At 38.6% G+C, this 72,089-nt stretch overlaps 1 non-coding gene and 2 pseudogenes across 1 annotated transcript; 1 reads left to right on the plus strand and 2 right to left on the minus strand.

Annotated features, from left to right (window-relative positions):
- Positions 1-11,942: 11,942 nt before the first annotated feature.
- LOC141650626 (small nucleolar RNA R71) lies at positions 11,943-12,049 on the plus strand. The gene has a single exon (XR_012546648.1). It is a non-coding gene; the product is annotated as a small nucleolar RNA R71 (small nucleolar RNA).
- A 7,013-nt stretch (positions 12,050-19,062) lies between these two features.
- LOC141649054 (lipoxygenase 2, chloroplastic-like) lies at positions 19,063-26,187 on the minus strand (annotated as a pseudogene).
- A 9,108-nt stretch (positions 26,188-35,295) lies between these two features.
- LOC141647629 (linoleate 13S-lipoxygenase 2-1, chloroplastic-like) lies at positions 35,296-41,579 on the minus strand (annotated as a pseudogene).
- Between the last annotated feature and the right edge of the window lie 30,510 nt (positions 41,580-72,089).

Genomic DNA, 72,089 nt, shown 5'->3' on the forward strand with positions numbered 1-72,089 from the left:
AAGAACGAAAACAAATAAAAACAGGCCGAGAACAAAAAAAGGCCACACGGTTTTCAATAAAATTTTCGAACCAAAAAAATGTACCACACGAAATTTTATGCAATGATTTTAACCGATCTTTAACATATAGCGATGAATATCGATTACATAGACAATATGCAAAGATCAAAATTAAAACAAGACAAACAACACCGTGTAAACTAGACACGGATCCCAACAATCACAAAAAACGCAGCAATTTTTTTTATAAAAAAAATGCCGTGACACAAAAAGAGGCTGCCGAGGCCAATTTTTGAACAAAAAAACATCGTTTTCAAAATCGTTTAAAGAAAAACACATATAAAATTTTACGTGGCCTCGCTCTGATACCACTTGTAGGGTAATATCCGTATAATGCCCTTTAATTATAGGATTATAACGCAAAATTTACATGTGAATATTGTCATAAAACGATAAACATAAAGAAAACGACAAAGATTGTAGGAATAACCTTCGGTCCTAGTGCAATAAGGCAATGAGAGATTAAAACAAATCTCCTCCTAAACGATGCACCCAAGATGTCCGAGTAATGCCCTTGTGCTAGAGACAATCCCCTAATTGGCTTGCAATATCGAGGGGATTAGTTTTTGTCAATTTGTGTTGGATGAGAGATCCGGAATTTAGGAGGCACAATTCCCAAAAACCCTAATTATTTTTGCAAAATGAATTAGGTTAGAAGGGAGGAGAGAGCTCTCCTTTTGTTCCTCTAATTCGGTTTGGGCGAATGGACTTAGGGGGGAAATGGGCTTCCATTTTCTCCTTAAGTTAAACTCATGGTCCGGTCCAAAACTTGCTAAGTGTATACGACGCGGTTTCATTATAAACTGTTATCGGTTATCGGAATTTAAGGCATCAACTAATAATACGGGTTAGTTGAATTCTTAATACGTGTCCGACACAACAGTGTTGCATAATTATATTCAATATACATTTAATTAAATATAAACGCTTATATTTAATTTTACGAATTAACTGGTTAATTCGCCTTTAGCCCATGATATTTAATCCGTATTAAATATAAAATCTCAACATCACATTTTGACTAATTTATTAGTCAAATAACTCAGACTAACTGGTTAGTCAAATTTGGCATCTACATGACTGTATTTTCATACCGTCACATCACTCAAGACGTATCCTATAGGTGTGACTTTTAGGAACCAGTTGATCACCGCCATCAGTATGACAATAACGTCAAACTTATCTAGCAAGCCAATCGTTATTGATAAACGTGGATCAACTGATTATGATACAAAGTATACCCTTTTGATCCTTTTAGAGGTTTATAAGTCCTTGCACTAACTGTTAAGGACACCAACCCCAACAAGCTTCCACTTGTCCGTACAAGTGTATGTGCAATGACGTTATCCGCATTAACTGGAGGACACAAGCTCCAACAAACTCCCACTTGTCCGTACAAGTGTATGTGCGATAACCGATTCTCATATTCATTTAAAATTTCTCCCACTCAATGTAAAACAATTTGCAGATCTGGATCCGCAAAGGTCGTATTTTACAATCGATCCGGATCAAGAGTGGTTTTCCGACTAGAGAGTAACTTAAGCGATAAAACGATTCGTATTCGAGCATGGCCATGCATTTCGATTCTGACTCCTCGAGTGGCCCCGAGAAATATCGAGTACACGATAAAGGCTGAATATTTCCTTCAACTCGAACTCCTTCCGATCTAAGCACAACATGAAATGACCCAGAAAAAATCTACTTGGCCCCTGTTACGGATGACCGTGAGAAAGAAACCAAAGTCACCCAAAATCTGCCTTAGTCTCAAGAGACAGTCGATAGTCAAAGAATCGACTCTTAGGATCACCATGGAAGTCCTATCCACGACCGGGCAACGAATGTTATAAAACATTTAGGACTCCACGTCGATGTCACAATTGTGTCCTACGAAATATCCGTATAAATCGCTTCGTGATTGGTCGGTCAACTGTTGACTTATGGCTCGTTGAACCCACCATCAACCAACGTCACAAAATAATTGCCGAGTTATCAGCTCATGTGGGCAATTAAGGACTGAAAATATAATGTTCGTTCAGTTCACTTTGTGGTGTTCAAAATTTGTCGTACAAATCCACATGAAAAACAAAATATATAAATATCAAAACGATGATGTTGTATAGAGTACAAAAGCGAATGAATCTAATCCATAAAAGAGTACTACAACTTAGGAACACGTTTAATTCCCATGGAATTAACGTGCCCTTCATGCTTATCTTGTCGTAATGGTTTAGTGAGAGGATCTGCTATGTTATCATCTGTAGCAATCTTTTCTATCACTACTTCCTTTTGCTCCACGTAATCCCGGATTAGATGAGCTTTCCGTTGTACATGTCTAGACTTGTTGCTAGACTTTGGCTCCTTAGCCTGGAAGATGGCACCACTATTGTCGCAATAGATGGTGATCGGGTCATTCGAACTAGGCACTACGGATAGTCCATGTAAGAATTGACGCATCCATATCGCTTCCTTTGTAGCTTCAGACGCGGCATAGTACTCGGACTCGTCGTAGAATCAGAATCGTTTGCTTGGAACTCTTCCACCGATCTGCAGCGCCATTAAGAGTAAAAACGAATCCGATCGAGATTTCGAGTCATCTCGATCCGTTTGGAAGCTAGCATCTGCGTAACCGGTTGCGCATAGCTTTTGAGAGCCTCCATAAGTCAATGCCCAATCTTTAGTCCTCCGGAGGTACTTAAGAATGTTCTTGACAGCTAACCAGTGTGATTCACCTGGATGCTGTTGGAATCGACTTGTCATACTCAATGCATATGCCACGTCCGGACGTGTGCATATCATGGCATACATGATTGATCCTATAGCCGAAGCATAAGGAATCCGTGCCATGCGCTCTTTCTCTTCCGATGTCTCTGGTGCCTGAGACTTGCTCAAATGCACCCCTGGAGCCATAGGAAGAAACCCCTTCTTGGAGTTAGTCATGCTGAATCTCTCTAGGACTTTGTCTATGTAAGACTCGATCGAGAGATAACATCCGACGTGATCTATCTCGATAGATACGGATGCCTAGAATTCTTTGTGCCTCACCCAGATCTTTCATCTGGAAATGGTTCTTCAACCATACTTTCACCGAAGTTAAGAGAGGTATGTCATTCCCAATCAGGAGTATGTCGTCAACATACAATATTAGAAAGACAATCTTGCTCCCACTCGACTTGATATATAGACATGGTTCCTCGACAGACCGAGTAAATCCATTTTCTTTTATCACTTGGTCGAAGCGATGATTCCAACTCCTTGATGCTTGCTTAAGTCCATAAATGGAACGCTTAAGCTTGCACACTTTCTTAGGATGTGCTGGATCGATGAAACCTTCGGGTTGTACCATGTACAACTCTTCCTCCAAAAAACCGTTTAAGAAGGCGGTTTTCACGTCCATTTGCCAAATTTCATAGTCATGAAAAGCGGCGATCGCTAAGATAATCCGAATGGAACGCAGCATGACTACGGGTGCAAAAATCTCATCGTAGTGCAAACCTGGCACTTGGGTGAAACCTTTAGCAACTAGTCGTGCTTTGTAGATATCTTGTTGACCTTCCACAGAATGCTTTATCTTGTAAAGCCATTTGCATTGAAGGGGACGAACCTTAGCAGGTAAGTCAACAAGATCCCACACGTTGTTCTCATACATGGAGTCCATTTCGGATTGCATGGCCTCAAGCCATAGCTTTGAGTCAGAACTGGTCATGGCACCTTTATAGGTTGCGGGTTCACTACTCGTTAGGAGTAGAACGTCATCTATGTCATGTTCCTCGACCATACCAATGTATCTGTCTGGAGGAATAGAGACTCTTCTCGACCTTCTAGGTTCCTCAGGAATGTTAACCGCAGCCGGGTTTGAAGGAATAGGTTCCTCCAATAGTTGCTCGGTATCTGGTTCTGGAATCTCCGACAGGTCGAAGGTTCTATCACTCTTTGCATTCTCGAGAAATTCCTTCTCTAAGAATGTCGCACTAGCCGCAACAAAAACACGTTGTTCGGTTGGCGAATAGAAGTAATGACCAAGTGTTCCTTTAGGATAACCTATAAAGAATGTCTTGACTGATCGCGGGCCGAGCTTATCCTCGTGTCTCCACTTGACATAAGCCTCGCAGCCCCAAACCCGTATAAAGGACAAGTTAGGGACCGTTCCCTTCCATAGTTCATATGGAGTCTTGTCAACAGCTTTAGACGGACTTCGGTTAAGTATTAGAGCGGCTGACATAAGAGCATAACCCCATAATGAATCAGGTAAAACCGTGTGACTCATCATGGATCGAACCATATCAAGTAGTGTTCGATTTCTCCGTTCGGACACACCATTCAATTGAGGTGTTCCGGTGTGGAGTTAACCGTAGGGCAATCCCACGTCTTTGAGGTGATGATCAAACTCGTGAGAAAGATACTCGCCACCACGATCCGAACGTAGTGTTTTAATCTTTCTACCCAATAGGTTCGCACCCTATTCTCGGTATTCTTTGAATTTCTCAAAGGATTCACTTTTATGCTTCATTAAGTAGACATAGCCATATCTACTTAAATCGTCCGTGAAAGTGATGAAATACCTATAGCCTTCTCGTGCGGTGATTGACATAGGTCCACATACATCCGTGTGTATGAGTCCTAATAGGTCGACAGCGCGCATTCCAACACCTTTGAAGGAAATACGAGTCATTTTACCGATGAGACATGATTCACACGTGCCAAATGATTGAAAATCAAAGGCCGAGATAGCTCCATTTTTGATGAGTTGTTTTACGCGTTTCTCATTAATGTGTCCCATACGGCATTGCCATAGATATGTTTGATCTTTGTCACCAACCTTTAACTTTTTATTCATTACGTGTAATATTTCCGTGGTCTGATCTAAAACATAAATTCCGTTCATGGAGACCGCCTTGCCATAAATCATATCGTGTAAAGAGAAAATGCAAGCATTATTTTCTATTACAAATGAAAAACCAAGTTTGTCAAGTGCGTAAACCGAAATAATGTTTTTCGAAAGACTAGGAACATAATAGCAGTCATATAATGACAACTCAAATCCGCTAGGAAGCTGGATCACATATGTCCCCTTTGAGATGGCAGCTACTCTTGCTCCATTCCCAACACGCAGGTCCACCTCACCCTTTACGAGGGGTTCGATGTTTTGAGCCCCCGCACATGATTACACAGATGAGAACCACAACCAGTATCAAGTACCCAAGTTCCGTAACTTGCGTGGTTAATCTCAATCATATGAATAAAAGTAGTAGAGGAAGAAGACATACCAACAGGTTTAACACGACCTGCCTTTAAGTCCTCATGATAAACAGGACATGTACGCCTCCAATGCCCAGTCTTGTGGCAATGATGGCATTCCACGTTTTCATTCTTGCTCTTTGTCATGCCTGATGAGTTGCTCGACTCACCAGGACCACTCTTACCTGAACCCGACTTCTTGAACTTCGGTTTACCTCGCTAGGTTTGCACGAGCTTTGCCCTTACCTTTCCCTTTGTTGGACACAACGAGAACATCCTGTTTCAAGCTCCCACTGAACTTCATGTCCTTCTCGGTCTGTACGAGAAGGGAGTGCAGTTCATGGGGAGTCTTCTTCAAATCATTCATATAGTAATTCGCTCTAAATTGCGAAAAACCATCATGGAGTGAATGAAGCATGCGGTCGATAACAATGTTCTCGCTGATGTTACAATCAAAGGTCTCCAGCTTCTCGACATTCTCAATCATGCTGAGAATGTGTGGGCTAACCGGTTGGCCCTTCTGGAGTCTCGCATCAAAGAAGCGAGTGGTATGCTCATAGGTCACGATTCTCGGTGCTTTCGAGAATTCCTTAGTGAGCGTGGTGAAAATCTTGTTCGCACCATGGGCTATGAAGCGTTTCTGCAAATTGGATTCCATTGCAAAAATGAGTACGTTTTTAATCGCACCCGCTTCCATACGGAAATCATTAAACTTGGTGATTTCAGAGACTCTAGCCGTGGGACTGGGTTTGCCGGGAGGGGCTCTAATAAGTATTTGAGCTTCCCATCGCGGCGGCGCATTCCGTAATGCCGCCTCCCGGTCTCGAAGTTGGATCCATCATTCTTGATCGAGTAGACTGATTCATCTGATTCATGAAGATCCGAAGCCAGGACTCACGGTCCAATGTGGCACTTGGCATTGGGTCGTTAGTTGGACCAGCCATTTGTTATAGCAGTTTTAAAATTCGTGATCTACACTGAAAAAGAAAGAAAAACAAAACGAAATAAGCAACTCATCGAGGTGATTTAAGTCTATTAAAATACATTTTAATCGTGTAGACTCATTGCACTTGCATAATTGATCTCCCTCAAGAATGATACAAGTGATCCCAAGACTCAATTTCTGTAAATTGATAAGCCAACTGTTTAGCTAATTCTTCCGGAAGAACTCTTGGTCGATAGATTTCCGTAAATCCTATCTATAGTCCACCATAGTCACAGGATCGTACGAGTGACCATAGTGTTGAGATAAAATAGGTCAATCAGTTCCAACTTACCCGACGTAGAAGGGGTCATAGTATGCCTACCGACGAAGAAGGGACTCATTGGAGTTTGACCTATAAAGACCGTTCTCAATTTTTGTTTATACGAGGAAGATCCCATCAACTTAATTATAATTCATTTTAAGTGAACGAATAACTAGCGTCTGCGTGAATGAATCAATTTAGGTGATGGCTTAAAATCGTGTGACATGAGAATGTCAATGAAAACTAACTCGTGACCTCTATATGTGTCAGTTTTCATGCAATAATTAGGTGGTTTGGTTTTTAGGCGGAATATGATGCATGTTATCGTTACGAAAAAATAAACAAATGAATGCGATACGTAAATAAAAATTCCTAGTGTGGCCTATCCTAGTAAAGTAAAACATAAAACAACTTTGGAATCCACCGTTGGACCCGAGAAGCTTGTCTTGATGTTCCATCTTGATCCAAGTAGCGGGAGTGAGCATCCGGTCTCCAACTTTAGTCTTCTCAAAAATTACAATTTAAAATTTACAAATATAAACCTATTTACATTCTAAATAAAACTGTAATTAAAAGAAATAAAATGGAGATACGAGATCTCAAAATACAACCAAGACCGTGTTCCATCATTACGGTAACACGTTCTACTAAGGCCACACTAAGTTACAACCGTTTGCAAAATAATTAAATACGTAATTAAAAGGCATTCAAAAACATTCAAAATAAACAATAACGATAAATAAAATGCATCAACTAAAAAAAAAATTATTCGTGACATAATTCCGTAATTATGTTTAATTTTTATCCAAACCACCAAAGATAATTAAAATTACATGACAAAACCGCTTCAGTCAAGTTAATTTTAATTCGAGATAATCCGTTACAATAAATCATGTTAATGTAACTTTATTTTACGTGGGTGAACCGTTTCACTAATCAAGCGAGAGCATAAAAAACGTTTTATGCATAAAAAGGGGCCGAAAAAAAACAAAAATTTTTTTTTTCTTCTGTACTGTTGACGTGAACAGTACCAGGGCCAAAAAAAAATTTTTTTTTTTTTTTAAAGGCAGAAATGCCGAGAGCCTTTTAAGGCAAAAAAAAAAAAAAATTTAAACGGCTAAACGGGATCAAAACAAGTGATCAAGCAACAAAACGATTTGTAAAAACTCAATTGCAATTTATCCTAATCCGGATTAAAACAAAACAATTGACATGTTCTTCACTTATTGTTGTAATTATCGCTTAAAACAACAAATCGCTAAGAACAATAAAACGAGACAATCAATAGATCGAATGATCTAGCAAATTGTGTGGCACGCAAAACGATGCAAGAACGAAAACAAATAAAAACAGGCCGAGAACAAAAAAAGGCCACACGGTTTTCAATAAAATTTTCGAACCAAAAAAATGTACCACACGAAATTTTATGCAATGATTTTAACCGATCTTTAACATATAGCGATGAATATCGATTACATAGACAATATGCAAAGATCAAAATTAAAACAAGACAAACAACACCGTGTAAACTAGACACGGATCCCAACAATCACAAAAAACGCAGCAATTTTTTTTATAAAAAAAATGCCGTGACACAAAAAGAGGCTGCCGAGGCCAATTTTTGAACAAAAAAACATCGTTTTCAAAATCGTTTAAAGAAAAACACATATAAAATTTTACGTGGCCTCGCTCTGATACCACTTGTAGGGTAATATCCGTATAATGCCCTTTAATTATAGGATTATAACGCAAAATTTACATGTGAATATTGTCATAAAACGATAAACATAAAGAAAACGACAAAGATTGTAGGAATAACCTTCGGTCCTAGTGCAATAAGGCAATGAGAGATTAAAACAAATCTCCTCCTAAACGATGCACCCAAGATGTCCGAGTAATGCCCTTGTGCTAGAGACAATCCCCTAATTGGCTTGCAATATCGAGGGGATTAGTTTTTGTCAATTTGTGTTGGATGAGAGATCCGGAATTTAGGAGGCACAATTCCCAAAAACCCTAATTATTTTTGCAAAATGAATTAGGTTAGAAGGGAGGAGAGAGCTCTCCTTTTGTTCCTCTAATTCGGTTTGGCCGAATGGACTTAGGGGGGAAATGGGCTTCCATTTTCTCCTTAAGTTAAACTCATGGTCCGGTCCAAAACTTGCTAAGTGTATACGACGCGGTTTCATTATAAACTGTTATCGGTTATCGGAATTTAAGGCATCAACTAATAATACGGGTTAGTTGAATTCTTAATACGTGTCCGACACAACAGTGTTGCATAATTATATTCAATATACATTTAATTAAATATAAACGCTTATATTTAATTTTACGAATTAATCGGTTAATTCGCCTTTAGCCCATGATATTTAATCCGTATTAAATATAAAATCTCAACATCACATTTTGACTAATTTATTAGTCAAATAACTCGACTAACTAACCGGTTAGTCAAATTTGGCATCTACATGATGTATTTTCATACCGTCACATCACTCAAGACGTATCCTATAGGTGTGACTTTTAGGGACCAGTTGATCACCGCCATCAGTATGACAATAACGTCAAACTTATCTAGCAAGCCAATCGTTATTGATAAACGTGGATCAACTGATTATGATACAAAGTATACCCTTTTGATCCTTTTAGAGGTTTATAAGTCCTTGCACTAACTGTTAAGGACACCAACCCCAACAAGCTCCCACTTGTCCGTACAAGTGTATGTGCAATGACGTTATCCGCATTAACTGGAGGACACAAGCTCCAACAAACTCCCACTTGTCCGTACAAGTGTATGTGCGATAACCGATTCTCATATTCATTTAAAATTTCTCCCACTCAATGTAAAACAATTTGCAGATCTGGATCCGCAAAGGTCGTATTTTACAATCGATCTGGATCAAGAGTGGTTTTCCCGACTAGAGAGTAACTTAACTGATAAAACGAATTCGTATTCGAGCATGGCCATGCATTTCGATTCTGACTCCTCGAGTGGCCCCGAGAAATATCGAGTACCGATAAAGGCTGAATATTTCCTTCAACTCGAACTCCTTCCGATCTAAGCACAGCATGAAATGACCCAGAAAAAATCTACTTGGCCCCCTGTTACGGATGACCGTGAGAAAGAAACCAAAGTCACCCAAAATCTGCCTTAGTCTCAAGAGACAGTCGATAGTCAAAGAATCGACTCTTAGGATCACCATGGAAGTCCTATCCACGACCGGGCAACGAATGTTATAAAACATTTAGGACTCCACGTCGATGTCACAATTGTGTCCTACGAAATATCCGTATAAATCGCTTCTGTGATTGGTCAGTCAACCTGTTGACTTATGGCTCGTTGAACCCACCATCAACCAACGTCACAAAATAATTGCCAGAGTTATCAGCTCATGAGGGCAATTAAGGACTGAAAATATAATGTTCGTTCAGTTCACTTTGTGGTGTTCAAAATTTGTCGTACAAATCCACATGAAAAACAAAATATATAAATATCAAAACGATGATGTTGTATAGAGTACAAAAGCGAATGAATCTAATCCATAAAAGAGTACTACAACTTAGGAACACGTTTAATTCCCATGGAATTAACGTGCCCTTCATGCTTATCTTGTCGTAATGGTTTAGTGAGAGGATCTGCTATGTTATCATCTGTAGCAATCTTTTCTATCACTACTTCCTTTTGCTCCACGTAATCCCGGATTAGATGAGCTTTCCGTTGTACATGTCTAGACTTGTTGCTAGACTTTGGCTCCTTAGCCTGGAAGATGGCACCACTATTGTCGCAATAGATGGTGATCGGGTCATTCGAACTAGGCACTACGGATAGTCCATGTAAGAATTGACGCATCCATATCGCTTCCTTTGTAGCTTCAGACGCGGCATAGTACTCGGACTCGTCGTAGAATCTGTCAGAATCGTTTGCTTGGAACTCTTCCGGTGATGCAGCGCCATTAAGAGTAAAAACGAATCCATCGAGATTTCGAGTCATCTCGATCCGTTTGGAAGCTAGCATCTGCAGAATCGGTTGCGCATAGCTTTTGAGAGCCTCCATAAGTCAATGCCCAATCTTTAGTCCTCCGGAGGTACTTAAGAATGTTCTTGACAGCTAACCAGTGTGATTCACCCGGATCTTTGTTGGAATCGACTTGTCATACTCAATGCATATGCCACGTCCGGACGTGTGCATATCATGGCATACATGATTGATCCTATAGCCGAAGCATAAGGAATCCGTGCCATGCGCTCTTTCTCTTCCGATGTCTCCGGTGCCCGAGACTTGCTCAAATGCACCCCCCGGAGCCATAGGAAGAAACCCCTTCTTGGAGTTAGTCATGCTTAATCTCTCTAGGACTTTGTCTATGTAAGACTCCCCGATCGAGAGATAACATCCGACGTGATCTATCTCGATAGATACGGATGCCTAGAATTCTTTGTGCCTCACCCAGATCTTTCATCTGGAAATGGTTCTTCAACCATACTTTCACCGAAGTTAAGAGAGGTATGTCATTCCCAATCAGGAGTATGTCGTCAACATACAATATTAGAAAGACAATCTTGCTCCCACTCGACTTGATATATAGACATGGTTCCTCGACAGACCGAGTAAATCCATTTTCTTTTATCACTTGGTCGAAGCGATGATTCCAACTCCTTGATGCTTGCTTAAGTCCATAAATGGAACGCTTAAGCTTGCACACTTTCTTAGGATGTGCTGGATCGATGAAACCTTCGGGTTGTACCATGTACAACTCTTCCTCCAAAAAACCGTTTAAGAAGGCGGTTTTCACGTCACATCACTCAAGACGTATCCTATAGGTGTGACTTTTAGGGACCAGTTGATCACCGCCATCAGTATGACAATAACGTCAAACTTATCTAGCAAGCCAATCGTTATTGATAAACGTGGATCAACTGATTATGATACAAAGTATACCCTTTTGATCCTTTTAGAGGTTTATAAGTCCTTGCACTAACTGTTAAGGACACCAACCCCAACATCCCCTACACTCACTTGGGTCATGACCCAAAGTTCCACAATTCTCACATATCCCACTTGGGATTGATGAGGATGCCGTCATGGCATTGACATGATGCTTTGATGATTTCGAGTTTTCCTCAAGTCTAGCCATAGCTTGTTCAAACTTCAAGTTGATTGTGTCAATGTGAGCACTAAGTTGAGCACCCAATTGAGTAACGGAGTCCACTTCATGCTTTCCTCCTCTAGTAGCCTTGCGAGGTCTACTATATTGTGAATTATGGACCGCCATTTCCTCAATCTTGTTCCATGTTTGATTGTCATCAACTTCGGTGAACATTCCATTTGATCCCATATTGAGAATGTTCCTTGAATCTTCATATAAACCGTTCCAAAATTGTTGCACCAAAAACCATTCGCTAAGTCCATGGTGAGGACATGAGCGACAAACACCTTTGAACCGCTCCCAAGCTTCATACAAAGATTCTTCATCCCTTTGCTTAAAACCCGTAATTTGAGCTCTTAGCATGTTAGTCTTTTCCGGTGGGTAGAATTTTTTGTAGAAAGCTAGAGCTAACTTCTTCCAAGAATCTATTCCAAGGGTGGCCTTATCAAGGCCCTTCAACCATTGCTTTGCGGTGCCGATTAACGAAAAAGGAAATAAGACCCATCTAATTTGGTCTTGAGTCACGCCCGTTTGAGAGATAGCATCACAATAATCGCAAAAGGTTTCCATATGAGAATGAGGGTCCTCACTAGGCATTCCCCCGAATTGGCTCCTCTCAACTAGTTGGATGAAGGCGGACTTGGCAATAAAATTACCGGTGAGATGTTGCGGTGTAGGAGTACCATTTGGTAGATTCTCCTCGGTGGGTATAGAGTGTGACGAGAATTTAGGCATTGTAGGTGGATTTTGTGGGATATTGTGTAATGGGTTTTCTTCTCCTTCTATTGCGAAAGGATTGACAAACTCACTAGTGGGTTGAACAACTTCACCAACACCTCTCAAATTCCTCCTAACAAGTCTCCTATTATTCGTCAAGGTTCTTTCGATTTCACGGTCAAAAGGTAACAAATCACTTTGTAACCTTCTAGACATGCAAAATATCAAACAACTCAAAAACAATTAGAACAAACCTGGAGGAGTTTTTACTTCCCCAAGGTGAAGAAAGACACAACTAATAACAATAAAAATAAATCTTAAATCAATTAAACACCGTCCCCGGCAACGGCGCCATTTTTGATCGAGGCCATTTCGTGTTCACAATTAAGTATATGTGGTCGTTGGTCAATGGTCGATACAAAACACAATTTATACTTCACAAACAACTCTACAATTAGTAAAGAGGCAAGTAAAGGTCGGATCCCAAGGGACGGGTATTGAAATGAGAATTCTATTGTAACTAGTAGTGTCTAGGGGTGTCACAAATTGGGTTGGTGTAGAAGGTCACTAAACTAAAATAACAATGAAAATAAACTAGCAAGATGAATAAAATAAGGGGTGCAAACAATTGATTAAAAGCACTAGGGTGTCATGGGATCATAGGGGAATCATGGGATATGATCATACAAACATGTTCTCAAATTATAAGCAAGCAATTATTGTTGTGATGGATTGAGTTGGGTTATGTCTTACAATCCTAGGAAAGTTTGGGTCCCGGAGCCGAATCGATTAGATTGTACAACACCTACAAGTCGACATAATCTTTCCTACTCAACACATGCATGGTCTAATGAGACTCGAGTTGGGTTATGTCTTACAAGTCTCATTGAAAAGATAGAAGATGATAGTAAATGCAAGGATTCATAGGCTTAGCATTTCATCAAATATAACATGTGCATGAATTGAGATCAAAACAAGCAAGCAAATAAGATATGAAAGCATATTAATTTAAGCATGAATCATTCCCCATGTTGGTTTCCCTTAATCACCCATTAAACCCTAGCTAAGAGACTACTCACTCATTATCATGTTGATCATGCTAGCAAGGTTGTCAATAATACCAACAATATGAAACATGATGAATAAATGAAAGTAATTAACAATAATTAAAAAGGGATTAAGAGATTATACCTACTAATGATTCCAATAATAAAGCAAGAATAATAGAAGTACTTGAATCCTAGATTGAGAGGTTGTCAATCTCCCAATAATAACCCAAATAATCTTCAATTACCCAAAATAAAGGAAGAACAAGAGAGAGATTAAAGAACTAAAACTTGGATTAAAACTTGATTAATACTTGATTACAATATTGAAAAGAGATTTGATTGATATTCACTACACTAATTATTGATAAGAATAACATGCTCCTCTAATTAGCCTAATGGGGTATTTATAGTGAAAATTAGGGAGGATGCATTAGGGTTAACTAAGGGCTAAACAAGTAATTACACTTTTTAAGTTGAGCAAGGAGGACCCGGTATTTTCTGAGAGAAGGGCTTCTCTTTTCGTAGCTTGAAGAATGAAATCCGTGATGTACTGAAATCCGTGCGGATTAGGGTCGGGACGGCCGGATTTGGGCTGTGCAATCCGAGCGGATACAGGAGAGGGACGCTCGGATTGTTGAGGGGGAATCCGAGCGGATTCCAAGGAGGGACGCTTGGATTGTGCTGGCTGGACGGGCGGATTGTCTGCAATCCGTTCGGATTGTTGGTCAGCGTCAATTCTTCTTCTTTTCTTCCCTTTTCTTCATAAATTCCTTGGGGATTTCCTTGGGGACGCAAGGATCCTTTCTCAACATTGTTCTTCTACTATAATATGTACAAAGGCCTTCTAGTCTTGTCTCTTCTTGATGCTTGGTCATTGAATACAATCAATTTAGCCTCGTTTTGCCATGAAAATGCAAGATTCTTACTCCTTTCCTACCAAGGGATCAAAATCTCAAAGAATATGCAAAACAAAGAACTAAAGATAAGAAATGACCCAAATAGGCACTAAAAAGCATGGAAACAATGGTAATTCGGGGGCTAAATATGCGCCAATTATGGTCACATCACCCGTACTCTATCGAGTAGCTGCAGGAAGGTGGGATAAAAAGCATTCTGACCTGTAGGCTACTCGATCGAGTAGCCAAGACACTCGATCGAGTAGCATGGCACTCGATCGAGTACCGCTACATACTCGATCGAGTAGCACTGTTACAGGAGATTTTCGAAAATTAAAAATGTTCAATTGTTTTATAATTGCAAGTTTGATGTTTAATGTGGCTATTAGTGCGTAGTAACACCTTTGAACCGTTAATTTCATATGTTCGAAGTCGTGTTTGAAGTTTTATAAGCGTATTTGTCACAATTAGTGAAGCGGTAATAGTTTCTTGTTACTTTAATATTGCATACGCCCTATTACGATCTATTTATCGGAGTTGTAACTTCTTGTACACTTGTGCATACCATATTAACATGTGTTGTCGACGGTGACTAGATATTCCGGAGGTTTGTGTATGATTTCTAATTTAACGAGTATATAGTTAGTGAGTAATGTCCATAACAAATAATATGGTTTTATTTAATGTTATGATGCAAATAATAGGTAATATGTGTTGTAATTTTGGTGGTGAACTTCGGGGACGAAGTTCCTTTTTAGAGGGGAAGAGTAATGTCGCGAAAATTATCGCGAAATAAAAGGCTGATTTCGAAATTATGTTTTGTTTGCCTATAATGTTTTGTTGTTTAATTGCAAAATTTTCTAGTACCTTGGTTACTTTACTTATATGAAGTGTAATTGGTTACCTCGGTTTGTGGAGTAATTCATGCGTTGAAGTGAAAATGATAGAATGAATTGTAAAGGACCGTCATAAAGAGTCTTATCTCGACGCGATGCATCGTAATAGAATAAATTGAGTAACACGGTGGTGTTAATTGTGCAGTATGAGGTTGATATGAGATACGTTTCGGGTTGATAAATTGTTGTCACATGATGAGCGATGGTTGTTTGTGTTGGCTCATATGGCAAAGTCGATGTTTGATACATAATCATTAGTAAGAATTGATGCATACATGTAGAGTGACAATTAACGATGATAATGCTTGCATGATAGTGGTAAGAGTCGATAGGTATAAAGTGTAGACGGTGATGATGATGACATGGGGGGGGGATGGTATTTCCAAGGAGTAATGGTTTGAGCGGGCAGATTGGTGAGGTCGTGTTGTTTCCGAGTCTTGAGCGGGAGATAGGTGAGTTGAACTTCGGGGACGAAGTTCTTTTTAAGGGGGGAAGACTGTAATACCCGCCCTTTTTAGAGACCCTTTGACCAGCGTTGACTGACCTTGGGAGCGGGATTAGTCTTAGAATTTCGTGCCAAAACTATCTTGGGTTGCGTGTCATGAGTGGTACTCGATAGAGTAGAGGCTACTCGATCGAGTAGCTAGGTTACTCGATCGAGTAGGGGGTCACTCGATCGAGTATGTTGGGTACTCGATCGAGTACCGAGTTTTCAGCGAGGGTTTTATATCGCGTTTTGTTAAATCCGCAAATCACTTCCGCCACTTTCCTCCTATCCTTCAGTCGCCTCTTTCCCTTCCCTTCACCTCAAAACCTCCATGGAAGCCTCTTGAAGATCCTTGTGCCTTAGGAGAGCGTCACTTGTGTCGGGTAGCGGTCTTTTGCTGAGTTTTCTCCCTATAGGTATGTCATAATCATCATCCGTGTCCTTGTTCTTTGCAATTAGGGTTTGCTTGGTAGTAATAGATGATTGTGTTGTGCTTATAGGCTTTGCTTGATTGCTGGATATGTCATATGTTGGCATGGATTGGTTGCAGTTGCTTAAAGGTAGGTTCGCCTACTCAATTTCTGTAGATGGTCTAGTATGTCGGTCGTTGTGGTTATATTGTGATTGCTTAGTATCGTAATTATATTGTGACGGCTGTGGTTGTGATTGTGGTTGTTGTCTCTGGTTCTCGAGATGCGTCTCGGCTGAGTGGGGTCACTTGCGGGAGTGACTTCACGCCCTAGTTTCGCCCTCCGTGGAACCCGCCACGGGAGGGGATGTGCACATTAAAGGACAGGGTTGTCGCTCGATACGATGAGCGGGGATTTGGTGGGAACGGCTGCGGTCCCCCACTGGCAGGGCTGGTCTAGTAGACAGTCAGTGATAGAGTTGGGTTGGTTATCGTGACGGTGTTTGAGATTGATAGCATTGTTTTGTGTTGGTAATTGTAGTTGTTGTTGTCGTATCTTTTCTCAGTACTGACTTTGTGTGGTTGTTTGTTTGTTATGTGTCTGCCGTGATCCCTTATGGTGAGCAGTCGGTCTTAGCAGGTGTTGACATTGTTGATAGCTGAAGTCCGGGCAGGGATGAGTCTTCACGAGATTCGATAGTCATAGCGAGTAGTCTTTGAGTTGTATCTTTCATATCGTTTGTTGGTTTAAACCGCTTGTAATACAATATAATAGTTCTTTTATCGACATTTGATTATTACTATCCTCGGGCAACCGAGATGGTAACGCCCTTATATGCTAAGGAAGGCCTAGTTAAGGCTCCTCTGAATATGGGGGTGTTACACATACTTATATGAGCATAGTGGTACTAAGTTCAGTACGATCATGATAGAACCGCTGTTTATTTTGGTAAGTACTCAGGCCCGTAATACCAGCATGATAGAAGCTCGCTCAAGGCTTATATCAAAACACTGTTTGGAACACCCATACCTGTAGCACCTGGTTTTGAGAACGGTTTAAGCAATTTATATAGAATGACTATAATACCACAGTTTTCTTAGTCTAGTTACTCGGCCGAATAAGAGGAACTCGGCCGAGTAGGGTGTCGTATGTTTGCTGGTCAGGCTACTACTCATGAACACTAGGCCAAGTTGTGAGATACTCGGCCGAGTAAGGTGTACTCGATCGAGTACCCCGAGTACTCGATCGAGTGTCCAGTCTCACGGGATTAATTTATGCGGTTTTGTTAAGGTGATTAGAGATTAATAAATTACGTATTAACAGTTTACAAATCACTTTTACAAGATCTACCTACGTTCATCTCTTTCTCTCTCTAATCACCCTAATTACTCTCAAGGCCAATTAATCGTTGGTGAGTTTTTCTTTCGTCTCTTCCATATTAGTTTCGTCGGTAAGTCACTAGTACTTTGTCTGTTAGTTGTGTTGTCTTTTAGGGTTTTGCCCTAATGGTTTAGATTGGGAAAAAGGGGGGTTTTGATATAATTGTGATTAGTATTGTTATGATTATTTTTAGGTGAAGGATTCGTAGATTATCAGTTCTAGCTTCCATTGTGTGCTTGTGATTCGGATTCATTATAAGGTAAGGTTTCCCTACTCAGTTGCATGTTTAATTGATTTAAGGCGATGTTGATTGATTTACTAGCATAATTAATATTGTTATTGGAATTATCTTTCTTGGATATTTGGATTGGTTGTTGTTTGTCTATGGTTCACGAGGTGCATCCTCGGCTGAGTGGCGTCATCGTCGGGAATGGCTTCACGCCCTTGATTCGCCCCTTATGGTTTCCGTCACAAGGGGGATGTGCACATTAATGGATATGGGTTATTTGGTCGTTGCTATGAGCGGATCTTAAGTGGCAAAGGTTACGGTCCTCCACTGGCGGTGAGGGTTACCTGTTGCAATGGGTAACCTGGCAGGGCTACACACTTAGGTGTGTAGTCGGTTACTGGACACGAGTGGAGTTTGGAGGATGGTACTGTGATTGGATTGGATTGGATTGTATTGGTTGTATTTGTGCTTTCTTATCTTGATTATACAGTGAGCTGACCCCGTTATGTTTTATAAAAATGTGGTGATCCATTCGGGGATGGTGAGCAGATATTGATATGTGATGAGCTTATGGTAGCTGCGGGATTAGGATGGGAGTGTCATCACCTAAAGTCTTAGCTTCCGCTGTCACGAGTTTTTAGATTCTTTATAAGTTTTATTTTGCCTTAACATTTCTTATATTTTGGTTTGGTTTTCGAGACTTATATTCAGTTAAACAGTATACTTTAATCATTGTTCTTTTATGGTCACTATTGATATACTTGCCTCTTCTGACCGAGATGGTAGAACCTTTATATACTAGGGTGGTCCTTGGTAAGGCACCTTGGTATATGGAGGTGTTACAAATTGGTATTAGAGAGACGATTTTGGAACCTAAAACCAATGAACATAGGGAGTCTAATTAAAATGAACTCGGGTAGGAGTTGTTTGAAGCAACCGAAAAGGATTGGGAGACATCCTAAAGCCGCATATTGGCCCTTACAACTTTAAGCCGGTCACTATGGGTGTCTTGGGAATCGTTACATGCGTTATCTATATGTTCTTGTGAGATTGTTGGATGGATTGAAGTCTATGATTGCATGAATAGGGAATATTGTGGATAATATAAAGTATGTTGTATGTTATTATTTGGCTTTTGGTTGATATCACATGTTTAAGAAGTAATGTATGAATAGATATATGCGTTTTCAGTCAAAGGGTAGTTTGTTTGGCATGATTTGGCCGAGCAGGGCGGGTACTCAACCGAGTAGGGGAGTCTCGGCCGAGTAGCCTGGCACTTGACCATGTGAGGGTACGTAGATTTAAACAATAGCTACTCATCGTTAGGCGAGTGGCTCGACAAAACATTCAATATGAGCATGACTTTAATCCCTTGAACTCTAGATGGTAATATTTTCAATAAGACATTATGATGCGTGCATTTTATATAGGTATTTTATACTTCATTTGCACGCATCTTTATGCATATTTAGTAGTGTTTGACTACAAATGTCCCCCGAATTGTCTATTTTGGTTTCTCTTGTCTTATTTGCAGGAATGAACTGGAGAGGAGCATAATCAAGCCTAAAACATGCCCCTATGCATGCATTTAGGAGATGAATTGAGTCAGAGCTTGGAAACTACTAATTGTGATGCGCAAAGAAGTAAAGATAGTTATGCGAGCAAAGAAAGAACTTCAAATTACTAGTGCCTACTTTGAAGATCTATATCTCGAGTTCTATAATGTATTTTCAAGGGATTACAATTGTAGATGAAATATTATCCTCTTAGCTTTCCAACGCCATAAAAATCGCTTGATTCGGACAAGTAACGAAGAAATGGCGGCCGTTTTAAGTTAAATGCGCAAAGCAGGAAATTACGCGCTGAAGCTCTCGATTGGGAGCTCTGTAATATATACATTTCTATCGACCTGTTTACATTTCAAATGACCAGCTACTCTTTTGGATCGACCGCCTTGAGCCTTTAATGTGTTCGATCAAGGTCCTTATCATTCGATCGAGAACTTTCGCTGAGGAAACATCTCAATGGAACAACTTTATGTTGTTCGATCGAGCTAATCGAGTCGGACGTAGTTTATTTTATGTCGAGACTATCTTATATTTAGTTTTATCTTATAATAAATATCTCTTCTACTATATAAGAGATAATTAGGTTAGAATAAGAGGGGGGGGGAGGACTTCATACATTACTTTTCCCTTACTTGCTGTCAGACGTTACTTTGCTCCTTTTTTCTGGATCTGAACTTGTAATTTCTCATTCTCCTTTATCTGAGTATTAATTTCTCTTCCCTTCATCTTTTTATTATGCTTAATATTACTCTATCTTTCTCTATCATTTTACTCTTCGTTATTTTTAGCTAACTTACCCGCTAGGATTTAGGGGATTCGATGAATTATTGTTAGTTGCTAATTAGGTTACAGATCTTTTGTTGTTATTATGTTTATGTTGTTAATCACTGCAATTAACTGTAACTAGCTACTTGAATCGATGTACTTAGCTAATTAACCTTGGTAAGCCTTGACCTAGACCGGAGGGTTGGAAGAGGTGAGACTTGCAGTGAACATTAGGATGCTTTAGTGAGGGCGGAAGCTAAGCTAATAGTATTTTAGGGTGAATTGAGACCGGAAGGAGATATTCGTTGCCCCTTAGACTGATACACGCGACTGATCTGTGACCTTAGCTGCAATTATCGACTTTCATTGATGACCCGACAATCCTAGTTCCCCTTCTCTATTGTTAATCCCTCTTAACCTTTTTTCTTGCCTTAATCTCTTTTAGCTTAGTTTATACAATTTAAACCCCCCATCTTGTGACCTCAGACGGACTAAATTAACAAGTAGATAGTGATTGCCTCCCTGTGGAGATCGACCCTCCTTATCACTGACTTCTGTTAGTAGTACTTAGGTATTTATTTTTGGTACTGAAACGACGGTATCAAATTTTGGCGCCGTTGTCGGGAGGCAACTATTTTATTTGCTTGTTTCATTTTTGTCTGTCTTTAGCCTCATGGGATTTATTCCTTGAGGCAGTTCTTATCTTTTTCCTTGAGTACTGTCATTATCCTCAAGGAATTTGTTTAAGAAGAAAGCTTTTAATCGAGTACTATCTTTATTCGATCGACAATTTTGGCCATGGAGAGTAATGAAATGTCATCTTGGTTCATTTTGGATGACGATTTTGATGAGGACAATAGTTACGGTGAATGTTCCCTTTTCAAAGCCAAGCTATATGCCTAGGAGGCTGCGATATATGGGACAGAACCCACCAAAGAGGGGAATGAGAAGACAGCTGAGTTAGTAATTGTTCCTATCACGGAAGAGGTAATATACTCTTTTGTCAATGATTCTGACGTTAGGAGCAACCGACCTGAGGCAGTTAACGATAATTTTATTATTATTGGTATTAATAGTACACTACCTCATTTGACTTACGCTTTCTGTTTTGATGCTCTACCCTCTCCCGTGTGGACAAATAAATTAGTAATGTTTCACCATATTTGTCATCGGAAATTTGTTAGGCTGAGACGGCATTACAGATTGCTTTTATATGTTCCTCTTATATTATGGTGCTACTTATGCTCTTGTGTAGCACATGTGCAGATTTATGATCTAATGCTAAGGGCTTTGAGTTACTTTGATCGCGACTAACTGGAGCACCTGTTGAAGAAAAGAAGGTCGAGCTGGGACCTGTCTGAAACTAGCGCTGCCAGGGAGGCAACCCGGAGTTTTAATTTTTAGCTGTTTTACATTTCAGTTGTGTGTGTAATAATTGGTTTTTAAACCATAGACTCTGCGGAACAATATTTAGACTTGGTCTTTTGTCATATTTGTGGTCGCGTTTGCATCTTTGCAGGTGTCATACTGTCGCCTAGGATAGCGCACAATAGAGAGCTCTTGATCGACGGCCATTCTACTCGACCGAGTGTTTACCTCTATTGGTCGAATGATAATCTTCCTCGATCGAGCGACCACAAATGATGACCATTCAATCGAGACCTTCTGTTTCCTCGATCGAACACTGTTGCAGCCTATTGTACTCGATCTAGTCCTTTTCCCTCTCAATCGAGTAGATTCGTTCTGATTCATTTCCTGTGACGCCAATTTGAAGCTGTTTGTGACCTCCCATGTTGCTGGCTGGTTTGGGGAGGTCCCTACTTCGCGTAATCTTGTAAGTTTTCCGCATCTCCACTCTCTCCTTTTCAGTTTGCATTTTCCTTTCCCTATTTTTGAGTACAATGAGGGCATTGTACGGTTTGGTTTGGGGAGGTTATGCATCCATATCTGTGTCTACCTGTTGTTTTTACTGCATTTCTGTTATCACGTTTAATTTTTGTATGCATTGTTGTTTATTTTCATAAAAATCAAAATCTCATAAAAATTTAAAATTTTTGAAAAATTCAAAATAATTTCACGTTTATTTTAGCATATAGATCGAGTCGGAACGGTAGATTTCAATGATGAAACTGCACTGCAATTGTCTTTTTGCTTAAGCCTTGCATACACTATTATTCTTTTTAGCATTGTCTTTTTGCATGTCCACGAGTTTATGTTAAAATTTAGTTGAACAAATAGACTTAACCTGAAAATTTTGCCAAGCTACGTATAATTTCTAAGATTTAGAGCCGTATAAACTGGTGTCATTTGTGACCAGTTTCATGTAGGACTGACAGTAATACTCCTTGCCTATCATGTATCAATAATTTGCACGTATATGAAATTCAATTGCTTTTTGCCTACATACATTCGGGTTAGTGGTTGGTGTCACATGCAGGGAGGTGCTTACATTCCCCATTCTTTCTTTTTATCCATTTAGCCAAATTTGCCTGCTAACCCTTAACTACATCCAGATTTAGCCTGCCTTGTCAAGCTAGTTTAGATTGTTCTGTGGTATATTGTTTATTGTGCCAAGTTTAACTTGTATCTGATGATTTGGAGTTGGTAATTTATGAAGAAAAGGAGGATGAGAAAATAAAATTGGAAAAAAAGAATTGAAAAAAAATGGAAAAAAAAAAAAGAAAAAAAATGTGAAGAAAAGAAAGCTGAGAAGAAAAGAAAAAAAAGGATTCGATTGTTTACGGTTTCTGCTCCTATGCTTTATTTATATCTATTGAGGAGTATGTTCAGTTTGGTTTGGTGAGTTTTGGTGCCAAATGAAAGGCACGTGTGCTTAATTCTATAATTGAGTAAGAATCGGATGTTGTTATTTGGTTCTGTTTAGGTACTAACTTGGCCACCTATACCTCCAAATTCCCATAAATGTTTTGCCTTTTCTTACCCATTGCCTCACTTTACCATACTTTTGTAAGCCCTCGGCTGTGACAGGACCTTGTTTGGTTTGAATGTGTGTACGGTAGCTAGAATTGTCTATCATATTAGCTGCATGCATGTTTATGTGGGTCATAGTCTATGTGAGCGACTTTATTTCTTTCTCTCTTACACCCATATGCTTACCCTTTGCTTCATGAGAGAAAAATGACCCGTGAGAGTCCAATGTTAAAGGTCATGCAAGGTCGACGGTTCAGCTTTATTATAAACATCTTACAACTCGTTTGCATTAGACGTTTTGCTATAAGTGTTAGTTTGCTGCATTAAATTGGTTTAAGTGGACAATTTGTAGCTAGCTCTGAGCTTTTTTTTTCCGTTCCATTAGTTTTGCATATAGTTCTCTTGGGGACAAGCAAAGGTTTGGTTTGGGGATACTTGATGTGTGCATTTTATATAGATATTTTATACTTCATTTGCACGCATCTTTATGCATATTTAGTAGTGTTTAGCTACAAATGTCCCCCGGATTGTCTACTTTGGTTTCTCTTGTGTTATTTGCAGGAATGAACCGTAGAAGAGCATAATCAAGCCTAAAATATGACCCTATGCATGCGTTTAGGAGATGAGTTGAGTCGGAGCTTGGAAACTACTAATTGTGATGCGCAAAGAAGTAAAGATAGCTAGGCGAGCAAAGAAAGAACTTCAAACTACTAGTGCCTACTTTGAAGAGCCATATCTCGAGTTCTACAATGTATTTCAGGTGATTTTAATTGAAGATGAAAGCTTATCCTATTAGCTTTCCAACGCCATGAAAATCGCTTGATTAGGACAAGTAACGAAGAAATGGAGGCCGTTTTAAGTTCACTGCACAAAGCAGGAAATTGCGCGCTGAAGCTCTCGATCGAGAGCTCTGTAATATATACATTTCGATCGACCTCTTTACATTTCAAATGACCAGCTACTCTTTTGGATCGACCACCTTGAGCCTTTAATGTGTTCGATCAAGGTCCTTATCATTCGATCGAGAACTTTCGCTGAGGAAACATCTCGATCGACCAACTTTATGTTGTTCGATCGAGCTAATCGAGTCGGACGCAGTTTATTTTATGTCGAGACTATCTTATATTTAGTTTTATCTTATAATAAATATCTCTTCTACTATATAAGAGATAATTAGGTTAGAATAAGGGGGGACTTCATACATTACTTTTCCCTTACTTGCTGTCAGACGTTACTTTGCTCCTTTTTTTATGGATCTGAACTTGTAATTTCTCCTTCTCCTTTATATGAGTATTAATTTCTCTTCCCTTCATCATTTTATTATGCTTAATATTACTCTATCTTTCTCTATCGTTTTAATCTTCGTTATGTTTAGCTAACTCTCCCGATAGGATTTAGGGAATTGATGAATTATTGTTAGTTGCTAATTAGGTTACAGATCTTTCGTTGTTATTATGTTTATGTTGTTAATCACTGCAATTAACTGTAACTAGATACTTGAATCGATGCACTTAGCTAATTAACCTTGGTAAGCCTTGACCTAGACCAGAAGGTTGGAAGGGGTGAGACCTGCAGTGAACATTAGGATGCTTTAGTGTGGGCGGAAGCTAAACTAATAGTATTTTAGGGTGAATTGAGACCGAAAGGAGATATTCGTTGCCCCTTAGATTGATACACGCGACTGATCTGTGACCTTAGCTGCAATTATCGACTTTCATTGATGACCCGACAATCCTAGTTCCCCTTCTCTATTGTTAATCCCTCTTACCCTTTTCTCTTGCCTTAATATCTTTTAGCTTAGTTTAAACAATTTAAACCCCCCCATCGTGTGACCTCAGACGGACTAAATTGACAAGTAGATAGTGACCACCTCCCTGTGGAGATCGACCCTACTTACCACTGACTTCTGTTAGTAGTACTTAGGTATTTATTTTTGGTACTGAAACGACGATATCACATTACATGGGTTTTTCACAAAGTTACCCCACTCTTCTTCGATTGGGTCTTCAGAAAGCATTTTGATTCGGCCAATTGTTGGTCGATTTGGGAAGGATACTCTGAAAGTGTATTGACCAAAGTTTACTGCAACATGATGCCCGACGCTACCCATATAATAGTTGTTAGAATCTCAATCAGGACCTGAGAAGTTGTAAGAACATGCCACCATTGTTCATCTTTCTTATCACCATGGCCTTTCTCACAAATTTCGGCCCACCATTGTTGGAGTTCTGTATCAGATTGAACTTGTTCTTCATCTTGGTAGTACTTCATGAAGTAGTCAGTGACCCATTGATTCATAGCATCCCATAGAAGAAGTCCATCGTTAGCATATGGATAATCCTCGATTTCAGCAAGCTTAAGTCCGTGTGGTGATGATTGATCTTCAATAGCTATGCCTCTATTGAATGAAAATTCAAGATAATGAGTTACTATAAACTTATAAAACATGTAATCGGCTGTTTGGATATGAGGATTTCATTTCCAATTTTGGATTTGGGCCAAATCTGTTGTTTGGGCTGATAACATTATTTGGATTCGTAGCAAATCCTATCAAATTTCACTCATTAATGAAATCAATCATTCTAAATACACCATACTACCCCCCCCCCTCTAATTCTCAAATCTTCATCTACCAACTCACGCTCTCTCTCCTGTTACGATAAACATCAATTTCACCCCCAAATTTCTAGGGTTTATAGTCGATTTCGTTATCACGAACATCAATTAGAGCAAGTATGTTTACTAGGTTTTCCAATGGTTTATGTTTCCATTTCTTGAATTAATCTCATGATGCGTATGATTTTGGCGATTTTTTTGTCGATGTTGCTCTTTTGTTTGTTGATGCTGGTGATAACGAAATCCAAATCAAAATCCAAATACTATTATCAGCCCGAGGCCATACCAGGATTTTCTTGAGCCGATTTCAGAGGCATCTTTCCGTTTCCCATCCTGAGGACCCAACATCCTCACCCATCTCACTATCTGAAGCCGCGTAAGCGGTCTTAACCGAGTAGTCACCATCTCTCTTAAATTCCCAATACCACGAATCAACAGGACCATACTGGCTAAGACGAATACATAAAATTCTCTTTCTCAAAAAGTAAAGACAGCTCACCCAGTTTCTCCACATCCCATCCACCCGCATTCGGCTTCATCAACTCTGCCACCAACATATTCTCATTACCCTTAACACACAGAGAAATGACTCTCCCTTTTTATGTCCCTAGAATCCACGCCTTCCCCCGTACCTTTGTACTTTCCAGATCCCCAATCTTACGCTGCATTCCATCCCCACACCAAAACATACCTCGCTTCCACAATTCTCCGCCACGTATAACTTGGGTTATGACCCAACTCCGCACCCATAGCGTCAGTCTACGGGTAATATTTTACCTTCATTACACGATCCCAATAACAATTAGTATCCGTAGCCAATCTCCACGCCTGTTTGCTCAAAAGAGCGATATTAAATAAGCCACGGTCTCGAAATCCTAGACCCCCATCACATGTCGGTCGACACAGCTTCTTCCAAGCGACCCACAAAATGCCTCTGCGACCCTCTCCATGTAGTTACAGCCTTTATAAGAAACTCCCTACTAGCCCTCGACAATATCTTTTCGCGCCAACTTTGTAATCTCTTTCTAAGCTTGTCACGAAGTATATCAGTTATCACCTTCTTCGACCTAATTTAATTACCTGCTTATTGTCTCAACAATTGCAGGTTTCTAGGTGTGTGTGTTTGTATGCTATTGTTTGTGTGAGTTTTTGTGAAGAATTTGAAGGGTTTTTGGCTATGAATTGATTCGTTATAAGAGATATGTAGGGGTGTATTTATTGGAGAGGATGGAAGGATCTAGAGCTTGGTTTACGATATTGAAACCAAAATAGAATATGAAAGATATCGTGATCAGTTTTAAGGAAAGCGTTGTAGTTGTCGTTGGAGATCTTATATCGTATGATATGGGGATTGTTTGAGGATATTTCTTGCTTGGGATCAAGGTGAGAGTAGGGAGTAGGGATTCGTGCATTGTGGAGTTTGAATCGGGTTTTGTAAGTCGGGTTGATGGTGCGTCGACGCTGTTTCATGCGAAAATGGGCTGCTATGTATAGGTTGTTTTGGGTTAGTTTGGGATGTGAATATAGGAGACCAAAAATGGGTTTTGGGTTGGATCTTGCGTGGGGATTTTAAGGATGAGTGGCATTAGGAATTGGTCGAGTTTGCATCGAAAATCGAGCCCAAAATCAAGCATAAAATTTCTTTAAAAATCGAGTTATAAATTGAGTTTAAACTTCGTTAAAAACGAAAAGTAAGATGATAATTAAATAAAATTAATAATGGACTTAAAACATTTTAAAATGAGCCAAAAACATTTACTAAAAGACTAAATCCTTAAAATGTTTATACAACAGAAAAACCTTTTAAGTTAACTTGAAATAAAAGTCAATAAAAAACCATTAAAATTCAAATAAACTCAGTTTGCTAATTACGTTGAAAAACCAACTCTATACTTGTCGGTATCCATTCGATATCACATATTGTCCTAACACTGTCGGGTGTTTGTCGAGATTTCTATAAATTGCAATATCGACAGATTCGGGTATCTACATTTGATATGTGTAGGAAATAAATTTTGAGTTTGTATTAAAATTTTGTGTATTGAATCTTTATGTATTCATATGAATTGATGGGTTCAATCCTGAGAGACACACCGATTCTCGAATTTGAATCTATATAATTAATGTGAAAATTCATTTTTCGTGATATTTTCATTGATACACAAGCTTGATTGTGTTGACAAATCGAGGATTACATTTAAATATAGGAGGGATGATGGTTACTTAAATGTAAATTGCCGGCTATTTAAGTGTACTGGGGAATTGTGCAAAGTATAGTACCTATACGACATTATAATGTGAGTTCGGGATAGCGGAATGCACACTTATATAGAAATGTTCGTATCGTTACGAAATGTTTTCAACAAATAAATATTTGTTGGCACCGTTTCATTTTTCATGATTCGTGTGCTATGATCAGAAATGATGATGTTGTTAATTGCATTGAATGATATTTTGTATCATAAGTTAAGCATTGTGTGTTTTTGATGCGTGCATTTTATATAGGCATTTTGTACTTCATTTGCACGCATGGCATATTTAGTAGTGTTTAGCTACAAATGTCCCCCGAATTGTCTACTTTGGTTTCTCTTGTCTTATTTGCAGGAATGAACCGAAGATGAGCATAATCAAGCTTAAAACATGTCCTTATGCATGCATTTACGAGATGAGTTGAGTCGGAGCTTGAAGACTACTATTTTGAGATGCGCAAAGAAGTAAGATAGCTAGGCGAGCAAAGGAAGAACTTCAAAATACTAGGGCCTACTTTGAAGAGCCATATCTAGAGTTATACAACTTATTTTCAAGTGATTCCAATTGGAGATGAAAGCTTGTCCTCTTAGTTTCTAACTCCACCGGAATTACTCTGTTTTCCCAAGTAACGAAGAAATGGCGGCCGTTTGAAGTTCAGTGCGCGAAACAGGAATTGTGCGCTGGAAAGTACTCGATCGAGTACTATCTTATTCGATTGAGTCCTTTTTATACTCGATCGAATGTGCCTTTTTGATAAGTGTTCGATCGAGTACATAAAGTCTTCGATTGAGAGGTTTTAGCTTGGATTTGTTCGACCGAGTGATATAAAGTTGCTCGATCGAGTGACTAGCTTATATACTCGGGATTTTTTATCCCGTGTTAGGTTTATTTTATGTTAATAATCACTTCCCTATATAAAGGAAGTCGGGGATTAGGTTAAAACATCTCATATACTCTTAATCATTGTTTTCTTTCTTAATTTCTGCGGCTACCTTGTTCTTATTGCTGGATTCGCTCTTTTGTAATCTTCTTTTCTCTCTTATTCTAAGTATTATTTCTCTTCTTTTCATCTCTATACCAGGCTTTCTATTGCTTTATCTTTCTCTTTTTATTCATCCATTGTTATGTTTAGCTAATTCTTCTGCTAGGATTTAGGGGATTCAATGAGTTGATGTTAGTTGCTAATTAGGTTTGCAGATCTGCTGCTAAAATCTTGTTTATGCTGTTAATCACCGCATATGATTGCAATTAGTTGCTTGAGTCGACACATCTAGATAATTGATTTGGTAAGCCTTGACCTAGACCGGAAGGTTGGAAGGGGTGAGACCTACACTGAACATTAGGATGCTTTAGTGAGGGCGGAAGTTAAGCTAATAGTGTTTTAGGGTGAATTTAGACCGGAAGGAGATATTCGTTGCCCCTTAGACCGATACAAGTGACTGATATGTGACCTTAGCTGCAATTATCTGACATTCATTGGTGACCCGACAATCCTAGTTCTCTCTCTTTATTGTTAATCCCTTTATTTTTATCGCTTAATTTCTCTTGCCACCTCTCTTAGTTTGGAAATCATACTCAAACCCCCGTTACTCTTAGACTAATTTAAAACAGATAAATCTCATTTTTGCCTTCCTATGGAGATCGACCCTACTTATCGCTAGCTTCTGTTAGTAGTACTTAGATATTTATTTTTGATACTAAAACGACCGTATCAAATTTTTGCGCCGTTGTCGGGGAGGCAACGTAGTTTTATCTGTTTTTATTTAGTCTATTTCTTGTCTCAAGGAACCTCGGTTCCTTGAGACCATTCTCATCTCTCTCTTTCTTGACTTTTCACAGAGAGAGAACGAAAGTTTTAGTTCTTATATAGACAGGTGGGAGGAGTGGCTCGAACAAAGACGGGGAATGCTTTCGGGACTCCAAATATGCATGTCTATCATCCGGGGAATTAATGCCCCTACGCGAGCATACCTCGAGGCTAATGGTAAGTGGGATTTCGAAGAAATCCCCGTAAAAGAGGTATTAGAATTTTTTGAATGGTTTGCTACTGAAACTCTTAAACCTAATTTCTCTCTTCGTGTTGACTCAGATGAGGGGGTGGGTTAGACCTTAGAAACCGTTTTAGGAAATACTGACGGAGAAATAGAGGAGACCATTAGCATGGTTGATAATCCCTTTTATAAGGATAATTTAGAACCCCTCTATGATTGTTGCACAGATAGTGAGGACGACTGGGAAGGTCTCTTTGAGAACTTCCCTACTGATGAATCTAGCTATAAGGAGAGTGAGGAGAAAAGTTTTGACAGTCTTGAGGTTAAATGGGATAGTTATGACGATATTATGGATGAACCTATTATTGAGGACCAATTGACTTTACCGTCCCTTGCATTTGAGATGAATACTCACCTTCTCCTTTAGCAAACCATATTCCTCCACCTCACAATACAAACCCGTCAGTGCATCTGGATTATACTCGCGTTATTTTTGAGTCAAATGCTCATGAGCTCTCTTATTTTCCACTCGCGGTTAATTTGAGCTTCTATATTCCGCCGTTAACTGGAGGGAGGAATAATTTTGTTGATGTTTTTAGGAGCCGTCATAGGAAATTTGTTAGACTTAAATGCTATTTCATTTTAATTTTCTATGCTATTGTTATATTATGGTTCTACTTACAGTTTTGTGTAGCACATGCGCAGATTTATGATCTTATGCTAAGAGATTTGAGTTGCTTTGATTATGACCAACTGGAGCAGCTGGATTAAGAAAAGAAGGTCGAGCTGGGACCTGTCTGAAACTAGCGCTACCCGGGAGGCAACCCGGAGTTTAATATTTTTAGCTGTTTTACATTTCAGTTTTGTGTGTGTAATAAATGGTTTTTGCAACCATAGACTCTGAACGATCTAGGCTTGGTTTTTGGTCGTATTTGTAGTTGTTATCTGCGTCTTTGCAGGTGTTCCCTTGACGCCTAAGAGTTGCGCAATAAGGAGTTCTCGATCGAGCAATCTTCTACCCGATCGAGTGACTTACTCCCTTGATCGAATGCTTTCCATCTTCGATCGAGCATCCACAAACACGACCATTTCGATCGAGCATTTCCCTTTTCTCGATCGAGCACTTCCATAGGCCATTTCACTCGATCCAGTAATCCACTCTCTCGATCGAGTTGGCTTGCTTTGATTCGCTTCCTGTGACGCTGTTCTGGGGCTATTTAGCGACCTCTCATGTTGCTGGCTGGTTTGGGGAGGTCCTTACTTCGCGTATTCTTGTGAGTTTTCCGCATCTCCACTCTCTCCTTTTTAGTTTGCATTTCCTTTCCCTATTTTTGGGTACAATGAGGGCATTGTACGGTTTGGTTTGGGGAGGTTATGCATCCATATCTATGTATGCATGTTGTCTTTACTGCATTTTTGTTATCATGTTTAATTTCTGTATGCATTGCTGTTTATTTTTATAAAAATAAAAAAAATAGAAAAAAAATAGAAAAATTCAAAAAAATATTTCACATTTATTTTTGCATTTAGGTCGAGTCGGAACGGTAGATTTCAGTGATGAAATTGCACTACAATTAGTCATTTTACTTAAGCCTTGCATAAACTAATTATCTTTAGCTTTGTCTTTTCGCATATCTATGAGTTAATGTTTAAATTTAGCTGAACAAATAGACTTGACCTGAAATTCTGGCAAACTACTTATAATTTCTAAGATTTAGAGCCTTATGAACTGGTGTCATTTATGACCAGTTTCATGTAGGATTGTGAGTAGTATACTCCTTGCATAACATGTTCATTATTTTACACGTTTATGAAATTCAATTGCTTTTTGCCTACATACATTCGGGTTAGTGGTTGGTATCACATGCAGGAAGGTGCTTAGATTCCCCTTTTCTTTCATTTTTACCCATTTAACTCCACATTTAGCCAAATTTGCTTTTTGACCCTTAACTACATCCAAATTTAGCCTGCCTTGTCAAGCTAGTTAGTGTATGTTTTTGCGGTATAAAATTTATCGTGCCGAGTTTGGTTTGTATTGTTTTGATTTGGAGTTGGTAATTTATGAAGGAAAAGAAGGATGAAAAAAAAAGAGGTTGAAAAGAAAAAAAAAATCAAAAAAAAAAACAGAAAAAGAAAGAGAAAGAACATGAAACTGTGGGAAATGAAGAAAGATAAAAAAAAAAAAAAAAAAAAAAAAAGAGAAGAGAAGTTTGATGAGACGGTTTCACTCCTATGTTTTATCACTATTTTACGAGGAGTTGTTGTTTTGGTTAGTGAGTTTTTGTGCCAAATGAAGGGCACATGTTCTTAATTCTGTAATTGTGTAAGAATTGGATGTTGTCAGTTTGGCTCTGTTTGGGTACTAGCTTGGCCGCCTATACCCTTACATTTCCAAAAATGTTTTGCCTTTTCTTACCCATTGCCTCACTTTACCATACTTTTGTAAGCCCTCGGCTGTGACAGACCTTGATTGGTTGGAATGTATGTACGGTAGTTAGAATTGTCTATCATATTAGTTGCATGCATGTTTATGTTGGTCGTAGTTTAGGTGAGCGACTATTTTTCCTTCTTCTCTTACATTCATATGCTTACCCTTTGCTTCATGAGAAAAGAGTGACCCATGAGAGTCCATTATCAAAGGTCTTGCGAGGTCGACGGTTCAGCTTTATTATAAACATCTTACAACTCGTTTGTGTTTGACTGTTTCGCTATAAGTATTAGTTGTCTGCATTAAATTGGTTTAAGTGGGCATTTGTAGCTGGCTCTGAGCTTTCTTTTCCGTTCCATTAGTTTGCATTTAATTTGCTTGGGGACAAGCAAAGGTTTGGTTTGGGGATATTTGATGCGTGCATTTTATATAAGCATTTTGTACTTCATTTGCACGCATTCATATGCATATTTAGTAGTGTTTAGCTACAAATGTCCCCCGAATTGTCTACTTTGGTTTCTCTTGTCTTATTTGCAGGAATGAACCGAAGATGAGCATAATCAAGCTTAAAACATGTCCTTATGCATGCATTTACGAGATGAGTTGAGTCGGAGCTTGAAGACTACTATTTTGAGATGCACAAAGAAGTAAGATAGCTAGGCGAGCAAAGGAAGAACTTCAAAATACTAGTGCCTAATTTAAAGAGCCATATCTCGAGTTCCACAACTTATTTTCAATTTATTCCAATTGGAGAAGAAATCTTGTCCTCTTAGCTTTCCAACGCCACCGGAAACACCCTGTTTACCGAAGTAACGAAGAAATGGAAGCCGTTTAAAGTTCAGTGCGCGAAGCAGGAATTGTGCGCTGGAAAGAACTCGATCGAGTACTATCTTGTTCGATCGAGTCCTATTTCTACTCGATCGAATGTGCCTTTTTTATCAGTGTTCTATAACAACCCGACCCACCACGGTCGTAACACAACCCAATAAGATGGAATATGTACCTTTGGGCCCATTACTTGTTCTCACTTAAGCCCAAAAACACAAGGCCTTGTTACTAAGTGGTGGGTAGAATCCCTTATAAACATATTACAACCTCCTCAATTCCCCGATGTGGGACAACCTTACTCTCAATAACTTGGGGTGTTACAAACTCCCCCACTTAAATAACACAACGTCCTCGTTCTGCCCGGAGGCTGACCGCAGCCAAGCCCAGAATCCTCCCCTCCTAGGTGTGTGACCCGGGTACTCCCGACCACAGGCTCACCACACGGTCGCAGGGTTGCTCTGATACCATTTATAACAACCCGACCCACCACAGTTGGATTTGTTCGATCGAGTGATATAAAGTTGCTCGATCGAGTGACTAGCTTATATACTCGGGATTTTTTATCCCGTGTTAGGTTTATTTTATGTTAATAATCACTTCCCTATATAAAGGAGGTCGGGGGATTAGGTTAAAACATCTCATATACTCTTAATCACTGTTTTCTCTCATAATTTATGCTGCTACCTTGTTCTTATTGCCGGATTCGCTCTTTTGTAATCTTCCTTTCTCTCTTATTCTAAGTATTATTTCTCTTATTTTCATCTCTATACTATGCTTTCTATTGCTTTATCTTTCTCTTTTTCTTCATCCATTATTATATTTAGCTAATTCTCCTGCTAGGATTTAGGGGATTCAATGAGTTGATGTTAGTTGCTAATTAGGTTTGCAGATCTGTTGCTAAAATCTTGTCTATGCTGTTAATCACCGCATATGATTGCAATTAGTTGCTTGAGTCGACGCATCTAGCTAATTGATTTGGTAAGCCTTGACCTAGACCGGAAGGTTGGAAGGGGTGAGACCTGCAGTGAACATTAGATGCTTTAGTGAGGGCGAAGCTAAGCTAATAGTGTTTTAGGCTGAATTGAGACCGGAAGGAGATATTCGTTGTCCCTTAGACCGATACAAGTGACCGATCTGTGACCTTAGCTGCAATTATCTGACATTCATTGGTGACCCGACAATCCTAATTCTCTCTCTTTATTGTTAATCCCTTTATTTTTATCGCTCAATTTCTCTTGCCACCTCTTCTAGTTTGAAAATCATACTCAAACCTCCGTTACTCTTAGACTAATTTAAAACAGATAAATCTCATTTTTGCCTCCCTGTGGAGATCGACCCTACTTACCGCTAGCTTCTGTTAGTAGTACTTAGGCATTTATTTTTGATACTAAAATGATCGTATCAATTTTCATTGAAAAGTTGTGTCTTTTCGTTGAAAGGATAAGTGAAGCATTGTGCCTTTTCATTGAAAGGATGTGTCCTTGAATTCAAAGGATGTGTCGTCTTTTGGTCAAACCGTCACACTTCATTCTTTATATAAGAGATGGTGGTATTGGAGAAAAATAAAACAATTTTCTTGCACATTTTGCTATAACAAAATGAATATAAAAAAACTCAAAATAATTCTTTATTTATAGGTTAAGAATCAAAGGGCGTACTTGTTTTATTCTGCGAGAAATCTCGTGTAGCCCAAGGCTATAAGGATCGAAATATTCTCTAATAAAAGCAGTATCTGTGACTCAAATATTATTCAACCATATGTTACGTTTACATCGTAAAACGTCCCCTTTTATCTACAATAATTTAACCTACACAATTAATTCTGGACCACTAAAGAAATAATGCACCTCCATTTATACGGTAAATGGAGGGGGTCCTTGGGTTCCTTGCTCCCTCGGAGTTTCTATTTTGGATCTATGGACTTTTTGTTTTGGGTACATGGGTCTATAGACTCTTTGATTGCTCATGAATATCAATTCACATATTTTTCAATCAATTATTTGACTTCAAATCTTATTGTCTATGTCTAACTAAAAGTCTAAAACTACATTTAGACCACAAACAATGGCAAACGAAAAAGGGCACATTATCAAAAGAACTAGCATTTGATATTTTTCCATTTCTTTCCCACCACATTTTTATAGCATAAAAGATGAAGAATTTGATAATTTAAACTGAATAACGCTTTTTTATTCAATAACTTGAACCGCACACAGTTAGTGCATACATCTGAGCCGTAAAGGGCAAGGTTGCTTCACCAAAGCAAATAAACACGAAAACAGAATGAGGAAAAAGCTTAACATAACAATAAGATCCAATGTTTAATACAAGGACCAGCCAGAGGATCTTCATACTACAGGTCATAGGAATATAGGAACTGAGCTGGAATTAACCTCGGTACTTACATGACATAGTGGTACTAAGTTCAGTACGATTCTGATAGAACCGCTGTTTATTTTGGTAAGTACTCAGGCCCGTAATACCAGCACGATAGAAGCTCGCTCAAGGCTTATATAGAAACACTGTTTGGAACACCCATACCTGTAGCACCTGGTTTTGAGAACGGTTTAAGCAGTTCATATGGAATAACTCCTGCTCCAGTTCTGTTATTTAACTTCTCGTCTGCATTCCTTGCATCAATTGTACTCTCTATCTTCTTCAAGTTCAAATGAAATTTGTCGAACGATTCTTTTGTGTTTGGATCTTCAGCCCATGATGGCTCAAGTTGTTCACCTATATACTCCTCCTCAGGCGAGTGACTCGACAAAACATTCAATATGAGCATGACTTTAATCCCTTGACCTCTAGACGGTAATGTTTTCAGCAAGACATTACATGGGTTTTTCACAAAGTAGCTCCACTCTTCTTCAGTTGGGTCTTCAGAAGGCATTTTGATTCGGGCAATTGTTGGACGATTTGGGAAGTATCCTCCGAAAGTGTATTGCCCAAAGTTTACTGCAGCATGGTGCCCTGACGCTACCCATATAATAGTTGTTAGAATCTCAATCAGGACCTGAGAAGTTGTAAGAACAGGCCACCATTGTTCATCTTTCTTATCTCCATGGCCTTTCTCACGGATTTCGGCCCACCACTGTTGGAGTTCTGTATCAGACTGAACTTGTTCTTCATTTTTGTAGTACTGCATGACGTAGTCAGTGACCCATTGCTTCATAGCATCCCATAGGAGAAGTCCATCGTTAGCATATGGATAATCCTCGATTGCAAGCTTAAGTCCGTGTGGTGATGACTGATCTTCAATAGCTATGCCTCTATTGAATGAAAACTAAAGACAATGAGTAACCACAAACTTGTAAAACATGTACAAGATCGAAATATTTCTATTCCATATATGGTATGGTAAAGAGCATGCTATAATAAGAGAGCGTCTTCAAATTAAAACATAAGGATGGTTGTTTAATGATAATAATTGAGAGACTTCACTCCTAAATTATCTGCATATGTAAAATTTATATCATGAAGTCATAATATCTCGATAAATCATTTACCTGCTGATTAGATCAGTTGGTAATGCTTGATGGTCGAACCTCCACTCTTTGTCATAAACCAAAGAGCCGTATTCCATGGAATATTTGTCGAGAGAGAATGTGCTCTCAATAAACCCACCGTGATTCACAAGGGCTCCACGAGCCAGTGAATTGATCTCCATGGTGTATCGAAAATAAGGATTCAGGAGTCTATAAATTGGATGCACAGCACTTAGTTGTCGGTTCGTTGCAATCACGTAAGGCTCAATACAACAATGAGTCCTTAACCTATCATGGAAACAACAGAGATGAGTTCAAAAACCGATTTACCAATCAAAATCTCTGTAACTCAGCTTACTCCTAAATTATTATGCAAGGAAATATACCAGTGGCTAACAATTTGGTGATGAGCAGAGTCATGAGCAAGAACATGAGCTTTTGCAAGCCTCCATAGCCAAGTGTTAGTGGCATCATAGCCAGGTGTGTATACTTGTTTCCACTGAGGCTTCCCGTTTGCCAATGGCGGCCTTGTTAGCTCGATAGCCAGAGGCCTTAAAGTTCCTTTCGGAGTTAGAAAGAACAATGTACGCGACCCATATAGGGTCGTGCCTTCGATCTCTCTTACTTTGTTCACAAAAGGTAGAAGCGCGTCATGATAGTCTAATACGAACAGTTTCTTTTGCTTCAAAGCCTGTGATTAAAAAAACGAAAAAGAAAAAAAAAACTTACAAGTCAGAGTTTTTCATTATGATTGAACAATAAAGAAGGCATGAAAAAGAATAAGATATTAAGGGGAGAGTGACAAAGACATTATTTGGATCGACTTCAGGTCTGCCGTGTATAATTTAAGTTGTTTCGGGTATATTATCCACTTAGGGTGAGGTCAAATTGGTTAATTGGGCAAAGCATTTTCGCTTTTAGGTTCAGGTACCTTTAGGCCTTTGGGGTGAGCTAGATATGAATAATTTGGAGTCAGGGCGACAGTCAGGTTACACTGAGATTAAATTGTGTGGTTTCCGATTTGGTCCATTTGGAGTCTGGGCGACTGTCAGGTTCCACCAAATACGGATTGGGCGAGTTAACTTTGAATTTCAGACATGTTGAGGTTTCCTTATCCGGGTTTAATTTGTGTCTCAATCATATTACTTTTGATCAAATTTGCTTTAGAATGTACAGAAGTAGATACCTCATCCAAGGACATGACACCTTTGATCTCTTGCTCAACTAGTTCAGTAGTAATTATGGATTCAGGAGAGCCGTAGATTTCAGAGTCAAGCTTGCTCAGCAAAGGCCATTCCTACACAATGTATATTGGCTGTATTCTTTAAAAACATGTTCTAAGATAATTGCTTTTTCAATTCAACAATATAATTGCAGATAGAACATAAATGAGTTAGCCTAAGAGACTTAGGGTGTGTTTGGATTGAGTGATTTGGAAGGAAAAGAAAGGGAGGGAGAGTAGGGGATTTAAAATCCCTCATTTGGATAGCAAATGAGGGTGGAGGGAAATGGAGGGGGAGAGATTTGGAGGGATCAAATTTCCCTCCACCAAGCATTATCAAAATCTCTTCACAATAGGCAAGATTTGGAGGGAAATTATATCCAAACATCCACACCCCATTCTCCCTCCACTTCCCTTCTCTCCCTTTCCCTTCCCTCTTTTCCTCTCCCCTCCCTTTCCCTCCACTTTTGCTATCCAAACACACCCTTAGGGTCCGTTTGGATACAATTTTAGGAGGGAAGGGGAGGGGAGGGGGAGTGAGGGGAGGTGAAGGGAGGGGAGAGAAGGGGAGGGCAAATGAGATGTGGGTGTTTGGATAACAAAAATTATGAAGGGAAATGGAAGGGGAGGAAGGAGGGAGATGAAGAATGGATGGAGGATTGAAGGATGTTGGTGGTATAATTAGAGTCCAAATAATGTTTTCTTTCCAAATCTTGCCACCATTGGAAAGATTATAGTTTGTTCTATACGAGGGAAAATAAGTCCTCTCATTTCTCTCCCCTTCCATTTCCTTTCTCCCATATTTTTTATCCAAACAAAGGAAATTAAATCCCTCCCTTTCCCTCCCCTCCCCTTCCCTTCTCTCTAATTCCTTCAATCCAAACGAACCCTTAGAGTATTGTCTCTGCCATTATAAGTTACAGATCATACATACCGTAATCAGTTTAATGCTGGATGGGTTTGGACCGGCAAGAGTCTCCCTAGCAAATTCCTCGTCTCTAAACCATGAAAATTGATCTCCTACGCACACAAAACCAGACATATCCACATAGATGAGAATATGAGACTTAACACCAACTACATACTCCATATTCCATAACGATGAAATAATATCGAGTCAAAAGTAATTAAATTAAAAACCAAGAGGTACATAATATTGGTTACACTTACTTTGCAACATATCAGGAGTTGGAAAACGAAAAATACGTTCAGTTGGATTGATTAAATTAGGCATAACTGTTAACAAGGACTTGATATCTTGAATGTCGGACATATCAATTCCTCGATCGAATAATTCATTAATCTGACTGAAGTTAAAATGTCCAAGCATGGTATCATTAACAGCATCCTCTAGAGTCGGAAGTACTGAATGCAACACATTATTTAGGGCACTGATCCCAAAGTCTACCGTCTTCAGATCAGAGAATACTTCATCCCTTGGTATGTAAAAGTTGCCGAATATTCTTGTTTCTGATAATGGATCTGTGTGGGATATATACATGTAAATATGTAATACATGGGTTAGAGGTGGATTAAGTAAATAAACTTGACTTATTGAAAACTAATTTTAAACCCGTGCAACAAAATTGCTCGGATGTCATTTCAGAGACTTATATTGAGGTTAATAATAACAAAGATAGTCGAAGTTTTTAACAACTTTGATTCACAACTATTTCAATCTAAATCATTTTTAATAATGAATTTTCCGTGAATATGGTGGTACCAGTTGTTGCTATCTTATTTTTCAATTGTAAAACTTTGTATGAGCGAACTAGCCGAAAATGCTACCTTCTACGGGAGTATACTACGTAATAAGTAGAGTCAAATGGAAACAATAGAAAATTTACCTGATTTGCAGGGTGGTCGGCCTGATCGACAGCGTCTTGGATACGGAAGTTGGTCGCCTCCAAGAACCGGTCGGGGTGCTTGAGCTTCTTTGTCGGGTCGCCAAGATCGTTGTAAACATCATAGTCATAAATACGGTCGAAGGACTTGCGTTTACCTTGACCATTGCCTCTCATATTTTGAAGTTCCTTCTCGCGCAAGCTAATTAGTCCCGGTGGAGTGTTTGATGTTATGTACGACTGCTTGTTCCAATATTCATCAAATGTATCAGAAACAACAGGTAAAAGATACGGAATAATATATGACTAAAAAAACACCAGGGCAATTAATGTTACTCCTTCATGCCTCTTAAGATTGTGACCAAATGATTCTGACTGAAAACGAGAATTTTCGTACTAAACAGAGCTCAGAAAAAAAAAAAAAAAAAAAAAAAAAAAAAAAAAAAAAAAACAATGTACTTGCATAGTTGATCAATAAATCAAGATAACATTCCTATATTTTGATCACAAGGAGAATAGTTAGATCAATGACAATGACGAGAACAATTAATTTATGTGATTTGCAATGAAAAATGAGCAAAAGAGGGAAAAAAAGTTGAGAATCATTATGTGATTTGCTGATGAATTAGATATAATTAAAGGATTGTCACTTCGAGCACAATTTGTTCGATCGGGTTACAGGTTCGATTTATAGGTAAATCGAACTCCATTTAACAAATATTTTCTCTAAGTCCTTGTTTTACATTTGAATAAAACAATTGTTAGGTAACAAACTCATTTTAAATATCGAGTACATAGAAAATAAAATACTCCGTATGAAGTAACTCAATAGCACACACCGTGTCACCGATTACAATCCATTTACAGATTTAAAAAAGTCATATATACCTGATTAGTGAAGAAAACTCTCTTTTCAGAATTGTCATTGGTCGAAGCGATCCATGAATCGCAAGTGACCTCGACAGTCCCTTGAGGCAATCCCTTAATAACAATAGTTTTGACATACATTTCTTTTTGATGTTCATTCCTGACAAGTACTGCTCCCAATTTGCCAAAATTGTCACTGACATGAAATTTTGCTTCATATTTCAGTTCATTTAACCCCTTTGGAATTAATACGTTGAGTTTTGCCGTTGCTTCAACCGGCTTTTGCACTAAAACATAGCGACAACAATGTTAGAAGAGTGGTTAGCTGCGGATGTACGGACGGTGTACGTATACCGTATACGTACAACAGTGGATCTAAAATCTCGAAAAGTTAGCATTAGACATTTAGACGTTACAAAGTCATTTGTTGTCCTTTTTCATTTTTGGGTGTTTCAATCATTTGTTGTCCTTTCTATTTTAAGAATGAACTTGATGAGTAATTTGATCATTCACACCCAATTTGTTCCATTTGTCATTTAGCTATTGGTCCTCTTTTCCTTCCTTGGTCTTTGTGTCAAAATCAAAGGACAACAAATGACCGGGACGGAGGGAGTACTATATTAGTGTACTAGATAAATCAACCAGAACAATGATGCGTAATAATAATGTTTTCCCTGTCCTAACTCCTACCATGTTGATAATTTATTGAAAAAGTCGATAATCATGCGTAATAAATAATAAATGATGAACAAATATTTAGAACACTGGACAAAGAGTAGTAACATACGTGGATCAAGTTGTGTGCTAACAAGTTCCAAATGGAGTGCACCAACCGGCAGAACATTAAGCGGAATGCCTGACACAATATTAGATGCAATATCGGTTACTTGACCAATCCCAACATTTTTTACGGAACCAGTTACTGTTAACATTTCAGTAATCACAGCGGAAACATTACTACGAGAAAACATATTGATTTTTGTTTATGATGATATTATTACTTAGATAACAAGTGAGAATGTGGTGCTTGTTCAACAACAATATGGCCTCCTTTTATAGAGTTGTACAGTTCACATACATACTATTAAAATAATGAGTAAATAACCACGTTATTCAAACTCTACTGTCCTTTACTCCTTTACTATAATTGATATACTCCATTATTAGGCTTGTCCCGCCACGTCTCTTCTTGAAAAATGAAACCTTACCACTTTATAGATTTCAATAAGATACTCTTCTACGGACTATTCCATAGAATGCATACATTATACAGGAATTAAATAAGAGATAAAATCGCATTATTCAGATCGCCCATATTGTATGCCCATGATACTCGGCTTATGCGAACAATTATTGAGCTTTCTCACCAGTCATCAGTCAGCACGATCGTCCCAATTAATTTTCACTGACATTTTAGATTTCATTACAGGATTTCCCGGAGTCCCGAGATTATCATTAGGTTTATAGTTATGGAGAGAAGGAAACAATAGTTTGAGTCGAGGTAGTTTCGGTGTCTTATATTTTTGGGTTTTTTTGTCAAACATAACCTTTAAAAAAAAATTCTTCCAAACACCACCTTTAAAAAAAAGTTTGTAAAACACAACGTTTAATAAATTTTTTTGCTGTCAAACACGACTTTTTCCCCGAAAGACTAAACATTTTGCAATGGGGTAACTTTCAGTCGATGTTTGAGATAGCAAACGATGTTGGTTTGAGGCGTTTTTGGACTCGTTGGAAAGATGGAAATACAAGCTTTCCAGGGGTTATAAATACGATGGTCAAAGGTAGCCTTATGTGGGGTCTATTGATGTGTAAAGTAAGGCTGGTCGGAGAGATTAGTGGGTGGTCGGAGATTTTTAGTTGATCTTTTAAAGAAGTTATGATGCTTTGTTTGGTCTGAAATTTGGTACGTAGGCAGCGGGGAGTGTAAGGTAGTCCGTAGTTGTGTTGTTTTTTGTGGTTGTTTATTGTAAGTGGTGGTTTGAGGTGAGTGAATTGACCCACAAAAAAAAATCTTACTTTGACATTCTTTTAAATGTTTTTTTACCTTCAAATTAACTCCCCTCAAACCACCACTTGTAACCAACAACCACTACAAACAACACAACTAAGACCTAACTTACACTCCCCGCTACCTAAATACCAAATTTCAGAACAAACAAAGCATCATAACCTCTTTAAAAGACCAAGTAAAAATCCCCGACCACTCGCTAATCTCTCCGACCAGCCTTACTTTACACTTTAATAGACCCCATATAAGGCCATCTTTGACCATCGTGTTGATAACCCGTGGAAAGCTTGTATTTCCACCTTTCCAAAGAGTCTAAGAACACCACAAACCGACATCATTTGCTATCCCATACATCGATTGAAAGTTACCCAATTGCAAAATGTTAAGTCCTTTAGCCAAAAAGTCGTGTTTGACAACAAAAATTTTATTAAAGGTTGTGTTTTACAAACTTTTTTTTTAAAGGTGGTGTTTGGAAGAATTTTTTTTTAAAAGGTTGTGTTTGACAAAAACCCTATATTTTTGAGTTTGTTTGGGTCCAGTTATTTGGATTTGGATCTGTTTCAAGCATGTTGTTTCGGGTTAATGGGGTCAGTTATTTTCGGGTCAGAGATTAAAAGTAAAAAAGAACTACATTTTGAAAGTTCGAACTAGGTAAAGGTTTGGTCAATTTGAGCTAAGGGGTAAGGACACGGGTGAATGGATATTATTGCAGCCGTTATCCAAGGTTTTGATTGGGAAGAACGTTGGATTTAATTGGGATTATTGATAGAATGGAGTGATTATTGCAGACAACCAATAGGATGGATTATTGTTATGAAATAACCCTAAAAATTATCAATAGTTTTAGGGATAATTCACGTGGTACCTTCGAGGTTTGGCTTAATTCACGTGGTACCCCTGCCTTTAGGAATGTGCACATGGTACCTCTGAATTTTCACTTTAGTGCACCATCTACCCTTATTTCTTTTTCTGTTATAACACCGTTAACCCTACCTCTTCCCCCCTCATCCTAACACCTTTTCCCTTTCTCTCTCATTCTTACCCCACCATTTACAAATTCATCCATAATTTCATACACAATTTCATAAACTCCATTAATAACCACCAAATTCACTATCTCATCAACCTTGACCTTGAAAAACCAATTCACCAAACCATTTCAACCTCTGCTACTTTTGTTGCCATTTTCTTCTACCTGCATTTACCATCTAACACCAATAACCTTTCACATTTCCCATTACCCATATTCTCTCACTATCAAATACACCTCTCATGGCAGCCCTCTGTTACGACATGCGACATCAACCCAGAAACAACCCGGAGTTCAACCACCACGAGTTCCCACACCGCCAATCGACCACTTCGATGCGGTGCTGAAACCGAACCCGGCATCAGCTACTAAATTCACCACCAAATGTGTCAATTCCTACTATCCATGGGGACAAACCCCACTATCAGTCACCGGGGCTCGAGTCGGCGCACCAACAGCAATATCATCATCTCACAATCACCATGGCTTAATTAGAGCCCCACAACAGCCACCTCCATTCACCATCTCCATCTTCAATACTGAACTCGGAATCAAAACCCGAGTCCAACTCACCAACAGCCACCGCACCACCAAGACAAGTCTTCTATGATCCTTCCCGTCAACAACAACCAACTGAGAGCAGCAACATCGTTCTCCGTCGCCACAGACTCGCACCACCAGAAGCCCATTGTTGCATCACCAAGCTGAGACCACCATGGCTCCGTATTTCAACCGTCGCCACCGCTCATCCTTTCTCTATTTTCCCCCATTTGATTCATGAAGAAATAAAAAATACGAGCCAATTTTATCAACAATTTCTCATTCAATCAATCAAATATTGCGATTTTGATAACCATCTCCGTGCACAATTTCAGTAGTTTGTTTCAAAAAATCAAAGAAAATATCTCACAATTTCAGAAACCAACAACTTAATTGATTCTTCAAATACAAATTTTGGGATTTCAATAATTACCTAGTACCTCAAATAATCAAATAATTATTGTGCGAGTATGGTGGTGGATGGTTAAATTTGGGGAAGTTTGGTGGAAGTAATTGCAGAGATTACAGGAAAAACGAAGGAAGCAAGGAGTCAGGGAGTCTGGAATTTGGGTGGATTGATTGGAATTTCTTTATGAGTGTGAAATGGGGGACAATAAAGTAAGGATGAGGGGGAGAAGAAAATATGGGGTTAACGGTGTTATAACAGAAAAACAAATAAGGGTAGATGGTGCACTAAAGTGAAAGTTCAGGGATACCATGTGTACATTCCTAAAGGCAGGGGTATCACGTGAATTAAGCCAAACCTCGGGAGCACGCACCACATGAATTATCCCATAGTTTTAAGGTAACACTCGTAGAAAGTATTTACATTTGAGTAAAAGTAACAAATAATTGAAACGTACAAGCAATAATTATCTTTGTTGCCTGCTTCGATTTCCCATGTTTTGGCTTCTGATGAAGCATATCCATTGAATGGGGTCAATTTGAGTTTTGAGTTATTTTGGAATAACAATATTTTCGAATAAGATGACTGACTTACTGACTTTCATGATTGGAGGGCTCGTCGTACTAAATCTAATGCTAATGATAATATACCAGGTGTGGCATCAGAGAAACTGCAGCAAGAATGAGTATGTGTTGATGGTACCAAAAAAGGTAGCTGAATTGATTATTGCAGAGGTCAAAATGAGAGTTCGAAGAAGAGATGAGAGGGAACTAAGCATTGGTGATAAAGATTGGCTGAAAACTATGAATCTGTTGTAAAAAGTTATAAGGATCCTCATGTAATTATCTTTTTTACCCTTTTTATAATATAATCACATTCCACCAAAAATAATGCTAATGATAATCTAATCTAAGGCTAAGATTTTACGATCTAAAAATTGTAACTTCTCCCTAGTGGTAGCGGTTAAATAACAATTTGTGTTATCTGGAATCTGCATTCGAGCGCTTGAAGACTTCCCCGGTTGCCGGTTCCTCCAATTCGGCATTCTCTTCTTGGGCTCTCGTTTTTCTTCTGAATGGATTACCTTATATAGGCCCAAATACTTATTTTTTAAGCAATTGGCCCAAATACTCTTAAAATAATAAATTTAGTACCCTAACTAAATTGAGCGCTAACACACATAAATATAAAACAATAAATTTCAGAATTATAAGTACAGTGAGTCAGTGACTAAAAAAAAATTAAAATGCGTGATGGCATATTAAAAATAAATACCAATACCAACTACGGAGTAAAACTTAAAAGCTTAAAAGCTTAAAAGCGTGAAAACTACCTTTATGATAAAAAATTGTATTTTCAGAACAAAAATCATATACTCGTACTTCGTAAATCAATTCTCATTTAAGATGGACATATTTATCTTAATTTTAAGACGGGATCAAATAATATGAATAAGTAAAAAAAACAATTTCTGAGTTATTCTAGACGTTTTATTTTTAAGATCACAAATTCTCATTATAGACGGGAGATATCCGTCTATAGTTATAGACAACCAAATATCCTCATTTCAAGCATGTGACAAACAACAAGTTGTATGATGGGGCCCACAAATATTACCACTTTAAGTATATTTAACCCATTTATAACTATAAATAAATATATCCATCTATAATAAAAGTAATTATCTTCAGATGAATATATCCATATTAAGAGACACTAGTTACGATAAGTATGTTTATGGTGCCATTTCATAAGAATCTGTGCATAAAATAAGGGAAAGATTTATGGGAAATGAAATACTGAGGCTGGATCTTAGGCTCTTAGGTCAGGAGTTAGGACAACTTTGTCACGTGAAATATCTCCACTATTTTTTTCCTTTCATTTTCTCTCACAAAACATTACTACGTAAGATAAATTATAAGGATCATATTGTATAGACTACATACCTTTAGTGGAAGCAATAGTCGAATTATCTAGAGTGCACAATAACAATACGTAGTAATACAATTAGTATACTAGGATCTTCTCCTCCATCTTCTAAGTTTCCTTATGATGACAATCAATGGAGCATGTCATCCCAATAACCTATTTATATACAGGGACGGACCCACATATAGGCTTGGTGTAGCATTTGCTACACCAAAGAAATAAAATTGTGCAAGAATTTATTCAATGTGCTACACCATAATTACTCATTCGTTGATTATTTCACCTATAATTATGGTTTTTATACTCACAATTCTCTCTTTTAATCCCAAAATTCCAGCTTATTTAATACACCGACTTTATTGTTGTATGTAAAACGTTTCAATTTCCTATTACATCATTTTTCTTCATGAATATCTTTGTTTAACGTACAATATCAATCCACCCAAATTCCTAAATTAACAAAATTTTGACCAATTTTAACAATTTACATAATATTTTAAATAATAGTTAGACTAATTTTAACAATTTACGGAGTATTTTATAGAATTTTCATTCTGGTTATCTCGTGATTATATAAATAGAAATGTCACTAGCTCGCTCATAAATAGAAATGTGACTTTATGTTGAGACATAAAACTTTGGTAGCATTGCACATTCTCGTCTCAAATAATATCACTAAGTCATCCTCGACATGGAAATGGTTGTCTTAGCTCTTCTTTAATTACTATTTTTTGTTTACGTACACAAATTTACTTGTTATTAAATTATAAATTATTTACTCTTAAGAAAGTAAAATATATAACGAATAAGTATACATCTCATTCTCAATTTGTGTTTCGAAATATAAGAGTGGATTTAAGTTTCGACCCGAGCATGAACTTGAGTTTAAATCTAGTCATTGTCAGTAACGTTCGATTATTTACCCGCTATTTTTTGTTAACACAATAATCTTGCTACACCAAAAAAAACTTCTGGTTCCGCCCTGTTTATATAGGTTAGAGGTATTCTAGACAGGAAGAGAAACCTAGCCATAATAGAACTGTATTTGAGCGCCCCATCAGGTTGCCCATTGTATAAAAACAGGCCTTACACTTATCAGTACCATCACACTATGTACTTAACCGTACTGACTGAGACAGACCTAGGCCCAATGCATTTAACACTAGTAGGCTTTACCGGTCACATTCAACCCGTTTTCACAAATAAGAAAACCGACTAATGGGAGTCCAAATCCAACATTCTCCCACTTGGGCGACATTTGTTGGTTTTATTAAAAAAGTTTTATTTTACGAAAATATTTTGAAAACGTTTATCTTTTAAAACGACTCTAGGGTTGAACAACATGGCCATATAAACATTTCAGTCAACAGAACTCGGTCCAATAAGCAATTTAATGTGAATCATAGCGGACATAGTACAATTAGAGTCATACAAGACCTTCCAAGATCACAACACCAAAAGCTTACCGATATAAGTCCCAAGTGTGACAAAGTGCAGTGTGCTTTAACATAATTGATCCAAACTTTAAGATGAGCATGCTTAACCACATTCGGCCACAGTCTCAAACGAGACTCACTTTCGAAGAAGTATTCCCTTTAATTACCTTTAAAGGTAATATAAAAATCACTTAAGGAACATTTATACTCATTTGAGTAAACCATCATTAAGGGCAAATACACCCAAACAGGCAATGGCTAAACAATCAACATCCATTACATGACAACTCTACCCATTAAAGGGTAAAAGCTTTAATGCATAACATCTCTCAACGAGACATAAACTGAACTATTGCAATAATCATAAAATGTACTAAGCTTATAATTAACATGCATACATTTAGTGAGAATCAAAACATCAACTTAATTACCGAAAACATACAGTATCTTAAGTACCAAAATATCTTAATTACAACTCCCATTAATTCAGTGCACCAAAAGAAATCACAAGATTCATATTTTTCATCATGCTTTTAATAACCCAATAGACCTGAGTCCTTTAGTCAACGAGTATGTAATCATCTCTTTGACCCAATTTCCGACTTTATGAATCCTCAAATCAAACCACTTAGATTTGCCAGATTTTATATTCTTCTTAGTGCATAAGACTAAATCCCTATTATCACAACTAATAGTGATAGCTTGTGTGATGTGAAGAATGACCATAAAGCTAAAGATGTAATTTCTCAATTCTTGTAATCTATGCCTCCATAACAGAGGCAGACAACTAGACATATTCTTTCAAGAGATAACACCGTCAACTAACATAAAAACAAATCCTATACCGTATTTCTTATCATCAAACACAACCTCCAAGGTCTAATACACACTTCAGTATACATCAATTATAAACAACACTATCATAAGGAATCTCCTACATAGTGTTCTCATCAAGTCTACTTTAAGGACGACATTCATTCTTACTCAAATTATCACTTTTAGATACGAGAGTTACACCATGTTTACTCAACATTTCTCCCGTGAGATAATCCTAACATTTTGTTAGACATGTCACACACAATCTTAATACCAAACACAAAACATACTTCCCCCAAATCGTTCATGTCGAAGACAATGAAAAGATTGTTTTAGTGTCATTCAACAAACCAAGATCATTACTAGCAAGTAAAACCTCATCAACATATAAAACAAGGAATAATACAAATTTCCTCCTACTGATCTTGGATTGTAAACAAAGATCAACAACTTTTAATCGATAACCTCATGGACACTTTAGATACCCTAAAGAAAAAATGGTTTTAAACCTTAAATTAATTACTATTCAATTTATAGTTCGAGCATCCATTAGTTTTATAACTTTAAATCATGAGCAATAAAGGCCTAATAATTCTTTGAATAATAGGCAAACATGTTTCATTAAAATCTATACCTTTTCTTTGAAATATAACCATTTACCACGAAACGGCACTTACACCTCTTAATAGCATCTGTAAAACCCTTCTTTACTTTAAAGATTCACTTACACCCAAGTGGCTTAAAAATCACAAGGAGCAATAACTAACTCCTAAACTTTATCATGTGTCTTATTGATTCCGTCTCATTATACATATATAACCTTTTTTCATTTATCTGGTTGTACAAAATAAATACCTTTTTTATAGGTTATAATCTTAACTATTTCACTCAAGTCGTAATCAACTTCCCCGATATAGACAACAAAATCACCATAGTTAAATGCTTGATACTTTTTGAAAACACTTTAGAAATGCAACAACATGTGAGAAACTATTCAAGGATTTTGAAATAGTATTATTGGTCATCATACTTTCCCCATTAGAAAAAGAAGAAGAAATATTTTTCTAATGCATAATTAGAAGACTAACAAAATCATGATGAGGCAAACATGCCTTCTGTTACAACAACACGTCCATAAGTCATTCCCTAAAAAATCAACCCTCATAAACTCCACAATTCATATACTATTTAAAGGACAACAGAATCTATAAAATTTAAAAGTTGCAGGAAATCTAATAAACAGTGTTGGAGTGGTTTTGGGATCAAACTTCTTTTCCGAATGGTTATAAAGTATTACCTCAACAGACAATGCCAAAACTCAAATGGATCAAACTTGGTTTTCTTATTATCCACAATTCAAAAGGAGTTTTAGAAACTAAGTTGTCGGGTACTAGATCCAAGATATATATGACACCTTTAAAAGCTTTACCTTAGATAAAATATGTTGATTTGTATCTCGATATCAAACTCCTCGCCGTATCATTCTTACTTCAATTTGTTGAATAAGACTTCACATATCATATAGTCTAACAATAGGTATTCAACAAAAAATCTCATATACAATCTCGAATCACCATGTTTATCATAAAAACTCACTATCTCGGTCTCATCTCGCATTCTTAATAGTCATATTTAACAAGTTCTAAACCTGGACAATAATTACTTTAAATTTAATAAGAGTCTTACACTTATTACTTATACAGTAAACATAACCACATCTAGAATTACTATCAATGAATGTGATATATGACATCTTTCCACAAATAGTAGTGGTTCACCAATGTTAGTGTGAATACCCTTAAAGAGTTCCTTAAAATTAAGTCCAGATACAATTTCACATTTAAAAAGTTCATTAATATACTCATTAGAAACATGGCTAAGACTCTTATGCCATTAAAAGAAAAAAATTTCTTTGGTCAATCTTCTTTTAGTTCCAACACTCTCAGCATTCAATAAAACATCATCGAAAATCAAATCCAATCCAATTAATACAAATCATCACAAAGGAAAGCATTCCAATCATATGAGAGTTATAAAAAAATTCAACCATTTTATTATAAGTAACCAAACGATATCCACACATTTCAAATTGCAAAATAGAAATCAAATATCGTCTCATATACAACACAGAAAGAATATTTTTTATAGTCAAATAAAATCTTGAACTAAGCTTTAAGACAACTGTTCTTATGAAATCCACATCAAGTTTTCCGCATTCATTGCGGACACGTTGACTATAACCTCACTTGGTGTTTATTTATTTTGGAACCCCTTTAAGGAAAACACAAATTTAAACAAATGATCCATTGTCTAACCATCAAGAATGAGGTTACACATCTATCAACCATGATTCAAATTAAACTAAGGCCAATAAATTACATGTCTTTATATTTGCTAACCGGACTTTGTATTTTACACACTTTATCAATTTATGGTCAGTCTGGTTGCATAACCAACAAGTTAAGTTCAGTAGTAATACTACCCTATTCATTATTATTACTCTTAACCACACGCGCCTTAGCAGTGTGAGACATACTATATTTTTGGAAATTATCGTCTTTAATGCTATTTTATAATGGTCGATCTACCCCACTTCCCGTTTGAAAATAGTGTCTTAATGAATAAGTTTACTAATTCTTCCTTTATCACCTTCCCCTATTTTTTTTCAATACCCACCCATATAAAATAAGGCATTGACAGTCCATGTATCATTTTGGGTGGAGTAAGCTATTTTGAAATTATCTTACTCCTTCCCGGGAAGAGAATTAAAGATTTAATAGACAAAGAATGACTCAACAATTACGTAACTTGAGTTTAGTGAGACGATTCCTTATATCCTCATTTTAAGAATATAAGCTTTAATACCATGAACTCCATCATACTTTATGTTTTATAGTAAGATAGTTCATTAGTTTCCCCGTTTCAACATTTTCAAATCCTTTAACATCACAGCAAATAGAGTCTTATTAGAAGAAACTTGAAATACCCCACATATCGAGTTTTCGTTATCCACATACACAATTTATGTGCCGATTTCCACCTATAAAGGGGACAGACATTTTTAAGCTTGAGTACCTTCATGTACACTCGCAAGAAATTTGTGCTCAGTTAAGTCTATATGTACATATTGTAATCAAATAAACCAATGACTAACTCAACAACAATTTCCACTCAACAAAAGTATTCTCATTCAGACTCTTAATATAGCAAATTTGATTGCTCAAAGAAAATTTGTTAACTGAAATAATAGTTAAAGGCATGTATTAATTAGCATGATATGGATAACTTTCTTTATAACTTTATACAAGAATATGCTAGGGAGTCGTAATATTCTCACAGGAATTCATATTATATTTTATGCATTCACCTTTGGGCAGAATACACAAAACACAATAACTACCTCCAACAGAAATCATATTATACCTTATGCATTCCCCTTTGGGCAAAATACACAAGACATAATAACTACCTCCAAGTATATAAACAAGGAAATTTCTTAAAAATAAATCACCTTTGGGCAGATAAATTTCCAAAATATCAAATTACTACACTTGTATTTACTCAATCACATACTCAAATTAACTTATACAACTTCCCCCTTCGGGCAGGAAATTATAGAAACTAATTTAAGAAGCACAAACATTCTGGAATCCTTACGAATTATTTTAACTATTAGTAGATAACCCACTTTGGCCAAGCTAACCACCGCCAGATTAAATATTTCACCAGAACAATAATGCCCATATTATACACTCATGCTATATACAATCTTATATAATTCATTGTTACGTACAAGTTTATGATATACAACAATAAATCAAGTAAGTAGACAACGGAAGACCTAATAAAATAGGTACCACCATCACAAACTATATATGTAATATATGTCATAATGTACAATCTTATATAATTAACGTGTCATTGATATAGACGTACCATTTAGTCACGCAAAAAAGTGTTAACCCACTTTCTTAAACAGTCAAACTGATCCAACAAACTTTGTTATATGGATTATTACAACTTACAATAATAAAATAACTTATTTGTGTGATATGTGTGGAAACATGGTAACAAATAATGAGACAGATCAACAAAAGGTCAGGACTTTGCCAAATAAAATTATTACGTTAATCCAATTGCACAAAATCAAGGATCAATTGAACTTTTGTAATACGCAGCGGCCATACATACATATAATATACTTCGCATACAACTAATATTCTTGGTAAAGGCGTGATAGATAGTATGATGTAGGTGATGCAAAAACTGAAGGTCAGACACGTGAAAAGAACAGAATTCTTGATCAAATTGTAGTGTACAACGAAGAAGAGGAAATATAGAATACATGGTCAACCCTAAAAACAAACACATAACTTCATGTTATATTTTGTCCGTAAGAAGTATCTTTATTATCATTATTTATAATCTAACTTAGAAGATGAACCACTAAGCAAGAATGATCAGACAATATTAATCATCATCATAAGAGTTGTCGATCAAACTAGTAGAAATAAAATTATTATGATTAACCCTAATATAATCTTGTTCTGATACCACATGTAAGATAAATTATAAGGATCATATTGTATAGGTTACATACCTTTAGCGAAAGCAACAGTGGAATTGACTGGAGTGCACAATAACAATACGGAGTAATACAATTAGTATACTAGGATCTTGTCCTCCCTCTTCTAGGTTTCCTTATGATGACAATCAATGGGGCATGTCATCCAAATAACCTATTTATATAGGTTAGCGGTATTATAGACAGGAAGAGACCTAGCCATAATAGAATCGTATTTGGGCCCCCATCAGCCGTCCATCGTATAATAAACATGCCCTACACTTATCAAGTACCATCACACTATGTACTTAACCGCATCGGGCCGAGATGGACCTAGGCCCAATGGATCATATAACTGTAGTGAGCTTTACCGGTCACATTCAACCCTTTTTCGCAAATAAGAAAACCGACTAATGGAAGTACAAATCCAACATACTATACTATATACTCCAATGTCATTCATTTAACTTTTTATTGCCAAATAAATCTACAACCATCCGATGAAACCCTGATTTAATCCGGACCATTGAGAGGTAATGGACCTCCATTTCTTTCTTCAATCCGTCTCATTGTAGACTGACATTATCCGTCTAAAGCTGCAAACGGATAGTGGCCTCTCACAAAATGCAAGTGGGAGGGCAAGTTGGGGTATCCATTTCCCACCCATTTTCACTATCCACTCTCATTTTGTGAGAGGGACACTGTCCGTCTACAATCTTAGACGGATAGTGTCTGTTTAAAGTGAGAATTTATGTTATTTTTTTAGAAATGGAGAGGATCTTCACTCTTTCTCACGTACCTGCATTATCTACTAAAGAAAAATGGATATTTTATATGGTACCCCTGTGTTTTTTCGTATTCTATGATATACCCCTCTGTTTGAGTTGAAAAACTTTGACCATCTATAATTCTTGGTCATGAACTTGAAAATGAGATTTTTTTTTCAATCTAAAGATCTCGTAAAGACGATCAATTTGAAAAAAAATGGTTACTTTATGAACTTGTAGCCATGAGATCTAATCGGTTAAAGATTACTTTGTTAAAAATGTTTGAACGACCGTAACTCTCGTAATAAGTTTTGAATGTGATAATACTTTTTTTTCAAATAGAATATCGCAGTCAATGTTTTTTAGTGGAAAAAGAGGGGTACCTCAAAAAAATATGAAAAAACATAGGGGTACCATGTAGAAAAATCCAAAGAAAAATGATACGGAATACTCACGTACCTACAGTACACAAATTGTCACTTAAGATGCATTATCCGTCTTAACTTTAATATGGGTCATATGTCATACTCTTTCAAATCCAGACAAATGGTAACCTAAGGAAAAATGGGTTATTTAATTAAAGGTGGAAAACTGAGTGGTAAAGTTGGAAATTTTGTATGAGGCAACCGGAATAATGTATTGGGTTTTAATTGGGTTTAGGTGAGTTAAATGGGTGGTGGGTGAGTGGGCCATAGAATGGAAAATTTGTAAATAGATAATGAAAACAAGAATAAGTTAGTCTTATTTTTTGCCATTTGTGTGGATCGTTCATTTTAAGTAAGTGTTACCATTTGTCTGGATCGGAGGAAATATCACTTAAAAGTAATTAAAACATAAGATAAATAACACATATAACCACAAATTCTCATTTGTGATGGAGATACTTGTCGCAAGCTTGCGACGGGTCAAATATATATCATTTTGCTTGGATGCGCGTACCGGGTACAACAATCAAGTGGCCTGTTAACAAAAGGAGTTAGGCGGTTCTTGGCCCTTGGATATAGTATTGTACCTATATCTATAATCTTTTTTTTTTGTCAATTTGTACTTGCAACATTTACTTATTGCCAATAATTAACATTAAACACTTAATGTATTTAATGTAACACCTCCATACTCCAAGTGCCTTACCAGGACCACTCAGGTATGAAGATATTACCATCTCGGTTACCCAAGGCATGATATTCATAAGACAATAACGAAACAACTTAAATAATATAACTTTAGTGAAAAGTACAACTGAAACCAAATCCCACAATACGGGTACAAGTTCTTAAAACCAACTGTCTACTGAAATACTGAAATGTCATAAAACTAAAAGACTACAGCGGAAGACTTCTATCGTCAGACGGTGGCACCTCCCAACTATCCCAAAGACTCAACTCAAACTCGCTCAATTATCGCTCACCATCCCCGAATGGATCACCGCAGTTTACAAAACAACAACCGGGTCGTACTAATCACACAACTCAATATATATCAACAATAAGATAAACAGACATGCCTTAACGTCACATACACAACCACACCAATTCCAACAATCTCAATCACCGACTGTCCACTGGACCGCCCCGCCGATGGGGGACCGCAGCCGCACCCACCAAATCCCCGCTCCTCATAATGAGCGATAACCCCGTCCATTAATGTGCACATCCCCTTCCGTGGCGGGTTCCACGAAGGGCGAAACTAGGGCGTGAAGCCACTCCCACAAGTGACCCCACTCCCCGAGGACACGCCCGAGAACCGAGACAAACAATCACAATCAACAAACCGTCATACAATTACTATATTATTCAATCAACCACAACACATCAACAATCATCCCATTATGGGACTAATATTGAGTAGGAAATCCTACCTGGAAAGCACACTATCGACGGTCTCTCTACAACCAGTATCAAAAAGCTTCCTTTACGAAACCTCCTCCTATCATACAACATACAAATGCTACCAAATCACAAACTACTCAAAACCCCCAAATCCCTAGATTAGGGTTTAACCAACTTAAACGAAAGACAACAAAAAGGGTACATAGATCTTACCCTTGACGCAAGGATCTCAACGGTATAACAAACGATGAAAACCGACCTTCCAAACTCCGGATTTGCTAACAATGCGATTAAGATGATGAACGTACTTGCTTTTTCTCTCTTTGACAAGAAATTAGGTTTTGCAAAAGTGTTTAGCATAATGACGAAGAAGGTTATATATCTTAATCGCATAATTAACAAAACCCGAGAAAAACTCCCCGTAAACCGGCTACTCGATCGAGTACCTGATACCGTCGTTTTAGTATCAAAAATAATATTTATAATTCCGAGCTAAACTAACAGAAGCTAGTGGTAGCACGAGTCGAACCACAGGGAGGAAGGGAATTTCAATTGTCTAAATCTGGTCTAAGGTAACTTGATTGTGTGGGGGTTTGATCGATTTGGTCTATAACTAATAACAATAAAAGAAAAGTAAATTAATGAAATATCAAGAATAAACGAGGTACTAGGATGGTCGGTTCGTTATAGTTTCAAGGCAAAGATACTAAACAGGTCTAAATCAAAACACATGAGGCGGGAAATAAAGAGGTCCTCTCGGTCCACTCTTAACAAATAGCATCTTTCGATCTCGCTATAAGTCCCTAATATCACTAATACGACTCTCGTCCTGAAAAGTGACTAATCATCTAAACTTTACCTATCTTTCGATCTCAAAGATAGTTTAGTCATTTTAATTGGTGATCTAACAACTGTCCCTATCTCTCGATCTAATGGGTCGGTCATATCCTAAACATTCAACTGGTCGTGTGCACTCGATTCGTCGAATTAAGAATTAAAACAATTAAAACGAAAGGAAAACCTCACGTGGTCGGGTCGATCGACCACGCATAGCGATCGATCGATCGACATACGATTCAGTCCGAATTTATTCTACGCCGCCTACACTATAATTCGCCTACATCCTAGCACTAACTATTTAGCTACTCATTCTAAGGGTAAAAACAATAACATCAATGATAAATCTAACTATTGAATTCATGTTTAAAACGGCGGAAGAAACAATTAACATAAAACAACAGTTCGGCTTTGGGGAAACTGATCTAGCAATTCTAACACTATAAGCAAAATACTGAAATAGAAACAGTAGAATACCGTGTAGAAGTGCGAAGGAAAAGAACAAGGCCGAATTATCCAAGCAAATTGTACTCAAAACCGAAGCAAACCTTGAACCCTAATTATTCTAAACTGAATGTAAAACTGAAATAAAACTCCCTTTTTCAAACTCAATGTTCATCTTTGCGTTATATAGGAAAAGTACGCACTATTTATTCCTAAACCTAATAACTCATGGGCTTGATAAATCTCGGTCTTTTAATCCTCGTATCAGCTCGTGGAGTGGTCGATCGACCACGTTGCTCAGTCGATCGACCAACCTATACTGAACAGTAGCTTCTGATCTCGTGCTCTGGTCGATCGGTCGATCGACCACAAGCATCGATCGATCGACCAAAGTTGTCAGACAAGAATGCATTTCGACGAATTCGCAGCGCGCACCGATCTTAAAACAGCTGCCATTTCTTCGTTCCTTGGTCAAATCAGGCGTTCTACGCGGCGTTGGAAAGCTAAGAGGATAAGCTTTCACCTCCAATTGGAATCACTGGATTATCAGCTCTAGAACTCGAGATATTGCCATCTGAAGCAGGCTGCAATATTGTGAAGTGCTTCTTCGCTTGTAAAACTCGTACGCACCCATGCTTTTGCTATCTTTAGGCCTTGAAACGCGCACCAAGCTCATTCCTCGAGTCAATACTTCATGTCAAATGCATTGTTAATTACTTAGGGACGGATTTGGCTCGATTTCCGCTCAATTCTTCATATTTCTGCAATAATAGTCAAAAACACGAAAGTAGAGGAAAATAGGGAAATAATGGCATATATTGCACATTTGAGCTCTGAAATGCGTGTAGAATAAAGTGTGAAACATCATATTTTGGACACGCATCAAATCTCCCCAAACCAAACCTTGCTTGTCCCCAAGCAAGAACTAGACTCGATCTAAAGGAACGAGTTCAAACTCAGAGCGAAATGCAATATGTAAAGCCTAAACCAATTTAATGCACAACCAACAATCAATTAGTAATGTGAATCATGCAAACGAATTATGAAGCCGTTAAAAACTGCTGAACCGTCAACCATAGAGACTTATCAAATTGGACTCTCACGGGTCGCTCAAATCACTCAAATAAGAACAAGGTGAATATATAAGAGGATAGAAAGAATTTATTTTGTAAAGATCTCACCTAACTACGACCTATGAAGACATGCCAGCAATAAAATATGAAAATGATCTCTATGACCGTACATATGCATTCCAACCAACAAATGACCATGACACATGCCGAGGTATATATGGATATGTGAGGTAAAGGATAAGAAGGGGCTAAAATGAATTTGGATATGAGGAGTAATAAGCCAAGCTAGTACTACAATCCAAACTATAAACGAATCCCAACTTCAAGCTCAAAATAAATGATACAATACGGTGCCAATTCAAGGCACAAAACTCACAATCTCCACAAAATTTGACTCCCCAAAGAATACAAATGATAATATGGGAGTGGAAATCACCAAATCATAACAATTGCAACATGTGATTTTTTTTTTTTTCGAACTTTTCTTTCTCTCGGGATGCAGTCGATCGACCAATATGGTCAGTCGATCGACCGGATTCTACAGCACTCGTCTTTTTTTTTTTTTTTTCTCTTCTTTTTCGAGTCATTTTTCCTTTTTTTTTTTTCTTTTCAATTCTATTCTTTTCTTTCCTTCCACCATTTCACCCAACATCTCGAAATGAGCATATAACCAAACCGCAAATAAACACATTCCCAAAACTAATACTACTAGCTTGACAAAGGCGGGCTAAATATAGGATGTAGTTAAGGGACAAAAAGGCTATTTTTGGCTATGAGGGGTTCATGGGTAAAATGAATAAAGGGAAACCTCTACCACATGTGTCAACAAACCACAAACCGAATGCATACAGGTATTAAGTAGATCAAGTTCATAATTATGCAAATTAAGGAAACATGTCTCATAAGGAGTACTACTCACATTCCTAGATAAACTGGTCATAGATGTCACCAGTTATAGGCTCTAATACTCAGAAATATGATGTAGCTTGCCAAAAATCCAAGTCAAGTCTCAAGTTCAGCAAGAATGTAACGAAAACTCGTAGATATGCATTTACGATTCTACTAATAACATGTAAGTCAAGCAAGGCTCAGGCAAAACAGATGCAAAGAGCAATATCATCCTTGAAATACTACCGTTCCGACTCGACCTAAATGCTAAAATAAACGTGCATTTTATGGAAATTTTTTCAATTTTTTCAATTTTTTTGAATTTTGTATATATATGAAATGAGATAAACAATGCAAAACAAAAGTAAACGTGAATGCAAAACAATGATATGCGACGCAAAACCCTTCCCCAAACCAAATCGCACAATGTCCCCATTGTGCAAAATCATGTAATGAAGAAAAGAGAAATGGGAATTTGTGATAAAAGAGAAATAAAAACACAATGACATAAAGTAAAGACTTGGGAACTCACAAGACTTTAAGCGCAGCAAAGGAAACCTCCCCAAACCAGCGTGAGCTAGGAGGTTTCAGTAGCCAGCAGTGCTACCAGCAAGAGTGCCTGAAAGATAGAAAATGCCACGCATAAGACTGAGAAAACAATTTTAAAGCGGAAAAATTGTGCACAGGTGAGACAATAGAAGAAATAGAGAATTCGACGGAAAAATAAAGTGAAGTAGAAGACTCCCTTAAGTCCGCATATCGACCAAACACAGCAGGGGAGAGGTCGTGAACGAATATAGCAGCAGCAGTGGTCGATCGACCTAAAGAGGCAGTCGATCGACCAGGTGTGGCATGAACAGTAGCTCCTGTAAACTTGCAATTCAGTCGATCGACCATGATGGCCGGTCGATCGATCGAAATCATCTTTGCAGCAGCGTCTTATTTCTTCGTAATTGCTCAATGATTTGAGCTAACAAGCTCGAAATACCTGCAAATGCACAATAATACGCGCCCAAAATTGCGCAAAACCCAGAACGAAGTCTAAAGTACTTAAAAAATCCTAAGCAAACAAAATAAAAGCGAAGTTTTCGCGCACACAAAAGCAATAGAAAATAGTTCGAAAGCAGTAAAATGAAGTTTATAACGAACTTGATCAACTAATAGTTGATCAAGAAGGACCACGGTATGGCCCACTTCGCTTCGCGGCCGGCTACATGAGGTAGCCTCAGCGGTGCTCATCTTCTCATTTGCACTCTTCTTAACTTCAATATCCGTATGGCTCAACGGATCAACACTCTCATCATCTCCCCAGTCAATGACCTCTTCGGAATCGTCAGAATCCAAATCAGACTTCGTTGCCTTGACCGGCTCGTCATCCATTTCCTCATCAGTCCCATAGCTCAGGCAACCAAGACCACCCCTTGAAATGATTGGCTTCTTTGCAGCTGGAGCAACTTGCAGCTCACCCTTCCCCAAACCAGCTCCGTAATATCGAAATAGACAGATCTTCCTCCACCCGCTCCCAATTTGGGGCGGAGGTGTTAACACGGCAAAGTAGTAATAGGGATAGGCAATTCGGGAAGCACAAAGTACGATTTCTTTTCAGAAACCGTATTGCAAGTGACCGGCCACATGGGGTCTTTCTTCTTAGCAGCCGAGTAAAAACGATGGATCGTTTCCCTACTTTAAAGGTCAACGTCCCCGAGCCTACATCTATAATCGCACCAGCGAGTGTGCGAAATGGTCTACCCAAAATAATAGGAATATGAGCATCCTCGGGTATATCAAGTACAACGAAGTCAACAGGGAAGAAAAACTTCCCTATTTGGACAGGAATGTCCTCTAAGACTCCTATATTTGGACCGCGAACGATCACCATCCGTCTTTGTCATGCTAGTAATCGAAAACCTAGTCAATTTCAATTTCCTAGCTAGACTCAAGGGCATGACACTTATACTGGCTCCTAAGTCACACAATGCCCTCTCAATTGAGAAGGTACCTATGTTGCAAGGAACAGAGAAACTGCCTGGGTCCTTTAACTTAAGGGGCGCAGTGTGAGAGAGATAGGAGCAAGACTCCTCGTAAGTGCGACAGTGTGCATGTTTCAAGTGACCGCTTTTTGGATAACAATTGTTTCATAAATTTAGTATAAGCGGGCACTTGGTTAACTAACTCGAGAAAAGGAACCGTACATTCGGACTACGAATAACATTTTCAAACTTATTAAATGATACTGTTCCTTTGTCGGCACTAGTCTCTCCGGATATGGGGCTGAAAGAAGTAATTTAGCCCTCTCCTCTAATTCTCTCAAGACCGGCATTAGTGGATTTAGGCTGAAAATCCACTACCTTCTCTTTGTTGCAGCTCGACCCTTCTTCAGACCGTCTCAAATGTGAGCCATTAACCGACATGGGGTCATACCTTGAACGGGACTGACCCATCAAGACTCGGGTCTTGCCTCAATATTTTCGGAGTTGTCGCACCTCAAACAAATGGTCTCTCAAGTCATTAGGCATTGGGGGACGGAATCGAGCACCTCAAAGAAGACTTCCTCGGTCGATCGACTAGGTTGGTCAATCGATCGACCGAGGTTTTCGTCTGCGAGAGCATGGAAAGTCGGGAGGGTCGGTCGATCGACCATTATGGTCGATCGATCGATCGGGTCCTCGCTGTTGTTTGAAGTTTCGCTTCGTTAATCTTTCGCCATCGTTCTTTCAAGGCGGTCGATCGACCATGATAGGCGATCGATCGATCGCTTATCTTCGCTAGTCGTCTTTATTTTGTCATTATTAATGACGCCTTTTCTTTCTTCTTTTTCGACCCATCTTTCGCCACAAAGTGGACCCGGCAATAGTAGACCCGCTCCTCAGGGTTATGGCATTCAAAGTCTCTTTTTGCTCGGTCTCATCTTTATCAACAATATCAGCAGTAGGCGAGGTCGATTGACTTTCAAATGCAGCAATTCTACTTCTAACGCTATTCTTCTGCTCCGAGAGTTCAGCCTCTTCTCTTCCCAATTCATCTTTATTAATTTCCGGGCTTACCCTTTTCATAGCAGGCTTTTCAGGGGTCGACCCATTATGACCGCGCATAGCATGCACGGTCTCCAGGTGTTGAAAGGAAGAAAGGTCGGCCATTCGGGAGTGAGTTGATTTAAACCATGCTGCAGTTTTGGCCGAAATCTCTTGTATCATAGCTTTGAGATCCGCTATCTCGTTAGAGGGAAGAGGGATTTGCGGAGGTGGCGCAAAAGAATATGAAGGCTCTTGAAAGCCTTGATGATAGTACGGATGTGGCGGCGTATAATGACCTTGTTTATATTGCTTGTAAGCATAAACTTGGTCCATAGTTGCTCGGCATATAGCAGAATCATGCCCCTCAAAGACCACATCTCTCACAAAATTCCACCGCCGCTCCCAAGAACGGAACATGGTGAATCCTCCTGGAAATCGCTAATAGGACTGTAGGACCTATCGAAACAACACTAAAGAGGAAGATAAGAAGCGCCTCAAGGTACTCGTCTTCCTTGAGGCTAAAGACAGACCAAAATAAAAACAACTAAAACTAGCGCTACCTCCCCAAGAACGGCGCCAAAATTTGATACCGTCGTTTTAGTATCAAAAATAATATTTATAATTCCGAGCTAAACTAACAGAAGCTAGTGGTAGCACGAGTCGAACCACAGGGAGGAAGGGAATTTCAATTGTCTAAATCTGGTCTAAGGTAACAGTTGTGTGGGGGTTTGATCGATTTGGTCTATAACTAATAACAATAAAAGAAAAGTAAATTAATGAAATATCAAGAATAAACGAGGTACTAGGATGGTCGGTTCGTTATAGTTTCGGCGGCAAAGATACTAAACAGTCTAAATCAAAACACATGAGGCGGGAAATAAAAGAGGTCCTCTCGGTCCACTCTTAACAAATAGCATCTTTCGATCTCGCTATAAGTCCCTAATATCACTAATACGACTCTCGTCCTGAAAAGTGACTAATCATCTAAACTTTACCTATCTTTCGATCTCAGCATAGTTTAGTCATTTTAATTGGTGATCTAACAACTGTCCCTATCTCTCGATCTAATGGGTCAGTCATATCCTAAACATTCAACTGGTCGTGTGCACTCGATTCGTCGAATTAAGAATTAAAACAATTAAAACGAAAGGAAAACCTCACGTGGTCAGTCGATCGACCACGCATAGCAGTCGATCGACTGACATACGATTCAGTCCGAATTTATTCTACGCCGCCTACACTATAATTCGCCTACATCCTAGCACTAACTATTTAGCTACTCATTCTAAGGGTAAAAACAATAACATCAATGATAAATCTAACTATTGAATTCATGTTTAAAACGGCGGAAGAAACAATTAACATAAAACAACAGTTCGGCTTTGGGGAAACTGATCTAGCAATTCTAACACTATAAGCAAAATACTGAAATAGAAACAGTAGAATACCGTGTAGAAGTGCGAAGGAAAAGAACAAGGCCGAATTATCCAAGCAAATTGTACTCAAAACCGAAGCAAACCTTGAACCCTAATTATTCTAAACTGAATGTAAAACTGAAATAAAACTCCCTTTTTCAAACTCAATGTTCATGCTGCGTTATATAGGAAAAGTACGCAGCTATTTATTCCTAAACCTAATAACTCATGGGCTTGATAAATCTCGGTCTTTTAATCCTCGTATCAGCTCGTGGAGTGGTCGATCGACCACGTTGCTTAGTCGATCGACCAACCTATACTGAACAGTAGCTTCTGATCTCGTGCTCTGGTGGATCGACCACAAGCATCAGTCGATCGACCAAAGTTGCTGTACAGTAATGCATTCTGACGAATTCTGCAGCGCGCACCGATCTTAAAACAGCTGCCATTTCTTCGTTCCTTGGTCAAATCAGGCGTTCTACGCGGCGTTGGAAAGCTAAGAGGATAAGCTTTCACCTCCAATTGGAATCACTGGATTATCAGCTCTAGAACTCGAGATATTGCCATCTGAAGCAGGCTGCAATATTGTGAAGTGCTTCTTCGCTTGTAAAACTCGTACGCACCCATGCTTTTGCTATCTTTAGGCCTTGAAACGCGCACCAAGCTCATTCCTCGAGTCAATACTTCATGTCAAATGCATTGTTAATTACTTAGGGACGGATTTGGCTCGATTTCCGCTCAATTCTTCATATTTCTGCAATAATAGTCAAAAACACGAAAGTAGAGGAAAATAGGGAAATAATGGCATATATTGCACATTTGAGCTCTGAAATGCGTGTAGAATAAAGTGTGAAACATCATATTTTGGACACGCATCAGTACCCAAGGTACTCGATCGAGTACCCCCTCATAAGGCTTCAATTGCCTAGAAGCATAGGCAATCACTTTACCGTTCTGCATCAACACACATCCCAACCCATTCTTTGAGGCATCTGTATAAACCTCAAAGTTCTCGATCCCTTCAGGCAATGCTAAGACAGGAGCTGTGGTCAAACGCTCCTTTAATGTTTGGAACGCCGTCTCACAACTCTCACCCCAACGAAACCTATTCTCTTTCCTCATCAACGCTGTCATAGGTCTAGCTATCTTGGAGAAATCTTTCACGAACCGTCTGTAGTACCCAGCTAAACCCAGAAAACTCCTGATCTCAGCAACATTCTTTGGTGCTTCCCACTTTTTACTGCCTTAATCTTCGTCGGATCCACAGCTACTTTCTCCTTAGAGATCACATGCCCCAGAAAAGCAACTTTCTCTAACCAGAACTCATACTTGGACAGCTTAGCATACAACTCATACTCCCTCAAAGTTTGCAACACGATCCTCAGATGCTCCTCATGCTCCTCCTTAGTCTTAGAGTAGACTAAGATGTCATCGATAAATACCACTACAAACTTGTCCAAAACTGTCTGAAGATTCTGTTCATCAAATCCATAAACACAGCCGGTGCATTAGATAACCCAAACGGCATCACTACATACTCATAATGGCCATACCTCGACGTGAAAGCTGTCTTTGGTATGTCCACCTCTCTAATCTTCACCTGATGGTACCCCGACCTCAAATCGATCTTGGAAAAGACCGATTCACCACTCAACTGATCAAACAGGTCATCTATCCTTGGCAAAGGATACTTGTTCTTCACCGTCACTCGGTTCAGCTCCCTGTAATCTATGCACAACCTCAAACTCCCATCTTTCTTCTTCACGAAAAGAACTGGTGCTCCCCACGGCAATACACTAGGTCTAATGTATCCCTTCTCTATCAGATCATCCAACTGTATTCTAAGCTCCTCCATCTCCTTAGGACCCATACGGTACGGTGCCTTTGAGATTGGCCCCGTCCCTGGTTTCAACCCTACTGTGAAATCTATCTCTCTTCTCGGCGGTAACTCCGGAATCTCCTCTGGAAACACATCCTCAAACTCTCCCACCACAGGTATCTGATCAACTGTCGGACTCTCTATCCGGTCATTTCTCACATGGCACAAGATCAAAGGACACCACTTCCTCAGGTAAGACTTCAAGGTGACAGCTGCAATCAACTTAACTTTGGGTTTGACTAGAAACCCACGATAAGACACACTAACACCCTTAGGACCTCTTAAAGACACTTTCTTTTGATGATAGTCTATCTTAGCTTTATACTTTCCCAGCCAATCCATCCCAACTATCATCTCAAAACCGTCAAAAGGAAACTCTAGCAAGTCTACAGGGAAATCAACTTGCCCAACTATCATAGGTACATCCCTATATAACCTCCCACAAGATACAGACTCACCCGAAGATATAAAAACTTGCTCACTTACAGACTCATATACCCTCAAACCCAACCGTTTAACATGACTCGAAGATACAAACGACTGAGAATCCCCCGAATCAAACAAAACAAAGGTATGAATACCATTAACAAGAAAAGTACCGGTGATAAAGTGTGCATCCTCCTCACCGCTTTCTTCTCCATCATGAATAACTTTCCATCGGTCTTCTCGTCCACCTCCCTGGACAAGATCTTGCCGATGTGGTCGGCTTAGCACCCGACCCTTGATTGTTGTTGTTGTTCGTCGATGGTTTCTGATAAGAATTACCGCCGTTGCGGTTACCTCCACCCTGATAGCTCTGACTTCCCCGGTTTGCCCATGATCCAGCCGGTCTATTGCTCGCATAGCTCTGCGCAGGTCTCTGGAAAGTTCCAGGTGCACTTGTGCACTCATGTCTCTTGTGACCTACACCACCACAACTATAGCAGGTCACTCCCCAACTACCACTAACACTTCCACGGCCACGCCCAAAGGAAGCCCCAACACTGAACCCTGACCCAGAAGAAAACCCTTTAGACTGATTGTGGTTGCCTTTCTTGTGATTAGATTGGCCACCACCCTCGCTCTCAGACTTCCTTTTCTCACCACACCGACCTCTCCCGAGCCATCTCCACCAACCTCTCGGCTCTCCCAACCCTCTCATAAGCTTCCTTAACATCATAAGGACTCCCACGGGTAACTTATCCATAATCTTAGGGGTCAACCCCTCTCAAACCTCGCGCGCATTCTCCTCACTCAAACCCATATCCTCAACATACCTAGACTTGTCATTGAACCGCTGTAGTACTCGGCCACGGACATCTCGGCGGTCATCTTAAAACTGTCAAACTCTTCTCTCAACTTACTCCTCACATGCTCCGGTACAAACTCTTTTCTCATAGCCCTACGAAACTCTTCCCAAGGTATAGCAGGTAAACCTTGGTTAACATACAACTCCTTAGCACTCACTTTCACCGTATCCCACCACTTACCAGCTGCCTCCCTCAGATAGAATGCAGCCTGTTCCACTCTCATCTCATTAGGACAGTGAACCAAATCTAATATGTTCTCCATCTCTCTAAGCCAGTTATCAAGAAGGTTCGGCTCCCCAACTCTTTTGTACTCTTTCGAGTTAAACCTCGCTATATAGAGGCTGATTTTAGAGTGATCAACCTCTATCTCCTTATCCTTATCCTTATCTTTCTCCACAGTCTTTAAAGCCTCAGTAAGAGCATCCTGATGCTCCAACATCTTAACGATGTCATCTATGTTCATAAGCTCAGCTCTCGCATACAACGCATTCTTCCTGGGCGGCATCTTGAAACTATAACAGAAAAAGGGGTGGATATAAACATACGCGCCAAAACCTCAAAACACGAAAATAAGCTGCCCAGACCCTACTCGACCGAGTTCCCAAACATACTCAATTGAGTAACAGGCTACTCGATCGAGTGCCCCAACATCAGACCCCAAACTGACCTTCTGATCTCTAACATACTCGACCGAGTAGCTAGGCTACTCGATCGAGTGACCCCCTACTCGATCGAGTGCCCAAAAACACGATTCTGGACTCAAAATCGTCAAAAACCCACCCGATCAAGTCAGTCCCACTCGATCGAGTCATGCTAACTCAGAAACGCTACCCGCATGCTATATCATATGCTTACATGCTAAAAACTTTATAAAACCAACATTATATCATAACTAAGCATATAATGCTACGCATCTTTTCATACGATCTAAGAAATCATTATATCATGTTATTAAACGCCACATTGTAAACATCCAACATGTTTTCATTCCAACAACAATTCTACATATATCATCAACCTTTCTTTCACATTCTCAACTTCCTACTGCAAACATCCAACGGTTACACACACTTCATCACATTCACACACAAGCTAACCAAACAACGCATACGACCTTGACACACACCTCCCATGTGACCGGTTCAAAATTGTAGGGCGAGTTCGCGACTTCAGGACGTCTCCCAAGCCTTTGCATTAGCTCCTACAACCTTTACCCCGGGTTCATTTTAATTGACTCCCTATGTTCATTAGGTTCATTGGTTACAGGTTTCAGGATCGTCTCTCTGATACCATTTGTAACACCTCCATACTCCAAGTGCCTTACCAGGACCACTCAGGTATGAAGATATTACCATCTCGGTTAAACGAGGCATGATATTCATAAGACAATAACGAAACAACTTAAATAATATAACTTTAGTGAAAAGTACAACTGAAACCAAATCCCACAATACGGGTACAAGTTCTTAAAACCAACTGTCTACTGAAATACTGAAATGTCATAAAACTAAAAGACTACAGCGGAAGACTTCTATCGTCGGACGGTGGCACCTCCCAAACTATCCCAAGACTCAACTCAAACTCGCTAAATTATCGCTCACCATCCCCGAATGGATCACCGCAGTTTACAAAACAACAACCGGGGTCGTCAGTACTAATCACACAACTCAATATATATCAACAATAAGATAAACAGACAACTTAACCGTCACACACACAACCACACCAATTCCAACAATCTCAATCACCGATCGTCCATTGGACCGAGTCCCCGCAGTGGGGGACCGCAGCCGCACCCACCAAATCCCCGCTCCTCGTAATGAGCGATAACCCTGTCCATTAATGTGCACATCCCCTTCCGTGGCGGGTTCCACGAAGGGCGAAACTAGGGCGTGAAGCCACTCCCGCAAGTGACCCCACTCAGCCGAGGACACGCCTCGAGAACCAGAGACAAACAATCACAATCAACAAACCGTCACAATACAATTACTATATTATTCAATCAACCACAACACATCAACAATCATCCCATTATGGGACTAATACTGAGTAGGAAATCCTACCTGGAAAGCACACTATCAGACGGTCTCTACAGCTGTATCAAAAAGCTTCTTCTACGAAACCTCCTCCTATCATACAACATACAAATGCTACCAAATCACAAACTACTCAAAAACCCCCAAATCCCGAGATTAGGGTTTAAGCAACTTAAAGGAAAGATAACAAAAAGGGTACATAGATCTTACCCTTGACGCAAGGATCTCAACGGTATAATCGACGATGAAAACCGACCTTCCAAACTCCGGGATTTGCTAACAATGCGATTAAGATGATGAACGTACTTGCTTTCTCTCTTTGACAGTAAATTAGGTTTTGCAAAAATGTTTAGTATAATGACGAAGAAGGTTATATATCTTAATCGCATAATTAACAAAACCCGAGAAAAACTCCCCGTAAACCGGCTACTCGATCGAGTACCCAAGGTACTCGATCGAGTACCTCCTTACTCGATCGAGTATCCTAGTTACTCGATCGAGTACCCAACAGGTCAGAAACTATTTTAAGACGCAACTCACCCTTACTCGACAGAGTAAGGCCTACTCGATAGAGTACCCAAAGACTCATAAATACGGAGTATTACATTTAATGTCTTCCATATTCATATTTTATTCATCATCATCAAGCCACCATCTCCAGCATGCATTATCCATTATCCATCAATTTTCTCTCTAATTCTACCATTTACATCTCAAATATAACATTTTAACATTAAAAGAAACCAAGAACAAAAACCCAAAAAACCCACTTTCCAATTGTAGATACCCAGTATCTGTGAAATACCCAACAAATACCCGATGATTATCGGACTACATCATGTTTCGTAAATCGCTACGTTTGATCGACGACTTGTATAACCTGTTTTAACCCATTTTATCAACTTTTGCACATAACAACCAAGATCGAGAACCTTTAGATAGTGGATGACCTTATCCATAGTGCACGAGAGTCATTCTAGGGACATGATGCTAAAAGAGGGTCGGGTCCTTATCTTTAGTACCTATATCAAGCACTGCTTTGTGTTTCGTTGACCAAGGTATAAAGTGAATTTCGAACGGTTTCCAGGCATTCCATAATTGCTTGGTGGCGACTCCGAACATCTCTGTTTCGTTTTGAAAGACCTTTATCGAGACGAAACCAACCGATCTAATGCGATCCGATCGAAAACATTTCTACGTCCCCGAACGTGGTTTTCAGACCTCTATACGTGCAACAAATTGGCGTGTTGGTGGCCCATGTCTAAAGATTGTAGACTCCGCTGGGGATAGCTAGGACACTTGTGTCTTTGTGATCCCTATATGGTGAAACTCGAACGAGGTCTTGGTTGAAGTGCATCATTTGATATTACGGTCAGAAGTCGGGTTCCTTGTCCGGGCCCACAACCTAATCTTCATCGACCAATTAGCTCTCTCGTCGGCGTGAGTTTCTGTAGATACCTCATTTCTGCACCTCTCGCAAACCACCCGGTAATGATTGGGCCACATGTTTGGTACGCGGAACGATTTGTGACAGTTTGTAAGTTCATCGTCAAGTGATTGCTCAAACACTAATTTCTACCTCTTAGTTGTCATCTACGTGCCGATACGGTCGTTTTGACAGTAATTAGAGTACATTTGGAGTCCGGGCCTAAAACCGTCTTCATTTTCTGATAACCGTTAAATCCCGAGTCAGAATGTTCTGGAATGTTGCGGATATCTCTATTCCATATTTTATAAATATTTCATAATCGTTATTCTTTGGTAAACAATTTCCCGTAATATTAATAAAAAATATTAAGGAAATCCAATTTATTCCGTCATTCCATAACTTAAACACGGAAATCTTTCTTCCGCAGGAGGAAACCACTTGGGAACAGACGCAGCAGGTGCTGCGCCTCTTCCAAGAGACGCAGTGACTGCTGCGCCTCTTCCCAGGTCCTTTTCTGCGTTTTTCTCGTATCTTTTTCATATCTTTCCGAGATTCACTTCCAAAGTTTCTCCGAAAACCCTATTTCTTCACGTGATTAGTATAAATAGGAGCCTTCGTTCCTCATATTTATCACGCGAGTGTCCGCCCTTCTCTTCTCCCTTTGCATTCTAGACCTTTGTTCTTACTTTTTGGCGTCTACGTGCTTGAACATTCGACCACGTAAGCTCGGATCCTTCTGAGTACCAGCCTCGTTTTCATGACCGACTAATTTGACCAACTCCACCATAATCAACTTAATTAATCTAATCGTTTTCCTCTTACGAGGGCACTTTCGTCTACATTCGAGTCGAGCATCACTAATCGATAACTTAGTTCATCTCGTTTCGTCAAACATGTAAGTCTGAGGGTGTAAATCTCTCTTTTATTTATTGTTCTTAGCTTTTTGTATCATCATTAATGTAAGATTTATGTCGAAAACACCTTGTTAAAACCGATTTCTAAAACTGTGCTTTAAAACCCTTTTTACGGATTTCCAGAAGACAAACCGTCGAGAAAGGACGCAGCAACTGCTGCGCCTCTTCGAAGGAGCGCAGTACCTCCTGCGCCTCTTCGTGAGTCTGCCGCAGTTCCTGCTTCCTTTCTTCTTCCTTCGTCCTCTGTCAATCCATCGTTCTTTGTTTATTTTCGTTTGTTTTTGTTAATTCTTCGACACGATAGCATAATAATTTCACATGTATATTATTTATCATTCATTAGTATATAATTCATCATTTAAATCCGACTTAAATCCCTTATAATCTCATATTTGCGGGTTTTCGTCATTAAACTCAATCCGGGTTGTAGGAATTCGATTTGTTCATATCGGGTTTCTGGATTTCGATCTTTGATATATTTTCATCTGTCTTTTGTCGTTTTTGTCGTTAATCCGTCATGTTTAACCTATTTAGTTCACCTATATCACTAATCAATCGTTCATCCATGTAAATAATTCGTTTGCATCCGTCTCATCCATGTTTTATTGCTTTTATGACCATTAATCACATGTAAATAACTTGTTAATCACTTCCATCCGAGTCAAGTATATTAATTAACCATTAAAATCACTGATTTACATTAACGATTTGCAGTTCCGGCTTCACAGCTAGAACTCACCCTTAGAACAGACGCGACAACTGCTGCGCCTCTTCCAAAGGGCGCAGTCCTGCTGCGCCTGTTCCAGGATGATTTATGTCTCTGAACTCCGTTGTTGCCTGACCTAGTTTAATTAGTTTACGTATTTAATTGACTATTAATCGTATTATCGCCTACTGATCTGTTCGTTAATTCCTTCTTTCATTCTTTTTCTCAAATTATCCGTTTTAAAGGTGTTTTCGACATAGATCAATGAACCCGATGTAATTATTGTAAGTCT

This window comes from Silene latifolia, chromosome 3 (assembly GCF_048544455.1).
Source record: "Silene latifolia isolate original U9 population chromosome 3, ASM4854445v1, whole genome shotgun sequence".
Lineage (NCBI taxonomy): Eukaryota > Viridiplantae > Streptophyta > Magnoliopsida > Caryophyllales > Caryophyllaceae > Silene > Silene latifolia.